The following is a 72,089-nucleotide window of genomic DNA, read 5'->3' as shown; positions in this document are numbered from 1 at the left end:
ATGATTGATCTTTAAAATTTATACATTTTAGAACATATTGATTACCTTAATTGTTTTAAGTACTGAAAATTTTATGATGCAGTTTTACTATAGGACCAGCAGAATAATAAAAAAAAATTCAGTGTATTCATTTTTTTTGCTAAAGAGCGTCTGATTTGAATGAAACTGAAACCAAAATATTAAGTATCTGAATCTGTAAGATGTTCCCAAGCTGAGAGATAAATTTATATAACTTCAACTTTAGGGCAAGACCACATGACTGAATTATCTTCATTGTAAATTGAAAACAATACAGAGGTCCTTTTTGCACCTCTTTTATTATTTGTTCCTCAAGATGCAGCCCTTCAGATATGCTTCTTTTCATTGAAAAGTAGATTCCCCCTTTTTCTTTTTAAAAACCTGTTTAGTAAACAAAAGGATTTGATTCTTAGAGAGAGCTTGGCAATAAATTCCTAGTTAGGTTGCTTACAGTTTAGTTTTCTGATTAAACCTTGAATAAACTGCAAGCATACTCTTAGCATGGGCTTTTAATTGAGAATGCAAATAATTTCCGTACTTGTTATCTTTGCCTCATACTTCTAGCCCCTTCAGAAAAATTTTCACTCATTTCTGTATGGGAGATTTTTTTTTTTTTTTTAACAATTATTAAGCCAAATGATGGTTTCTGTCACAACTAGTTGTCACACCTTGCCTATCTGAACACTATTTTTTTTTTTTTTTAATACGATGAAGAGGGGCAAATTAGGCAAGATTTGGTGCCTCAGAGCTTTGCTGAATCTAATCCCATGTGAATGTTAATAATTTATAAAATAATGTACTGTCTTGCACACAGAAGGCCTGCAGAAGGCTTAAGATGTCCAAAGATTTAGACAAGTTTAAGTGGTTTATGTGCTTCTTTTTGTACAGGAGTCCTTTGCCTCACTTGGATGTATAGTCGTGTAACTTAGGTCGTGATGTTTAAGATGTGAGTCACAGATTTACTCTCACCTCTGAAGTACAGTTATTAGACCGTGAGCCTCTCAAAAAGAGGAAAAGAATAAAATTTATAGAACACTTGGACCTGAAATTAGATCTGTTCATCTAATGCATCCTTGGAAAAATTATTTTGCAAAAAATGGTGAAATTCATCAGATAATCTGATCTGCAATGAATAACTCAATTACCTTGACATGGCATTACATGCAGCTTCAATTCCTGCAGTAAGGCTACAGGAGAAAAAAATGCATAACTACCCACCTGCCTGATCTTCAGGAAGGAATGAATTTTGAATTTTGCCTTCAGGAAAGGTGGTTACATCTCTGGAACAATTGCTCTGTACATCAAAATAATAAAGTTTTCAGATGATTTCATCCCATTTGATTTCTGCATACTACTACAGTAAAGACAACTTCTCTGATGGGAAATCTGACACCTCTTATCACTAGTGGGCGTCTAACTCAGCAGCAGAAACAGATGGAGTCAGGGAAATCACAGCATCTGTCACATAGACAGCTATGAAATGCATAAACACTTACTGTGGAGGTGAAAACTGGCAGATTATTTTTCTGGTTGTAGTATAAACCCATGAGGTCTGGGCTCCAAAACTAGCTCCTGGATGCATCATCCTCACAGGTAAAAGTCATCAGTTTTCACACCTATGTGGGCATTCATCCTGCTTTAGGCTGGGCTAAGCACAAGACAGCCAAATAGCTGTGGTGAGAGCAGAGAGCTGTTGGGGAGGTGGGCAGATAATGCTGACAAGTCGTAAGAACAGCAGGGGAGATGATCTGGTGTGCTGGAAAATGGAGACGGTTTAGAAAGCACTTTTTGGAAATTAACAACACTTATGGCCTTTGGTCATGCTGCTGTTAATGTAATTTCTAGGCTTTTCCAGAAGCAGGAGATGTTGGGAAGGGAACAGACACAGTAGGATTCATATCACAGTGGACCACATGGCATGAAAAAATGATGCCTACATCTGGCTTGAAGTGCATAAACATTCTGCCAAGATCTGTGAATGAGATATCTGTCAAACAAGATATGAGTTTGTTTGTAAAATGCTCCTGATGCACACTATTTCATAAGGTGAACAAAACCTCATGACTTTCAGTGTTTTGATGCACTGGGGTATAGTGTTTTCTACTGAACATGGGCAGGTAATTGTGGGGGGGGGAAAAAAAAAAAAAAAAAAAGACAGAATCATTATAACTGCCCAAATCCAGTAAGATAAATTATTAGATGAGAAAGAAAGAAAACAAACAAACAAACAAAAGTAAAAAAAAAAAAAAAAAACCACACCCAAACCTATAAACCAACACTAGCAACAAAACAAACAAAAATCCCCAAACCAAACCAAAACAAAAACCCCAACAACTCAACTGCCCTTTTCTCCCAGAAAAGAAATATGTCAGAAGGGTTTTTGAAATCACAACCACTTCAGGGCCTTGTCTGCAAATAAGCCAAGCTCTGTAGGAAAAAGTCACTCAGTTTACCTGAGGTGAGAGAATTAACTTCCAGGTGTCCGCAATAGTAAGCCAGATTTAAAAACTGGAGTATGGCTAGGGATTCAGCTGAATCATTTCACTTAGGTAATGGGTAGCCTATTTTCTTGAGAAGTCAAAGGAAACTAGGAACTTGATAAACAAAATGTTAACTTTCAAGTGCTGTACGTAATTAAATTTACTTTATAATTTTAGATATTTACACATCATTCACCCTCATTGAAGAATAGTGTCTTTCTCATAAAGAGCTAGGGTACTGAAACCAGTGTGGTTTTTGTCATGGCAGAACCTACAGTGTCCATTTCTACAGCCAACTGTCCTGTTGTGAGGTAATGAGTGTGGTATGATAAAAACCCTAAGTATTTAATAGTCCTTTGTCACTCCATCCCACAATTCAAAAATGGCTTTCAGCTGTGTGTACAGTAGCATAAACCTTGGACTCTGCAGTTTTCTGCTATTCGGCACATTGCAAAAAAAAAAAAAACCAAACCAAACCCACAACCCCCCCCCCGGAAACCAAAACAACAACAACAACACAACAAACCAAAAAAAACCTTCAAAAGGAAAAATCAGAAAGATCTTGGTGAGTTTTATTTTCTCTGCTTAAAACCCTTGGAATAATTGGAATTGTAATATTTATAGAAAACTCAGGGTAATGAAGTGAGGAATCAAATATCTGACAGTTGCTACCATGCTCTCCAGTTGTTTTTCATGGAATTATCTGAAATGTAAATGTAAAATGGGAAATGGGAATCACTGGCCTACTCCTAGGATTCCATAACATCAGATCTGTGAAATAATGGAGTTTACAACTGGCATGCAACCTTGCACTCTATCAATTGCTATTTAATCTCTTCTTTAAGTAATATTTCTCATATTTTTATTTCTCTAAGCTGGGAATAAGAGTAGGGTATACACAAGTGAAATAACCCAAAATAGGGAATCTCAAGGCAGAATATTGGAGATGAAGCCTCAGGGCAAGAATGTACAAATGAAGGACTCTTCTGCAAAGATATTACCTTGCCTCAGAACTGAATTCCCGTGCACAGAAATGAAGTAAAGTTTATTGTTTTATGGCAGATTTATCTCAGCTCTGTAGACTTCATTATGTAACTGGAACTGCTTCTTTAAATTAGCTGGGATTTCTCCATACCTTCCTACTTATATGCTTATGCCCTTATTTTACCTATTATATTTCTCTTTCGAAAGATATTCTGTAAATTAGTAATTTTGTATCAACTTCTAAAATGTCAGTCTGAAGTTACATAAAAGGTAATTCTCTGTATTTGTATTTAACTATGCTTAAACAAAATGTTATCAATATTCATTGTGAAAGTTTTTTCTGCATTAATGTCAGTGTGAAAATCATCACTTTTTGCTTCTAGCAAAATAGAATTTTATTCAAAATACATATATTCTGGTCATTCATTCTTCAGTCACAAATATAACGGGTTACAGAGATAAAGCCTACATTACATGAAATCAGAATTATGTTTTGTTTATATGATCTTTCTAGACTGAAAGATCATTAAATTTAAGTAATGCTCATTTAAGTAATGTCCTTTACAACATTTTGATAATTAACTGTTGATGAAAAATTGTGTGAAACCTGAACCATCTGAAATATTGACTGCTGAAAGAGCTGATACAGTTTTCTTGGAACAAGTATCCTTTGCTTGAAAGTCTGCCAGAATCTGAAATAATTAAGTAGAAATATAGTGTCTTCACTTAAAGATGCACTATAATTGAGTAAAGATCTGTTAGGAGATGCTAAAAATATTGATATAGCTTTACATTTAAACTTGACAATTTCTTTCCTGATATCTAAAAATTATGAAAGCTGTGTAAGACTACTATGAGCACTTGTCACATATAAGAACTGTTACTGAGCATCGTACATCGTTGCTGTAAGGCAACACCTACCCAATGAATTTTGCTTTTTACTTGGTAGAATCACTTAATATACCTTGCAATACTCAGTGGGAATACAGCAGGTTAAATCCTGAAGAAGGGTAGTTAAGAGAGGATATTTTTCTGTTAATGAACTGTATGATCTTCCTTCTGTTCCAGCACGTCTTCTGATTTGGCACTTCAGTGCTAAAAGCACTTTGTCCAGATTTTGGCTGACATAGAAATGCTCTGCTTCCTAACAGCTGTGCCATGTTTCGAATTTAATATGAAGATAAGGTTGATAATACTCTGATATTTTAGTTGTTGCTTAGTAGTGCTTACTCTAAATCAAGGACTTTCCAATGTCTCATGCTTTGCCAGTGAGGAGCTGCACAAGAAGCTGGAGGGAATGTGGCCAGGACAGCTGACCTGAACAAACCAAAGGGATATTCCATACCACAGAAGTTCATGCCTAGTGTATAAACTGGGTAGAGTTGTCTGGGAGGTGTGATTGCTGATTGCTGATCAGGTGTGGCGGTGCAAGAATTGTTTTATCAAGTTATTAAGTAATTTTGTAAGTTTTATAAGAAGTTTTATGTTACGGTTCATTCCACTGTGCCCCCATTTTCTGTAACGGTTCCTCCCCTATGAGTTTGCTGTATAGCAAGTTGTTTTATGTCAATCATCCCACCCCCCCACCTATCCTTGTCAATCCCCTCTCCCCCTGCTCTGGGGCGTCCTGTCTGTCACTTCAGGACCCCTCCCTGGTCTCGGGAAAGTCCCAGGAGAGGCGTTAAGTGATAGGCTGGTGCCTGGGAAATCCCCTTGTCCCCTCTTGTGAGTGGTCCGATGATTACAAGTGGACACCCCTTGTTATCCCCCTGAATTCCCTGATTTTCTGACCTGTTGTTGCCACCCCTGAATCCTCCCCCGTTTATAAGTTCGGGGAGGGAAATTCAAAGGGGCTCCCTCTGGGCAGTTTGAAGAGTGGCGGAGCTCCCGCCACTCTGACTTTAATAAACCATCATTAAACCTGCCTAGTAGAGAGTTGACCTTTTGTCCGCCGCCGCAGTCACGACGCAATCAGGGCCAGTCGCTGGTGGGGAGCCGAGACCCACAGGAAGAGGTTGCTTGCCTGCTTGCAACCCCGACCGAAACGCTTTGGCTGCTGTGCAGATCTGAGCCAGCCAGGGGCCAGCGCCTGCCAGGCGTGGAAGGACACAGCCACAAAGCGACTGGCGCCCACGTGGGGCTCACCCATGCTGACAATCAGGGAAGGGCTGGGCATTGATGAGTAGGTGATGCATTGTGTCATCATAATTTTCCTGACTTGGATTTATGCATCATCAGCAGCATTCTCATCATCATTATCATAGTCATCATCATTGTCATCGTAATCATCATGATGTTATGATTAGTGGCTTATATTTGACTTTATTTTAGTATTTCAACTGTTTTTATCTTAACCTACAAGTTTAACTTTTCTTCTGATTCTCCTCCCCACTAGGTGAGGAAGAGGAGAAGTGTGAGTAAGTGGTTGCATGGGGCATAGTTGCTGGCTGGTGCTAAACCACAAAACACTGTCATTATCTAAAGACTCTGATGTTTTATGCCTCTTTAGAACTTCTGCATTAGTTATTAAGTCCAGTTCTCTTTTTGTAACACCACAGCCTACTCAAGTGTGGTAGAATGTGGAAAAGTTCCCCAAGCTAAAAAAGCAAAGTATGTGTAGCCAGGTATCTGCAACAAAATTTGATTCTATGAGCCATTTGGGACACGGTAAACAACTTAAACTTCTAAAATACCCCCAAGTCCCTAATTGTCGCCCACAGTCCCCTCCTCAGAAACATAGAATTGTTGAGGCATTAAGGGGCACTTGGAGGATACTGGAGATCATCTTTCCTGGGCAAAGGAATCTTTCCCTAACCATTTGATTATCTCTCTAAACTCATGGTGCCTCTTATGTGATCTGAGATTTCTGACATTTGTTCTTCTGATTATAGCAGATGCTTCATTCCTGCAAATGTGTACTTATTGTTGCCTATATCTCATTGAGACCAGAGACTAAAATAGTGGTGGAGATGTGCTATCAGAGCCCGTTTGAGAAGACCAGGTCTTTTGGAACAATGTTTGTTTTTTATGGGAGTGATTGGTGTCTTCTGTGTAACATGCTGGAAAAGGAAGTAGAATATTTAAGATGTAGGCCATCTTCTTTTTTTTTTTTTTTTCATGGACAAATTTGTTACAATACTTAAAAAACTTAAATTATCAGAAATAAAATTAAAATTATTAGTAATTTTCTCATGTTTTGATCTAATTGGTAAGATTTTATACTTACATTAGAAATATCACCTTTTCCTCTTTCCCTGTTCTAGCCAAATTTGAGATTTTTCTCTGAGTTGGAGAACTCAGTTGGATTGCATACGTTTTCCCAGTTAAATGACAGTAAGTGGAGCACAGTGAATAACACTCTTCTATTTCATTGACAATATTTCTCTTCATGCCATATAATTTGAAAATGAAACAGAATTTCAAAAGATGAAAATTTCCACTGAGAGAGAAAAAATGAAAAACTTTTATAATTAGTTAATTTTATATTCTAATAATATGCTTTATTAAAAAAAAAAAAAAAAAAAACTAACCCTAAAAAGGAAAATATTTCCCTATTATTGTTTTTAATTAGGACTTCTGGTTTTGTAGTTGAACAAACAAAATAAACTATAATTGTGACTATGTTGAAGCTAAAATTCCATGTCAGGAAATGACCACTCTCAGTCTACCTAATTCTCTTTCCCAGAACACCGATTACTGGACATTACTTGAAACAGCTTTCTGAGTTATATATCTTTTTCATTTGACCAGCTTAGCAATTATTGATTCCTATTTATTTTCTGTTAATATGAGATTTTTGCACATACCTAGAATGCAATGCAGCCTTCAGACTATGTGCTGAAGGAAGTTATACTATTGCAAATGTATTTAGGATGACAATAAAGGTATTTTAAGCTGGTGATACTTTGCACATATAGCTCTTTCTAACAGAGCAGAAATTAGCAGAAAGAAAATAAGCCAATTTGTAAACCTCACCCTCATGCATGTGAGCCATTACTCACATGAATGATCACAGAGTTTTTTCTCTCACTGCATCAGAGAATTGCTTGTGAAAACTCATTATTTTGTAATCAGAAGACAGGGGCACAGGGTAAACTTATGCTATAAGCATACCCTTGGTGTGAGATTCATCATATGCCAATATATGGAAATCCACATACAATCTTACAGCCGTACAGACTAATTTCAGATGGCATTTAGCCACAACGAACAGAGTCTGTTTGACTTACTTGAGACATTAAGAATCATATTGTAATTCCTGCTGAGTATTTCTGTGAATCTCTAAGCATATGGCTTTGTGGTTGTGTTGGAAATTTTTGAGAAATGTGGAGGTGTGTATTTGAAGTTGGAAGCTGACCCACAACACTCTGTAGTACAATAATGGGGTTCTATGTGTTTTTCTGTAATATGCATGAAGATGAATAGTTTTATCTTTTTGTACTGGCTAACTGATTAGAAAATGTGTCTCAGAAAAATTTTCTCAGCCAGATATCTGTTAACCCTCTCTCCCTTCAAATCCTCTTTTAATGACATTTACAAGGATATTAGTGGAACAAAATGTAACACATGTATTTTCATGTTGGGGGTTGGGGGTGGGAAATACAGTTCATTACAACAAATATATTTTTTCTCCTCTAAATCTCAGTGTGATCTTAAATGGCTCCAAAACAGACATTTTGTGCTGGGGTGAAGGTCAAGAGAAGAATGCAAGTGAGCAGGGGAAATAAGGAGGGACAGGATATTTCTGGATAAGCTGAGGGAGCAGTGCCTGCTAAATGTAAAAGATCTATGGGAAATCAAGTCCTGATTGTGGGATATCTGTGAAAGGATTAGTTCCCATCCTTCCTTTACTCCTGGCAGGAGAAACTCAAGAGCTTTCCTGCTAATGGCTTCTCCGGCATTTAACTTAAGTGACTGTCCCTGGGCTCACTCCTTCTTCAAGCTGACAGCCTCTCAACCTGCTTAGCACCAGCCATGCTGCATTCATGAGGAGACACTCCTGGGGCCTTGTAACCTGCTATGTAAGCTCTGTTCCAATTCCTGCTGTTCTCAGGGCCCCACTGCTTCCTCCTCTGTTCCTACATTTCCCTCCAAGCAATGCAGCAGAAAGAGCTTTTGACTAATTTCATTAAAGCTATTGAAGTAACATAGAGAAATTCAAATAAAAGTAGACAAATCACAGTGAAAATGGTTCTCCTCCCTTAAAGACAGTATGCTATTTTTATTAATGGACTTAGCATATTTTTGTCTAGAAACAGTGATGATATTCAAATAGAAAAAGAATAGGCTTACCTAGATACAAAGAAAATGACATACCTTTATTAATAAACAACCACAGGGTGCTTTAAACTAGTGCTGTCTCAGAGAAGGCCAGCTTACAGTCACACAACAGCTGCTTTAGTCTGTCCTGGAAACAGCTTGCTACCCCTCATATTGCATTGTAACGCCAGAACTTTTCTTCCAGTATGCTAAAAAGGGACTTTTTAACTTCATGAATCATTCACATCGCAGAGCAATTATTAATGTAAGTCAGTTCTTAATCTTCTGTGCTTACACTAAGTCAGAAAGGTATATTTAAGTTTTCCTGTGGCCTCTTCAGTTCTGTCCTTGCAGAGTTCAGCCTTGCAGCACATCCTGCTCATTTGGACCTTCTTTCTGTATCTTGGCCTTTAGTGTTCAAATAGCTTTCCCGTGATCTTTCCCCTTTCAGGGTGCCCTAGGAATGCCCTGCATTTTAGTTGTAAGTTCACTTAACATTCTGATTATAGCCGTTGTCTTAATTTTTTTTTTTTTTAATTTTTTTTGCCAAAATGATCTGGACTACTTCCAAACCAGTTCCTGTCATTTTCATGCACTGATGCTGCTGTCTGAAATGCCTTTAAAAACATCTTGTAACTCCTTCTTTCTCCTTGTCCTCCCTGCTGGTTTTCAACATTCTTGCTCAGTCTTTTCTTAAACTGGATGTCCTTTCCAAATTTTTAACTCATTTGTCTTTTGGCTGAACGTCTCTAAGCATTTCTTTATTATTTGTTTCTGTAGACTACTTTCTTCATGATGCATTACATTCTCCAAACATCCTACACATTGCCAGGTTGGGGGTTTTTTTGGTTACTTGGGGGTGGGGGGCAGGCAGATTTCAAGTAATGATAATGTTAAGAGAAGACTTACCATTTTTATCCCAAATATTCGTAGTTTGTATTCTTGGCTTCTTGTGTCTCATTTGCTCTTCAAGATTGAATGAATTTAACCGTATGGATTTAATTTATAAATCTATGCTCTGCTTTAGCAGTTTCCTGTTCTTATTGACATCAACACTATCACTCTGCTGCTGGTACCTACAACAGCAGGACTCTTTGGTTGCCTGTCTCTTTCTTAATCATGATCCATGCTTGTAAGTTTTGCCAGCCAACCTTTCACAATTAAAATATGTGGGAAAAAATTGCATACTTCACAAAATTGTATGGTTCCTACATTCAGAAGATGAGTAAAATAGCCAAAGTGACTATGAAGTGAAGCGAATTTCTGGTCTGTGTTAGCTGGTTGTGCTTGTCAGAATAGCTCTGCTGTTATATATTTACTAGCCAATTTGGTACTGACATGCATTTTATGTTAATATTCTAAGTCTGATGTTTTGTTTCATGTTCCCCCTGTCCAAATGTTCTTGTTCAGGCTATCATCTCCCATGTAGAGCTCTCTTTTTGGTTCCTGCAAAATTATAATTTTCTATGGTGGTTCTGTTTTCAGTGTTATTCTTCAGATTTTGCTTCTGTTGAACAAAATTCAGTAATGTTGCAGAAAGTGTTTATTTAATGGACCAGAGTGCTGAAAACTCTGACTGATAAAAAGTAGATTCAACACAAAGCGGTAACCCAACACACCATTGCTGTTGCTCCATCTCTCCATGCTTGACGTGGTCTCTATCTTGTCTCCCTTGCCAATCACCATGTATAAAATTAGTCGAAGAAAAAAAGTACAAACTCAACAACATGCACAAGAAAAGGACATGCCAAGACAGAAGAATCACAAAGATAAGATTAATGGGGAAAATGCTGTGGAGGAGATCAAACTCTTTTTTACAGGCTCATCACCCAACCTCGAGTTCACAGGTCACTGCTTCTGTAACTATCCTCACAGGGATATTGGTCATCAAACAGACACTCCTGTTAGATCACCTTAATGTAAATAGCAGTGGGCAACCTGAGGATGAACAGTCCCTCTGCTCAGTAACTGGCACATCCTGAGAAATTTGCTCACAGAATTAAGTTGTCTTAAAACAACTGTTGCTTCACAATCTAATTTTGGGGATTTTTTTCACCATTTCTCCAATTTAACTAACACTGAAATAAAAAACAAACTTGATAGTAGTTATTATGAACAAGATTTACTGCATATTCAAAAAAATCTATCACAAAGCTGCACTGTTGTGTTTTTATTTGTTAATTTCTTTGATCAAAAGTAATACAAAACATTCCTTCTATGAAACAACTGCAACAACAACAAACAGCAGCCCTGCCACTGTTGCTACTTCTTTTGATTTGTGGGAATAGAATGCATATGTCACATAAGAAACATCCAGTGAAAAACTTTCAGTGAAAAGATTTCCAACTATTTTATTATGTCCAAAATAAAAGGTTTAGAGAAACTTTCTCGAGATGGAGAAATATCTAAATTCAGGTAATACTTCTGTAACTGTAAATTCTAGTTACAGAGTAGAACTCTTATGTATGAACTAGGTATTTATATTACTTCATAAGTTTACTTTTGAGGTAAGGTAACCTAACGTCAAATGCTTCGCCACAGGATGCAAAGTCTATGACTATGTCAATAAATTAACAGAGCCAGACACTTCAGTGCTATCCTGGGAACATAATTTCTGCTCAAAAACATGCCATGCTCCTTGGATCACTTTCTGCTACACACCGACCAGCAGTGGCAATGCTTGACCACTGTCCAGAAAATAGCATGGTCCATGGGTGCTTCCAAACAGGTCATAGAGACTGGCTGATAAGACAGCTGTGGGGATGTGCTCTGTTCCATGGCACAGCTGCTTAGAGACAGGAAATAGACCTTGGACATTTCATTAACTAACATATTTGCAACTGGATTTCTAACTTTGCTATTTTAGTTTTGGCTCTTAGGTGACTTTGCATGGAAAAATTCACTTGTTTAACCCTCCTTTTGGTTCCCTAAGGCTCGTAAGTAATACTGGCACATCAAGATCTGCTGATTACAATCACAGGGGGAAAAAAAACAAAAAAGTGGAATCATCTTTACATGACTTACGAAATTAGAAAACTTTTTCTTTAATAGTACCAAATGAATTTTTTGTAGTCTAATTTCTTTCACTTTAAAATTGTATTTCAAAATGCTGTTTAAAATTGCCTCTTCTTCAGTGTTATTTTATTTATTTTAATGCATGGAGATGACAGCTCTGTCATTTGGTTTGAAATGGGAAGGAGTATTTGATAAATAGCAGTGAAGGCAGGAGATCAGCTTCTGGTTTCCATTATCCACTTCTGTATTTTTGAAGTTTTTGTTGTCAGTATTTCCACGACTAAAGAAAAGCATTTCATAATAATGAAAAAAGCTAGTGACAGTGCTTCCACCGTAATTTACATGTTGTAAATTTTACAGCTTCACCTGCTGGTGGTATTTGGAAGAAGAACCTCTCTCATAAATGGCAAAATGCTTTGCTTCTGGACTGAGATCATCTCCTTAAGATCTGCGCAGCCACTGGGAATTCAAAAGAGTCACAGATGTAGCATTTAGGTGACGTAAAAGGTCCCTAATTAGAGAAACAAAAGATGCATGCACCCAACAGCCTTCCCTTTGCTCTCCTCTGGAGAAGACATATAAAAGAAAATGCCTAATCTCTACTAACTCACATGAATCCATCCATGAAAAAAATGTAAACCCGTGCTAAGTCTCATCGGATGACTGAGACACCAAGCTACAGAGGAAAGAATATCTTCTTAATCAGTGCAAAGAATTGCATGAAAAACAATGTGGTATGCACAAACATCTTTTGCTGAAAAGGTTCATTAAACTTCATGTATACAAAAGCTGGTGTATTTAATCCTCATCCTTTAAATAAATACAAGTCTTTGCATTCTAATTTTGTGACTGTCTGATTTTCATGATATTACCTATTTTATGTCACAAGATAATATATGTGGAACATAAAAATTTCTTCAACTGAAATCTTGGGTAGCCAGGTATGTTTTTAGCTGGCCTTTGCAATGGAAGTACTCTTCAGGAACATGCTCCCTTGCGCATACCTTTGCGACTCTTTCCAACAACTTTTTAATGAAAAGTCTAGCTGACAGTTGACTGGACAATCATAATATCAGTTGAAATGTCAACTGAATTTGAGACAAGGACTAAAGTCTCAGAAACATTAAATTTACAGCTAAAAGTAAGAAGCAGAAATGAGAAAAAATATGCTGTGGATGGAGCAAAATGCGGAAAAATTCAGGTTTTGAGGAAAAAGAAAAAAACCTGCATGATTTTATGGACTGTTAAAGCATCAGATAATAATCAGAAGTCTGCAATTTTCCAGCTTGAAGTATCTAAGCTTTAAACCTGCATAATCATACTTGTAGAAATGTAATAACCTTGCACTTTGCCTCACTCTGTCTTTTCTAGTGCACATAGCGTATTAAAATTTTGTTAACTTACTTACCTTTATAATTTGTATTGAGGCATATTTTAAGGCTCAAAACTTAACCTTGGATTTGATAAACCTAACTCTAATTTTTACACAGAAATTCTTTTATTTCTGAACTTACTAATTTTTACATTCCTAATAAGTTTTTAGTTTTTTTTTTAATGGAAGTATGTACAGGACAATATATATTTTGTTTGGCTTGTTTGTTAATTTTCAGATAACAGCAAGCCATTAATTTTTAATTTCTGAGATGAAAAATTAATCCTAATAACTGATTAATATTGCTACAGAAATAAAATTGCATAGGAGTAGCCACCCATCTGCTAGCAATAGAAAAATAGAGGGCACATCTAACTCCAGGTGTAAGGAGGTTTCTATACTCAATAAACATGGGAGCTTTAAGAAATTCTATTTAATTTCACCCCCAAGACTTAAATGATTAAGCCTATGTCAATCTGGCATACATTTGCCCTACTTTTTTCTTTTAAATGGCCAGTAACGGAGACCAAATAATATCATTGGATAGTTTATTTTGTTATTAACAGCATGAGAATTTCTTACTTTACTTTTTACTTGATTTTTTTTTCCTGCTGCATGACGTTTGGTCCTTTGGACTATGAAGGCAGAAGACAGATTTTTTTCCTTTCACTTTGCAGTGTCCTGTATCTGCACATATATATACACCAGCGTTCTTATATATAAGTAAATATAAGTGTATATAAATATGCATATATGCTTCCCTCCTCCCTCCTTCATTCACTTCATAAGCCTTCTTCTTGGCTTAAGATAAGACAGGTCATTCAATATTTCCTTTCAGAGGAGTGCTGATTTTTAGATTTATGATTTTTTTTGTTTGTCTCCTCTGTCCAATATTTTGCTTGACATAAATACAGAATTCTCTGCTCAGCATTCCTTATGGAGCCTTCCCAACTCCAAACAGGATTGTCTTGTACTTTTACTTGCTCATCACATTCTCAAATGATGTCTGCATTTTTTGCCACGGACTAATATTTTTAACACAAGTTCCAGTCAGGATCGCCTATAGCCTTCAATTCTTTTATCTATTAAATTTCTATTATTAGCTATTATTAACTGTTCTGTTACTAATAATTTTAATTTTTATTTCTACAGATGGTTACTTAAGCCCTATTTGCTGTCTTTTGCACCTGTACATAGAGTTCCTCCCTAATGCTTCTTATTTTTTCCTCTACTTGCCATGAACATTTTGAAATATAATCTTTCCCTCTAAAGCACTATCATGTTAATATCACCTGAAAATATAATCAAATATTAAGAAAACCATTGATAAGCATTAGGCTGAAGACAAAACCTGCACAGTCTCACTCAATGTATTTTTCTATTTAAAAGAGAATTTATAGCTGTTCTTCAAACAAGATAACCTGGAAATTTTGGTACAAATTTTAATTTAATTCCATACAGTGTGTGTGCCTCTATTTTGCTAATGAGAAGGCAAAATGGAGAGCATAAAATCAAAATGTTTCTCTCTTGTTATGAAAGAGCTGTTTCAATTTCTTCTAGTGCCTTGTGCCAGTGGTCTCACTCACATGCAGCTATCTCACTTTTCTCAGTAGACTCTAATCTCTTTTTTTTTGTACCCTAGGATATGATCCTTCCTCCCAGATACTCATATTAACTGTCCCAACTTCCAACTCATTATTGAACTTTTCTCATTAAGCACCTCAGTCCATTGAAAGTTGTGTCTTGACCATTACCAGGATATGGGTGGGCCAGTGGCAGGAATCACATGAAGTCATGGAACAACAGGGAATTTTATGTGTCAAGGCTGAAAATATTTCTTTTCTCGTCTTTCAGATTAGGAAAAGATAAAAGATCTTGAAAATGTGTGTTTTCACAGACTAGGTAACAAGTTAATGTAGCTGGAGTGGCATTTTTAAATACTAGTGGATGCAGAAAAATTTGCCTGACTGTTCATGCATCCTGAAGTAATTAATGAGATGTGAACTTCCCTGCTTCTATTTAGCTGACTGGAATATCAGCTTTTAGGCTCAGTGATGGCATGTTGCTATTGGCATTTACTATATATTTTGACAATGCTCGTGGAATGAGGGCCAAAAAAATGGATTTAAACCTCTTTGGGTTGGAAAGGATTTGAAGTGTGAAAAAGAGCAAAAGAAATTGTAAAAAGAGCTTAGAGACAAAAAAAGAAGCAAAGATTTAAAACAGCAGTGGGCCGAGGAGGTTAATTTTTAAAATTATTTTATTTTATTTTATTTTTTTTCAGACAGTAGCAAATGAGCAATTGTGACAAGAAAACATTTGGACAATTAAATAAAAGTCTGTCTGGGATTGCTATGCCATCTCTCTGCCAACGTCAGTGGGTGTTGTGGCCCCTGCATTGCAGACAGTATATAGCTCTGAATTTATACCTCCTGCTACAAATAATCATATTTTGATACTGCCAAAGCCAGTAAGTGTGTTAAACTTGTACACCATTCATGTAACAGAACCAGGGAAACTGACTTTTAAGTTACGATGGTCAAAAACAAATGACCATTCTCCCCACCTGCGGCTTTTAAGCCTGTAAGGTCAACCTGGGTCGTGCTCTAAGGCAGCGCTCTGAGTGTTTTTTGATTGAAGCTGAAATTCCCGCATGGACACTTGACTCCAGAAGGGGGAGCTTCAGCAGGCACAATTACAGTAAAGTCAATTTGCAGTGAAATATTTAAATAGCTGTTCTCTTACAAACAGGTTTGAGGGTTTTGTTCAGGGTGGCAGCAGAATTTATTCTGATCAGAACATGGGTAAATGCTTTAAATGTTTTCTTTCACCAAGCTCTATTAATAACAATTATTATAATTTCTCTTTAAGTAAAAACAATGGCAAATACATGAAATATTAAATCTTATTGAAAACAAATACCTTTAAAAGAAGTGGTATTTTAATGTAAATTATATCTAAAACTGTAATTTCTTACATTCTAACAGTTTTCAGTGTGAATGCCTGAAAATAAACAAACTGGCTGCTTTCCATTCACACCAGGTAAGGAAAAAATACACACTTTTTCATTTATTGCTAGCTTAAATAATGAATAGGGACTAGAAGCTGAGAAAGCTGTTAGGTCATTTTATTAAATTGAGTTTCCTAGAAGGCCAGTGTAAATGCACAGTTGTTAGGAATAAACTAACAATATATCTGCAGGGGTGTTTATGTGTTTTTATGTGCAGAAATGCACTAAATCTGAAAGAAAATATTCTAAAGACAGAAGAGAGAAAAGTTACACTTATAATTAAGCCCTTGGTGAAATCTAGTAACAGGTTTCTGAGGGCAGACTGCTGATTGAGAATACAAGAGTCAAGAAAACAAATAGCAAATTACTTGTGCCAAGACCAAAACATTTTGAGTTACTGCAAGTTTGCCTCAGGGCATGGATTGTCCAATAGCTTTCAGAGTAACAAGACACCTCAAATAGAGAGGACCCTGTTCTTAGATATTTTGCATAGACCCTCTAACTTCCATGGAGAACTTGAAAAGCTGGCAATGGCTACTTGCAGACCTATCTTCCTCTGAAGCCATGGCAACGAGCAGCGTGTTGTGGGTGTGTCCTCTGTTTGGATGGTTTAAGTATTTACTACTTCAGTTTAAAGGGTTTTGAAAATTTTGTCCTAGAAAGCCTTAAAAAACAGAAAGTCCAGAGATTTATCTTAAGTTTCATCTGTTCTAGCCACTAGTTAATAACAGTTTAATAGGTAGTACTTCAGTACTTCAGTTATCAATTGTAGTTGAGTATTTTGTAGGGCTGACCAGATAGGCTGCAGCTTTTTCTTTCATGCCAAGTAAATAAAGCGAGAAAGAATATAAAAATTATTGATAGAGAATATTTAGAAGAAGGTTTTAGTATCACACACACAGTGATCTGTTTCAAAGTTTTCAGTCTTTTAAACTTGTGATGGACTGTAATACCCAGAAGGTATCTGTTTACAAACTCAGACACTTATACAATTTCCCCTATATGCAATGGTTCAATTTACAATTATTTCAATTCCATTTTTATAGGTATTGAAAATAGCTAATAAGTAAAAAGGTGTCACTTTCCAAGGTATTACTTCAAATCATATCAGTTCATTTTGGGCTATATTATGAAAAAATAGAAAATTATAACTACATAAAGTAGAATTTAATAAAGAAATCACAGCTTGAGGGACCAAAAACCTCCTTTATAAACTAGATAAGGTACAGTTGCAACTCTGGAAAAGACTATTCTTGTCAAAGTGAAACATGAAATTGTTTTGGTTTTAAATCTCTTTCTATCCTCATTGTACCTATGCAGTATGTATCCAACATAAAGGCCATCAAAGTTGGAGTTATTTTTTTCTGTTGGTTTAAATTGACTTTAGAACACATTTTTCTTTCCATTTCCAAAGTATAAGTACATCTGCATTTTATTTGCTGTTATGCTATAAAACATATCCTTGACTTTCTGCTTCAGTTTCTAGATTTTTCATACTTTTTTCATAATGAATTTAAGCCTGTGGGTAATAAACTTTTTTTTCCCCCTTGGTTATTTTTTCATGGACTGCTTCGATATATTCATTGTCCCTTAGGGTTCCCAGTTTGCACATTTTATATTCATCTGCATATTAAGAGGTCATTAATATTATCTATTTGCTCCAAGTGAAATGAGTAGCTCATGTTTGGCTTTCAGTATGTGATCCATTCAAACAGCATCAGAGAACAGTGAAGTTGTGACTTTCTCTTCTAGTTTGTCCTGTTAGTGCAACATGGACACTGTAAAAATGTGCCTAACTTCCATGTCTCTTACTGTAATTTCATAAAGTATCTAAACAGGTACTCTTCAGCTTTCAGGGGGAAAAAAAAAAAAAAAAAACAACAACAACAAAAAAACCCCACATTCTGGGAACAGAAGATTGGGAATTGGGTGAGTAACCAAAAGATCAGCCTGAGAATGATGGCTCAAACATGCATCAATTTCAGAGTTCTTCAGATTCTCTGTACTATATCCCCAGGTTTCACACACTAACAATGCCAATGCTTAAAATAATGTAACAATATAAGAATTTTCTCAATCATCCCCTATTAAAGGTACAATTTTGGCAGAGTTGTGCCCCTTTTTAAATGTGTGATAATTTTTAAAAATCCAAGTTAAGCATTTTACTTATTTGAGGAAGTTCATGGAAATATAGATTCTAAGTGGAAAAAAGGATCACACTGGTTTAAGTACGGGTTTAAACCCCATCACTTCAGTGTGATTCAGAACCCAAACTTCCACACAGCTGTGTGATCTTTTCTTAGTATTTGTATCATTGCAAAATATCACATTTATTGTCAATGGGAAAAAATCTGCCTATTTTTTAGGATATTTTAATTGATTAATTTGGAAAATCATCTATGAAAATGATCAAAAATAAGCCACCAAGTTTTGATGATACTGTTTTCCCATCATATGCATTCCACCATGCAGTTGTCAATTTGAAAATAAAGTCAAAAAGAATGGACGGTATTTGGAAGAGAAAGGGCAGAAGTGTTTATGAGGCATAGAATATAAATCTGATTGCCTGTTATGTCAAAGACTGCAAAATTATTCTGCGATACATGCATCAGAAGCATGTGACAAATATACTTTCATCGATCTTAAAATCATACCAAAAATCAGTAATCATCAAGTATTCTTCCAAACTCATTTTCCAAAATCAAAAAGCTGATATTTTAAGCACATTTCACGCAGGCGCAATGTGCAGGCTCACACACACTGCCTCTCTCTCCTTTTGACTTGAAGAGTTATTTGATTTTCAAATTACATTTTGTCTACTTTATTTTTTGCACAGTGGTGAAGTTAAATTAGGTGCTTCAGAAGCATGTATGAAATATACCTTTTCCCAGAATATATATTTCTGGAAACCTAACAAAAACCACCAACTTTGTTCCCCTTTCTTACTTTGTCCACACTCTGGCCTATCAAACATTCACAGTTTGTGGTGACAAGACCCTGCTCAGCAAATAAGAAACTTAAAATGCAGGATCATTGTAAGTCTATCAGCCCATGTGAGATCAGAAATTTGGGAATAATCCTGTGCTGGGTTTTATTTGCCTGATTTGGTCATATGACATTGCCACAGGGAAACAAGATATTAAACACAGTCAATTATTCCCACCTATACTACTAGGAATAATAATCTTTGACCTCTGTTAAGGGATGGCCTTTTCTCAAAGGGTGTATAGACTGAGCATACATCTAAAATCTTGAATATGCTGGCAGTTTTGTCCCAGGAAAAGGGCTGATTCCTCTCCCTAATACAACGGGGTCTCAATGAAGCAGTGAAAAAATGAGGCCTGGGTGGTTTAAGGTTTTTGATGACCAGCTGGCAAGTAATGAATGTCTGCACGTGAAATCTTACTCCCTAAAATTAATCTGAAACAGCTATCCTAAAATCACCTTAATATACTGGAAAGCATAGTATCCTATATCATGAGTGTTTAGACAAGGAATCTATTAAAAAATCTTAGAAAAATCTGCTGAAATCATTCAGAGCTATGCATTATCACAAGTTTGCTAATGAACAGCTCCCAGTACCGCTCTAGTCCTTTGTGCCAAATCTACTCAGAATAATTCAGGTAACCCTCGCTGAAAACTTTTTGGACAACCTGTTTTACAGAAAATAGGTTGAAATAAAAGCAACAGAAATTTTTCGGTGTATGACATAATTTTCCCTTTCAACATATCCTGCATCTCAAAATCTTGCACCAATTGCCTTAAATTGAACAATATTTCTGCTGCTTGAAAAATGTACATAAAGCCTTTGAAATGGAAATTAAGTTTTCTGGAAAGACAGTTTAGGTTAAAAGGCACAAAACTGGCTGATAAATAACAGAAAGCAGAAAGTCAAATAAAGGTGGAACACCAAAGATCTTAGATTTACTTGAAGACAGTAGAAAGTGAGCATAAAAGGCATGAAAATGTCAGCCTTTTACAGCCACTTTACATTTTCTGAAAATGTCGGCCTTTTACAGCTACTTTACATTTTCTTTGTACTGTTGCAAAATAACTGGTTTATTACAGGACAACAGTAAGTTGAACTTATAAAACAATATGGGAACCAACCCTAAAAATTGGTTGGATCTAATTCACTTTTCCTAATTCTGGTGGGTTTGTTTTTGGTTTTTTTTTTTGTTTGTTTGTTTGGTTGGTTGGTTGGTTTTTTTAATATTTACTGAAACAGTTAAAAATCCTTTCAAAAAGGAGTAAATTTTCAGGGATTTAGAAACATCTAGACAACATACACTTCAATATTTCTGGAGCAGAACATTTTTGATTTTTTTATTGAGAAATAAAATGTTAAGCTTACTTGTTACAAAAAAGACTTACATTGCAACTAAAGACTGATTTTATGAAAATGAAAATTTCTGACACTAATTCAAATTATATGATAAAAACATTATGCAGGTTCATACTTGAACAAGTGACAGAATTTTTCTTATAATTTTATTTTAACTACAACTTTCAGACAGATCAGACATTTTATATGTTAACAAACATGCAGACGTGCACAGAGTTGGATTTCCTATTTCTTTGATTTGTACTTCCTAATTTTGTGAGGAGAGGAGAGGAGAGGAGAGGAGAGGAGAGGAGAGGAGAGGAGAGGAGAGGAGAGGAGAGGAGAGGAGAGGAGAGGAGAGGAGAGGAGAGGAGAGGAGAGGAGAGGAGAGGAGAGGAGAGGAGAGGAGAGGAGAGGAGAGGAGAGGAGAGGAGAGGAGAGGAGAGGAGAGGAGAGGAGAGGAGAGGAGAGGAGAGGAGAGGAGAGGAGAGGAGAGGAGAGGAGAGGAGAGGAGAGGAGAGGAGAGGAGAGGAGAGGAGAGGAGATCTTCGTTCTGCTGGATGACAGGAAATGCTCTTGAACACCCTTGCTTTGTTATTGCTGAGCTCCCCTGGAAGTACAACAGTTACAGCAATGTTACTGAATCCCACAAGAGCCAAGTGTATCCACTTACTGTTTCCACAGCTGCAGGGTATTAAGTGCTGACTGCACCCAGGTCTGTGGTCATTACACTGTTTAGCCATACACCAAGTCAGGTGTCAGATCTACCACTGACAAAGGGCTTTTATTTTCCTCTGGGTTGTTAGATGCTGATGAGTACACATCCTCTTGCTCTGCTATCTGCCCATCAACCACAAGTTCCTCTTATTGACTATCACTAGCCTCTCTTAGGCTTCTTTCTCTCATTCACACCTAAACACAGTCATGCACACATGAAAAGTAATTTCCTATTGGGAGACCTTGCTAAGCTTTCCTTTTATTTTATTTTATTGTTTTTTTCCCTAAAGGCTCTTTCCTCTGAAACCTTCCAAATTTTGAACAGCAGCGTGGACAAAGGAAAATGTTGAGGTAGGAACATGCTGAGCTCTAACAGGCATTAATGAATAATGGAGGAAGGGATTGATATACATTCTTAACCATTCTGTCTGACTGAGAAATTCCTGAAAAGTTATTCTGAGTTTTAGGTTTCTTCTTCCTTCATTACAAATTGCTGGAAGGGCCAAAAGCTATCCTTTCAGTTATTAGCAACAATTAAAGCTGTTCATTTGATACCCAATTACTTTGGTACTCAGGAAACCTTATTCATTGTGGGCAGTTCAGTGTGAAAACCTGACAAAAATAAAAAGAAAAGTTGAGATTGTCAATATCCAGCAGTTTTTCAGACTTTGTAACACCGTGTGAATATATCTTCAGCACTAGGATTAGGGCTCAATATCCACAGTTTGACGACTTCTGTGTTCCTTAATGTATTAATAAGGAAGCATGCAGTCAGCATACAATATGTAACTCACTTTTTCCAGCCAATGGTTTGTCTTACATGATTGCTTCAATTCCCATGATCCTTCCCTTTAAGAATTTCTGGGAAATAGCACAGAGGATATTGGGCCACTTTTGTGGCTTGCTGTTAGCATGCCACCAAACTGGTGGAACTACGAGTAAATTGACCATACTGAAATTATCACACGAGGTGGACTTGTTGCACAATTTAAGTTACTCTTTAAGAACCCGAGTCTATGGATGAGTAACATTTGTTTTCCACTTAATTTTCTATTTCATTATCAACCACGTACTTTAATCTATAAAACCACAAAGGCAGTCTTTAGTACAGAAACATAACAAGAGTTACTCACAAAGGGAATTCCTGTGTCTTTTTATTTAGGAGTTCTCATTCGCATTTTATGGTCCTGACAGAATGTATTTGTCCAAACGAAGAAACATAGTCTAGCATGGGAAAAGAACTGAAATGAGGGGCATCTGTATTGCAAGTTTGATGCATGTACATAAAGTTCCCAAGTTTTTTGGGGAGTACTCATATCACAAAATACTAGTGCATATTGAAGCTGCTGCAACTGTCAGTATTGTGACACCTCATCACAGATGAAGGATGGTAAAGGAGTGGTTAATCATAGCCATCATCCAACTCTGGGAGCAATATTTGCACTAGGAAAAGTGACCATTTTGAACAAATCTGTTAGCAGAAAATAAATTTCTGTGGGGTAAGATGGGCATAGAAGAATGTATATAAGTGAAATAATGGCAAATTTTGACAGAAGTGAAGATGATAGGATCATACTGTGCTTTCAGAAGAGCAGTCTGACTTGACTGCAAGACTAGCCAAATAAAATATATTTGTCTTGTAAAGCCGCATAGCAGTGTCAATGACATGTTAAGATGAGTCAACATATGTAAAAATGGAAATAATTAGTAATGACTACCTGACTCTCTGCACTAAACAAAGCAACCTAGAATTTAAGGAAAGAGTTGGTGTAAAATTTATATGTAAATTAGTATTTTACCTGTGTTGTGGTGGTGGTGGTTTTTGTTTGTTTTTTGTTTGTTTTTTTTGTTGTTGTTGTTGTTTTTGTTTTGATTTGTTTAGATAAAATCACATTGGTTGTGGCTTTTGTGTGGTGTGTGTTTATGAGGAATTTTGGCTGCCATATGCCCTTGGGTATTTAGATGGAATACTCACAAGGGTGCAGTTCTGGGAAAGTTTTCTTTAGTTTATTTGGAGGCCTGGGTAAAGAAGAAAATACTGTGTTGGGCAGGGGTGTCTCAGATGGTAAGGTTACAACTCCTTTTTTACACAACTCTCATAGACAAGTTGTAGCAAATGAGATCACCTGAGACACAGTGAAGGGACAACCATACATACAGTCTTGATAGACACAGGTTTTATCCTGGCTGTGTCCTGAAAAGTGTGTCTTATAGCTCACTTGGAAAAAGAAAGGTGTAGAAATTGCATGGAAAGGAATAAAAATTGGGGAAAGATATAAGTAAAATTCTGATGGCTCTTGAGGGGGCTGGGGTGATAAGATATGGTATCAGACACAGATATTAAAAGGTATGGAAGGTCTAGAAAAATTCCCTGTTCTACTCACAGAATGGCTGCCAGGGTCTTTTTGGGATTACTTTTCTTTGGCTCTCTAGATACTGCATAACAGGCTCACTAGGCTGATATCCTATGTATCAAAAGTTCCAGTATTCCCAGTTTCATCAGAGTTTTGTAATCTGGATGACTAGTCAGGCAAAGCAATGAGCTTTTCCTCAAGCAGAATTTAAGAATAAATCCTTACTATGCCCTTTGAATAACTGGAAATGATGTCTGCTCTTCCTGGATGAGGAAGAGCCCATGGGGAGACCCTTTGCGACTTTGTAGGAGTCTCTGTTAAGTGAGTTTGATTCATCTGCTTGTGGGATTGGATTTCCACTCATTTGAAACCCATTGAAGGGCCGGGGTCAATTCTCAAGAGTGTTGGCTCATATTTCCCTAGGAAAAGGGAAGAAAAGACCATTTGAATCAATAGCTATGTCTGCATACTCATTAATGGAAGAGCCAGTTATTACTTTGTGCCAGGAAGCCATCTCTGCCACTCAATTTTGATCACTTACAGAGGCAGTTAACCAGAATTGTCCCCAGCACCCCTTTGGACCATGTCATGTATCACTTCTCCGGGCAGTGTTTGGGCACAGTACAGGAGTTAGGATAGCCCACTAGCTTCTCCTGCTAGGGGGTTTGGAAGCAGCTGCAGTGTGCTAGAAGACAGGAAAATTTAAAATTATGGACACGGGGCATTTCATGGCAGCTAACATCAGTGTTAAAGACTGTTCCTGGCCTTGTTAGACTTCTTAGCCTGTTACGTACTTTCCCTAAATTCACTCCCTCTTTTTTTTCTTTTTCTTTTTAGAGCTGATAAGACCCCCCAACAAAATTCCATCAACCAATGAAACAAAGCCTGATTGACTGATGCAGGATTTTTCAAATTAGCATTGTTTAGCACTTCTGCTTCAGCTGTCTTTTCATAGCTCTCCCAAGAGGAAAAAGAAAATAAGACTGGCCTTTGCCACACTTGTGAAATTGTTATTCTGTATAGAGGGATAATCAGAACAGTACTGATCAAAGTAGCACTTCAGGTTTCTCTCAGAATGTAACTGCAGCGATGCTTATTTTAAAATGGGCTTCTCATCCATTTCCTCTTACAAAATTTAGAGTATCTGAGCCCTGCAATGAAATGCATTTTACATCAGATACACCATCTAAACAGTATCTGGAGCAGAGAGAGATCTCAGCACTTCCAGTCCTAATTAACCTGTGGGTTTTCTCTTGTGGCATGACTCCAGTCTGTTAAATCTTGCATTTCTTGCTGCAAAGTAGTGCAAGTTCAATGGGAAACATAGAAAGTGTCTTTCTCTTCCAGAATACTGTACCTCAGCATCTATGGAAAGCTTCTATGAGGTAGATGCAGTAGATTTAAATTCCCTACATCTGAAGTAAGGACTGAATCCAGTTAATTTCCCAAACCCTTAAAGATGAAGGGGTTATAACACAGCTACATCCTTTGGTGATCTATTGGAAAAATGTAGATTTTTAGAAATGTCTGTCTTGCTAATATCTGTGCAGATGGCTTTCATAAAGAAATCCTGAATTCCAGGTTTCCAGTGGATGGAGGCAGGAGAGATGGACTGTATTTTATATGCATAGAGTGTTGAATTCCAGAGATTTAACTTAAATGTCAGACATGAACATATGGCAACTTTAGATGCTAACAGTTACAGGGAAGTTTGAGAAGAAGGGGATGGGGGAACAGGAGAACATTTGTGAGATAAGACTGAAGACAGATAACCCTAATCCACTTTTGCCCAGTTATTAAATGCCTGTGAGTCTTTTATTTATGCTGGTAGATTCATGTCAGAATACAGGCAGATACGCTGAAAAAATGATCATTCATATTCTTAAAATGAAACTACAGTCTCTACAATATCACTTTGTTCCAACTAGAGTGCTTGAAAATAATTCTCAGGCATGCATTGGAAATTAGCACAGAGTGGGAATCATTCCCAACAGGCAGTTTGAATGTTGTTAGCTTGTTTTTGATGGCAAGAGAACTTAATTGTAAGGATGTGCCAGTTGGCTTCAGTGTGAAAGAAAGCCCTAGGCTCTGTTTAGTTTGCTAGTGTAGATATAGTCCTATTGGTTCTAACATCTAAATCTAACATGATTTTTTTTTTTTTTTTTAATTTATTTTTCAGAGAAGGTGGAGGCTGTTTTGGGATGCTGTCCCTTGTGATTTTGGAGTTGAACTTGCAAACACCTATTCATTTAAATTATTGTAACTCAAACAGTTCCACTGATCTTAAAAAGCTGCTTATAAAATCAGAACAAACATTTGTGGGTGAGGTTTTGCAGAATCAGCATGTGGTGGGACAGGTGCAAAATAGAAACTTAGAATCTGATTCCTATGCGGTAATGTATTCTGCTTCCAGAGAAACTGAAATCATAAACAACACAGCACTATGTCTCACCTTTGAGTTGTCTATGCATAAGTTGATTCTGTGGTCTTCTCCAAATCAGTAGTGATAAAATCTTCATTTTATTTGTATACTCTTGTACCAGGCATGTGGTGAAAAACTAGTCTTCTAAAAATTCTACCTTTGTAAGAATAAATTAATTATTTTTCACTGTGCAGTAAGTATATGCTCAGTGTGCTTTCTTTTTTTCATCCTTTCATCCTCAGTGAGGAAATTGAATGAAATCTCACATTGTTGTCTATTTCCCCAGCAAGGAGTTTCTTCCTTGTAGAAAAAGAAACATTATGTATTATCTACACTTGTCTTTAATATTAAAAACTAAGAAACAAAGTGTTATTAATTATTTAGAAATTACTGGCTGTGATCATTACGCTAAATGACAATTATGGTTATTGTTTACATCAAGAAGATCCAGTGAGGATATAGAAGATCAATTTCCCCAAGTAGTTTGAGCTGCACAAACATAAAGGAAAAAGATAGGCTCTGTACCTCATTTTGGAAAGAAATAAGTAATAATGGCCAGTTTTATGAACCAAAGGGCTAAGAAATAAAATCAATTGGATAGTTTTCTTCCTTTTGCATCCATACCCAGGGACATCTATCACAACTCTCCATGTATCCCATGCTTTCCTCACATTCCACAGCCTCTATCCCTTACATAACTGTATGACCGATTTTACACCTCTCTTCACCTTCTTTTGTCATTTCTGGTACAATTCTAAGAGAGAGTGCAGCCATTGTCACAAATAATTTTCTGCAGCTAGCTCTCACAGAGTCCTGAGGATGTAACTGCCATCCATCTCAGCAGACTAAAGTATAGTGGACTTAATTCCTTTCATTTGAGGAAATATTGTTTTGCAGAAGTCTTGGCTGGAAGGAGTCTCTGGAGCTTGTCAGGCCCAGAGTTTCTACTTTAGGTGGGACTATATCACCACTGGGTCATGTGTTTTGGCTATTTTTAATATATTTGGTTTGTTTTGGTTAAGTCCATGGAAAAATACCAAGGACAGAAAGTTACCCTTTATGCCTTGATGAACAACATTCCTGGAGAAGTCTTTCTCCTCTCTAATGGGAATGTCCCTAGCCATAGATTATGGCCTTGTTGTTTCTTCTGCCTGTACCACAAGGACATTGGCTTGGCCATCTTAAAAACTGACTTTCAGTTTACTGCTGTAGGCTGCTGTTCAATCGGTCCTGATCTCTTTCTCCACCAGAAAAACTAATCATAAAACTACAGACTCATAGAATCATTAAGGTTGGAAAAGACCTCTAAGATCGAGTCCAGCCATTAACCCAGGACCACCATGTTCACCACTAGTTGTATTACGAAGGGATACAACCACATGCCTTTTAAATGCTTTCATGGACAGGGATTCCACCACTTCACTGGGCAGCCTATTCCAATGCTTGACAATCTTTTCAGTGGAGAATATTTTCTTATATCTAATCTAAATCACCCCTGGTGCAATTTGAGGCCATTTCATCTCATCCTGCTACTTGATACCTGGGAGAAGAGACTAACCTTCAACTTCAAAGGCTACATCTTTTCAAGTAATTGTAGAGAGTGATAAAGTCTCCACTGAGGCTCCGTTTCTCCAGGCTAAACCAACCCATCTCCTTCAGCTGCTCTGCATAAGACTTGTGTTCCAAATCCATCACCAGCTTTGCTGCCCTTCTCTGGACATGGTCCAGTACCTCAGTGTCTTCTTGCAAGGAGGGATCCAGAACTGAACGCAGGATTTTAGGTGTCCCCTCACCAGTGTCAAGCACAGAGGGACAATCACTCCCCTGGCCCTGCTGGCCACGTTATTTTTTATAAAAACCAGGGTGCTTCTCAGCTATCTGGGCACACTTTTGGCTCATGTCCAGATGGCTGTTGACCAACACCCTCAGAACTCTTTTGCCAAGCAGTCTTACAGACACTCTTCCCCAAGCCTGTATTACCACATGGGGTGGTTGTGAACCAGGTGCAGAGTCCAGTCCTTCACCTAGTTGAACCTCACACAATTGGCTTCAACCCATTGATCCAGCCTGTCCAGATCCCTCTGTAGAGCTTTCATACTGTCCAGCATATCAACACTCTTGCCCAGATTGGTGTCATCTGAAAATTGACTGAGGGTACACTCAGTCAATCACTTGGTCCAGAATATCAATAAAGATATTAAACAGGACTGGCACCACTACTGAGTCCTGAGGAGCCCCACTAGTGACTGGCCACCAGTTGGATGGAACTCCATACACCATCACTTTCTGGACTCAGCCATCCTGACAGTTTTCTATCCAGTGACCAGTGCAGCCTTCCAAACCATGAATAGCCATCTGATGTCCCTCAGTCCACCCTTAGAGCTGATGTGTGAACAGTTTAGGGGTCTCTGCTTGGCAGCCCCCATATGTGGTCTGTGAGACTCTAAACTGATGTTTTCAACCCTTCTATCCTCTCACTTTGTTATTTTTCCTCTTTACATTTGTTTTGTTTGTTTGTTTGTTGGGGTTTGTTCTTCTTTTTAATTGCTCATGTTTATGGTGAACCACTGTCTCACTTTGCCTCCTTTACAAGTAATTCTTAATGTTGTTCCCTTCATTACTAGTAATAACAACAGTTCAAATTTCTTTCAATGATATCTGATAAGGTGATATCTCCTCTAATATCTATGCTGCTTGCAAGTTAAGTTTCTCACTTCATATGCAAGAAAGGACATCAGCTTTGGAACATCTGTTATTCTTGTGTTGCTGATACACTCTCATATGACCAAGCCAGGTGGCTTCACTGCCAGGATTTCTTGCAGTACTCTGTAGCTGGACTCTTTAGTGATTTCCAGTTGATGAGTGATGTCTTCTTGTTTGGGGCTTGATCAATTCTTCTCCTCCCAGGCTCTCTTGCCTCAAAAAATTTGTTCCCTGTGTCAATTCCATCTGTACCAACTCTTTGCCTTTCTTTCCCACTCTTCGATGTAATGCATGGCATAACTATCTGATTTGTTTGCTGAAAGAATCTCTGTAGCATATTGAGTTTTGTTAAAAGCTTCTGACTATGCAGAAAGGTCTGCTGTTTCACTTGCCCTGTGTGCTGGTTTTGCCTGAGATAGAGTAAATTTTTTTCTGAGTAGCTGCTTCAGTGCTCTGTTTTGGGATTTAGTATGAAAATAATGTTGATAACACATTGATGTTTTGTTTGGTGGTACTTAACCTAAGTCAAGGACTTTCCAGTTTCCCATGCTCTGCCAACAAAAAAGTGTGCAAGAAGTTGGGAGGAGCATGGCCAGGACAGCTGACCTGGACTGGCCAAAAAGATATTCTGTACCATATGACATCACACTTAACAAATAAAGATAGGCAAAGAAGAAGGAAGTAGGTGGACACTGAGAGTGGTAACATTTGTCTTCCCAAGTAATCATTAGACACTCTATTTTCCCAGAAATAGCTGAAGACCTTGCCTTCACATTCACCCATGGGAAGTGGTGAATGAATTCCTTTTTCTACTTTGCTTGTACATGCAGCTTTGCTTTACCTGTTAAACTGTCTTTATTTTAACCCATGAGTTTTCCTGGTTTTGCTTTTCTGATCCTCTTCCCCATCCCAATAGGGAAGGGGGAAGTCAGTGAACTGCAACTAACCAGTGGATATCTGGGTTTAAACAATGGCACCTTGGTTACTGCACTCTAAATGAGGTGAATTGGATCCAGCAGGGAGGGAGGTGATTCCCTCCTGGAGAAGATGCCTATGCTCAGCTCAAAGGGGTTGTAGAATGTAAAGTGAGAAGGAAAGAAAAGGGTTTTAAAACCCTGACAAATAGAGGAAATTCTACATGAAAAAGGACCAACTGACTTCTAATATAACTGAAGATTAAAAAAAAAAAAAAAAAAAAAAAAAAATCCAGCTAATAAATTAACAAAACCCAGAATCATAAAATGGCACTAGAGGACCCAAAAAGAATTATACTCACACAGTTAAGTCATCAGGGCAAAAAGAAGGGAAGTGTATTTTCTTGACCTTGCTTATATAGATTCTGGACAATGACCAGGGATTGGAGAATAAGGTTGACACCTCTCCACCCCACTGGTCAAACTAGAAGTCCATCAATTGTCCCTCCTCCAAGGAGGAATGCGAAAACAATCACTTTGTTTATGTTACAGTCGTGAGAAACTTCACTACCTTACCTCACATTGTGACACTTTAGAGCATTTTGACCTCTATTTCTTGTCTTACATTACAAAAAAAGTTCTATATTTTTTCCATTCTTGTAAAGAGAAAAAATATGTTCAAACATACACTTAAATTTGCACTACTCTTCTTATCCATTTCCTTTGAGGATTTTTTTTAGTGCAAAGCTAATTTAATTCTCATTTCAATCAAAAACCTGTTCATGTGTGGCTGCTGTGAGCTGCAGTGTATAAAAGCCCTATTAACTTTTTCATTTCCTATGGCAAATACCAGATCCAATCTCCTTGCCTGCTCTGACTGCCACCAAGTCATCCATCTTCAGCATTGCCATGCTTGTTTCCTTAAAACGGTCTTTTTCTATGGTGACTCTGCCCTCTTCTAAGCCTCAGTTGCCATGTCCTTCAGAGAATGCCCCTTCGTGCCTTATTCTCCTCTCTGTGTATGTTTCATGTATCTGCCAGTGGTCCTTTCTTCGTCATCCAAATGCAGTTAATCTTATCCATACTGATTCAACCAGAATACACCAGTCTGCCACTTCATAGCAGAGCAATTTCTTTTTGTCTCAAGCAAAATTTTCCAGCATTACCTGCTGATTATCTAGTCACCTCATCTAGCTAAAATCTAGTTCATCTAAACAAATATTTTAAGGGAATTTGAAAATACTTTTTTCCTTAATTTCTTAATGTCTGTATCAGGGAAAGTGTCCATCTGTGTCATTCAACATACCTTACTCAGATATTCTCTCTAGGTCCTCAGGTATAGGTGATACTTAAATAATGTGTCTTCATTTACTACATTTAATACACAGCTTTTCCATTAATCTCTGCTACCTGTAATACAATCCTTTTGGATCATATTTGACTGATTTCAATCACCTATAGACAGTTGTGACATTTGCATCTGCACTGTTTTTTTATTATTATTTATTTTTATTTCTCCTTATACAGTGTAGAAAAATAGCTGTTATAGAGTGGAAATTTTGTAAAAATTGTCAGCCAATCAGGGTTTTTTATATTTTTTCCCAAAAGTTCCTGCATCTTGGAAGACTAGCTCTTATGTAAATATTCATGCTGCAGAAGTCTAAAATTAGCTGGAATCAATCTTGTCTCCTTTTTCCTTTTTCTCTTCAGCTTTATAATTTCTTTCCTTTAGATCCTACCAAAGACAAACCATCCCCACTTAGAGTCCATATGAAAATAGCATTTCAGATTCATTTCCCTAGGCTGTAACTGACTATATAATTCATAATTATTCATCAATTCAATAACTACACCTTCATCTGAAATCAAGTTTATGCTACTTATCTTTCTCACTGTTTTCCATCTCTCATTTACTGTTCAGACTGACAGCCACATATGGCCATTGCTGTAACTTCATATCGTTTACTTAAAGACATTTTGGAACAAACATATGTATAGTTCCTCCCAGGCTGTCCTGCATGTTTAAGGAAATATTCCCATATATATCTGCCATACTGTAGAAATTAGATTTTTACAACCCCCCACCAAATATCTTCTTTGCTGTGACACTTACAAGAAGCTTGTCAAGTGCTTGGCTTCTGAATCACTGAGGCCCCTGATCTGGGTGTTCAATCACAATTCTGTTCTTTTTCTCCTTAATCTCACTGCCATGAGAATAATATTTTTTAGCAAGGACTGTTTACGACTTGTATTTACTCAGTACTTAGCATAAATATATGTCAGACTATGAATAAATATTTTAAATGCTAAAAAAATTTAAACAAATAATAATAACAAGAGTGATATCTTTGTAACAAAACATTTGGTATTTGAATTATCGCCAAGCCTCAAATGAACAGGATGAACTCTTTCTTTGTTACTTCAAAAATTCGCTATGAATATAATCTTTATGGTGCTTCAGAGGCATAAAATACTATTATTGTTCAGTAAATATAGCCATATATGATACTCAACTCTTGTAGGATAAGAAGGACAAGCCTGCATTTTAGACTGAATTTTGCACCTATCTCTATTGGGAATGGCAGGCTATTTACAGTAATTCAGGAGCATTCCTACCAGATAGCTCGGCAGTGACAGAGCTGGATTATGTGTTATATTGTAGGTCACAAAGACACAAGAAATTCATCCCAATAATGTTTTTTCCAGTCAGCTCTAGTGTTCCCAGGTTGTGTACCCTGGCTTTCATATATTTGCTCTGTTCATATAACTTTTAATATTTTAAATGTAGATAGCAGTATTTATTTGTATTTGCTTCACATTTACATAGGTTGTGAATTGAGTTAATTAACTTAAAGATGAATTTTAAGGAAAAAAAAAACCAGATTAATGGTATTTTGCAATTTCAGGTAAACTAAGGAAGATATACTGCTGTTTATATTTTTAATGCAATTTATATTTATAAGGATATAATTTTTTATTTAATTTGTATCATGAATAAGTTCATGTATGATAGATACTAATGAACAAAAAGAAATGTATATAGTGTTATTACTTATATAATCAATGGTCAGGAGGACCTTTATCTTAACCTAGTATTTGCCTTTTCATTTTATTTTTATAATCTCCAGACATATACAGAAATAAAATTTCCCATCAAGTTTGTGCAACCTAGAATGCAAAAACCTGTCACTTTATTTCATTAAGTTCAGATCCACCTCATAGAGTTGAGACATGAATTTTCAGAGACTGAATGCAGCAGAAAGAACATCCCAAATTAGCCTAGCGAGCCAGTGCACATTTTTAATATGTATTTATTTCCATAAATGTAAAGTGCTGAGCAGCTGATTTCATTAAAATTATGGCATATTACATTTAGGATCTCTATTTGCATATTTTCTGCAAGCTGAAGTATTAGTTTTTGAAGTACCATTTTAGACAATTTTTGCAGAGTGACAGATACAGATTTTCATTAGGATCACAGCAAGCTGTTGGCTAAGATTTGAACTCTAGAGAACAAGCCCCACTAGAACTACATAAAAATATGTTAAATTACTATCAGGGTTGTGGAAGCATGAATTCCACAAGAAAAAGAAAATTAATACAGATATTCAAGGTTATGACCCCCTGAGATGTAGTTCCTGGAGAAAATCAATAAACCCCAAAGCCCCTCAAACCTCCAAAGTTGAAAACTATTTAGTTTTAAAGGCAAACAAGATCAGGAAATATTTTATCTTGATTTTATTGGATGTATATAGAAAAAAAATCTGAGTAGGATGAAAAAAAAATAGAAAACAATCACCTGAAATACTTGTGAGATTATGTTATGCTCTACTTTCTAAACTCATGAACCCCCGCTTTTCACTCAATGATACAACTTTTTATGCTTTGCTACATTCATATATTCTCATTAAGTCTCATAATCCAGGTGCACAGTTTTGTCTCAAGGGAGACCTCCACTCATGTTTTCTCTGCCCTCTGTTTTCAAATGGGGAAACGCGCTTAATTGATAACTGTGCTCAGTTTCCTTTGAAGCTCTTGAGTACAGAACCAAGTGGAAAAAAAGAACAACAACAAAAAAGTATTTTGTACATTTATGGGGGAAAGGATACTACAGAAGGACAAAGGAAGACAGAAAGCTGGAAGATGAAGGAAAATGGAAGAAAATCATGAGGGAACTGCAGCTGAAGATAAAATGCAATATAGCATCAGATTGCAAGAACAGAGGGACAGAAGTATGAGTGAGTTCCAAAAGTCACTTCCTCTAGAGATCTTGTGTCACAGATGCTGCTGCTGCTGCTGAAGAATAGGATTTAGACATCCATCAAAGGCCTGCTGTTGTCCTGGTGGGAAAATAAATAGTTCAACATATTGCTCATCTAAACCAAAGTTACCCTGTAAAGACTTAGAAGGTTGGGACACTTGGGACCCATGAAGGATTCTCTCCATTCTCTCACTCACTCAGTTTTCTGCTTCTCTCTCTCTCTCTCTCTCTTTATATCTATAAATGTTGAATATATACAAAATTAAAAATAATATATATACACACCACATATAGCATATGGCCAGGTTTAGGTAGGTTTAAGGTAGGGCTATGTGTGTGTGTATTCACATACATATGTATCTATTATATTTATGTGTAAAATGTATGTGCAAAATTCTTCTTAAACATGAATGAAGTAAATACAGAATTGTATTTAAGAGCTGGCTGAATTCCAAAGTGACATTTCATATAATAATTTCATGCACATGTGCACATATAAACACATTGTACATTCACAGGTTTAATGTTCAAATGCAAAGTATAGGTCAATGTTATAATTATTGATGTCTATAATTTCCAGAAGGTTAAAAAAAAAAAAAAAAAAAAAAAAAAAAAAAAAAAAAAAAAAAAAAAAAAAAAAAAAAAAAAAAAAAAAATCAAGTAACCCAGAAAGGTTTGGAATTCCAGTTGGATCCATAACCAATGTAATTTAATAGTATAGCTATTCAACAGCTATTTTTTAAATGGGCTTGGATGTGAATTTTCTCCTCTTTTTTTTTTTTTAGGGCGAAACTGAAGGATTAGACCGGCTTTGGACAGAATTGCTAGAAAACACAACAGATATGAGGTATGTTCTTCCATCTTTCTCTCAGAAAATCTGTAGCCTAGACACCACTGAGAATTATAAGGAAAATAGTCCTTGTATATGAATCTGTTGAGCATGGCATCAAAAAACAGGAAACAAAGCCCACTTTAACATTACAGTTGTTGGATTCTCTTGGAACAAATTAAGATCACTAGATTTAAGGCCAAAGTTTTATCTGTGCCCTGACTGACACTGTTAAGAAAATCTGATTCAAAACTGGATGCAACTCATAAGGGAAATTCTTTCTTATAGTGTTTAGTTGTGCAATTAAAGCAATGAATTTTCTTAGTTTCTGGATTTGTACAGCTGCTAAAACAGTAGATATTCACCTCATCCTTCTTCTCTTCTCTTTTATGATGCCATAAAAAATTTATGAGTTATTAATGAGGATCTAGACTTTTGACCTTTGATACTTGGCTGAGGACAAATTTATCAAAGCAGAGCTATGATAGAGCCAACTGGAGTCTGTTGAGGTGTAAGAATCTATATTATGTGTCATTACAGAAGAGCAATAAAAAGGATGCTGTTAGTGACTTTGTTCTTAAAAGTGTATTAGAAAATTGTGTTGGCCTGACAAAACCTAGTCACTGGTAGAGCTGATAGCATTGCTCCTGTCTAGTTCAATGAACTAGTTAGTTAGTTCAACCTAACTAATTAGTTCAGCCTAACACAGAAGGAGGCAGAGGAGAGACTGCTTCACTCTAAATAATATTTTTTCATTTTTTCCCACAAAACTTGTGGGGGGGGTATTTAGCCTAGACCCACAATTTTCCACGGACCCGTGAACTAGGTTCTGCTTTATGACAAGACTGCTCACAAGAACCTCATGAAGTTTAACAAGGGGTAGTGTAAAGTCCTGCCACTGGGGAGGACCAACCCCATGCAGCAACTGTATGCTGGAGGTTGACTGCCTACAAAACAACTTTGCAGAATATGCCCTGGCTTCTGGTGGCCAGAAAGCTCAATGTGAGATGTAAAAACAGGATTACACTTGAGCAGGCCAACAGCATCCCAGGATGCATGAGAAGGAGCAGGTCAATGGACATGATCCTTTCCCCGTAACTTTTTGCTGGTGAGGCACAGCTGGAGTGTTCAGTTTATTGTTGGGTTCCACAGAACAAGAGGCACAGGCATACTGGAGCAAGTACAGTTATGGTTATTAGGAGGTATACAAGGAAGGACTGATAGATCTAGGACTGTTTAACCTGTAGGCAAGGAGGATCATCAGTGGTCTTAGCAATGCTTATAAATGACTTTGCAGAGGGATGTACACAGTCTTGGGTAACCTGGTGTCTTTGTTTGGAAAAGACAGTTATCTGCCAGGGAAAGCTGGAACTTCCCTTGGAATGGAGAATGTAAACTCCCTCCCTCCAAATTATTATAATTTTGCAATTAAGGGCCTTCAGACAAAGATTTGGGAATAGGAATAACATTTCTTTACCAGGAAAATTTAAAAAAAAATTACAAATGTAGTAAAGCAAACAAACAAACAATCAAAAAAAATCTTAGAAACACTGTCAGAATACGACCTGACACCCTGGTCAGGGTGTTGGGAGTAGTCCAAAATAAATTCTCCTGAAGTGATAGATGTGGTTCTGTTGGAGTAGAGATGATCCTGTAGAAGGGCCCAGTGGTGGCAAGATGGGTCCAGTCTTTCCTCTGGGAATACAGTGGAAAACAGGCTGCCCTGATGTTCTGAATTCAGCTTTTATCTAGGTAGGAATGCTTGACTCCTCCCACTGGGTGGAACATATCACAATGGAATGATGTAATTTTATCAGTCCTGTGGTGAGCCTTAATGGCCAATTAGCAGAAGATATCCCCCCTGGAGGTAGGATGGGTTGTGCAAGAGATAAGGAACATTGCTCCACCTGGTTTTAACAACTCACCCATTAACAGAAAGCGCCCGCCCCCTCCGCCCCAGTGTTATGAGATAAAGAAAATAACACCTCATCAACTGGTTCAACAGATTGGGAATAGAAGATATGCTTTTGGTTAGATATTGCAACCCAAGACACCCAGTCTGGCTCATCCTGCTTTAAGAGGAGAGTTTGGACTAGGCAATTGCCAAAGGTCCTTTCCCATAAGAACTGTTCTGTGATCCTGTGATACTGTGAAGTAGATGATCATCTGTGCAGGAAGACCTGATGGAAGCCCTCCTTGCATCCCTCTTGTGGGGTGAGTGTGGCACGCTGGCCATGTGGAAAATACCACAGCATGTTCTGATTTGGAAGGGGCTCACAAGGAACACTGATTCCACCTCTTGAAATGGACGGTAGAAGGATTGAACCCACAATCTTGGCACCATTAGCACTGTGCTCCAGCCAACTGAGCTACTCTCAGGGTTAACCTTCCCTTGTTTCTCTTTCTCTCCCAGCTGCAGACACTCCAGGGATTTGTGTCTTTACCAGGGGTTTCCAGAGGCTAACAAAAAGCTTATCATCGCAGCGAGAGGGTCACAGCCTCTTATTTATTCCTCAGCAGTGTCAAAGGCCAGCTGGCTGGAGGGGTAAACAGGCCATGCTCATAATAAGAGTACTCCCACAAAGTTAGGAGTAACCCCTCCCACCATGCAGAGAGTCCCATCAGTCCCAAAACAGCGCAACCTTCATAATTTTCTATATTACTAGGGAGATAGAAGCATAGACACTGTGGTATAAAGGTACAGATGTATGCCTTTACATATATGCTAAAGTGAATAATATGCTGTACAGTAATTCATATGGCAAGAAATTTAAGCCCTTTTCCACCTTTGAATAACGCAGAGTAATTTTAACAGACTGTCACAGCACTCAGAGGTGAGGTGCCTTCTAACATTCCACTGGTACAGTTTGGTGAGGAAATTGCCCAAGGGTTTGGAACTGGGATACTAAAGTGACTTTTCTCTTGTCCTTATTAGGTAGCTGGAAGGAGATTACAGTATATGGTGTAAATTTAATGTCACCCTGGCAGGAGGTGATGGGTTAGGAATCCTGTCAGTCACTGATTTACTGCTTAACAGTAGGGAAAGGCTTTAGAGCAAACCCTGTAGGAGCATTATAAGCACTTTTTTTATTGTCAAGATGTCAGAACACAACACAGGGTAGCCACTAAGCTTAAAAGTGATTTATCAAAAAAAGACCACCTGGAGATTATCTTATTTTTGTCATTTTAAAAGGACATGAAAAGATCATTTTTGTCATATCTCTTTCCTGGTCAGTAAACAAACCCACAGAGGGCCAATTAACTCATAAAATGGCTGTTGATGTTATGAAACAATTCTAATTTCCAGTGTTCCATGTTATTTGTTGCTGTTACTTAAAATGATCTGTGATACATTCTGCTAAATTACTCTTTCTCTCCTCTCAACAAATTTTTAATTTCCATGTTCAAAAAACCAAATTTTCTCCAAGCTGCAGGAGATATTTAGAATCTGCTAAATATTTTAATGCTGAGAGATAGAGACTTGTAAAGGAAAATGTTGTTAAAACTGACATTTTATTCTGATTTTCCATCAGTGCTTATGGTTCCAGGAAACTGCAATTTAAGACATTTTAAAATTCTAATACTAATCAAATTAAATAATATAACTTTCTATATAGAACCAACAATAAAAATAACCTTTGTCAAGAATAAAAAGCTAGTAGTAGAAGTTTTAAATTGACAGTTTCAGTGTGACCGGATTAAGAGAAAAAATTCCTCAAGACCCCAAAAAACCCTGTGTTTGATGTCAAGGTCAGGACTCAAACATAAAAGCAGCACACAACAAAGCAGGGTATTATCTTTAGCAATAATAGTACCTTGTCCAGAGTTGCAATTAAAGCTGGTGTAAGTACAATATGGACTGCTTGCCTGTTTCCCTTCTTATGGTTGGTTTGGGGTATTTTATGTTTTGGGTTCTTTTATTATTATTAGCTGAAAAGTCCATCTCATTTTGAAACTACATTGTGTAGCACTTCTTTCAGATGGAAGTGGCTCAGATTAACTGAGAAAACATTTTGCAAATCTCTACCATGGACAATTATTTCCAGAATCTAAAATATATGTGCTGAAACAAACATCATATAAATGTATCATTTCCATGGAAAAACGCCCTTGGGTTGCACATGGTATAAAACAAGGCCTGGCTCAAGCTCTCCAGCAGTACGTACCGAACAGGGTTTTCCAAAGCCAGGGAGATGAAGGAAGGGGAGAGAGGCTGATCAGAGACTGTTCACATTTGGCCAAAAAAAGCGAAAGGATGGGAGTCAGCTCACAGAGTCCTGGTTTGGAGGGACCCTGTGGAACGTGGCTTGATTTCATTCCGCACATTAGAGGCTGGAAGAGATTGGGATCCAATGCTGCTTCTTAAGTGGGGCAGCATTTGTACTGCCTCCCAAATGGTACTGATGGCAATCACCCGGGCAGTCACCAAGGCTGAGATTTCCAGGGCTAAAGCACAAAGAAAGTAGCAGGCATGACAGTCAGCTGTAGCCTTCAGGATAGTGTAAGAAGATAATTTTCTTTTATTTGAGGAAATACACCAACCTTTTCTTTAGGACTAGGACAGAATGATTGTTATCTTGGTTTTTGTACTTCCAGAAGAAATGCTTTTTTTCTTCTGATACTAGATGGAGGGACTGGACCATTCATCATTAATGCATGTGAGAAAAACCTTACCAAAATACCAGAAATAAATGGATAGTTTGTTCCCAGGGTAATTTCTTCTCAGAAATGCAGATGCAGAAAACTTGGATATTGCAGGAGTGTGAACAGATTTTTATATGTATGTCTGATTTGAAGTCTAGATACAGAATTTTTCAGTTTTGTCTGTTGAAAGGCCATGTTTTGTTTTAGGAAATCAGCGCTACTCTGTGAGGAAGTCTTTGGGAGCATGAGGTGCAGGGAAGGACTGTGGCAGCTGCTGCCTGCCCTGCTCGACTCAGGGAGGTGCTGGTATAGGAAACAAGCTAGGCAAGAAGGGGTGAGTGGGACTGCTCTTGTGGTCTCTGCCAAAGAACCCTGTAAAGGTCTGTTATATTTCTGTCTTAGGTATTACTTTTAATCTTAAACTGACATTAAAATTAACAGGAGTTAAAAACTTTTCATTGACTACTATTACTTTTTGTCACTTTGACAAAGTGACAAAAAGACAAAGACTTTAATAAATTTTTCTTCTTTATTATAACAAATATGCTGATTTTTAATATTTATGGAAATAGGGAACTATTTTTTCTAGTACAAGAAACAAGCACAAAGCAGTCTCCCTGATCTGCAAATCTGTTGCTGTAGCAGGCTGAGGACACCCCGGGCAGAGCATTTTCTCCTTTGTACTAAGGGCATCATATTTTGGTGGTTTTTTGGGACTCGTTCTCAGGAACAGAGTTTGAAACAAAGTGGGGAAATGTTCTGTCCACCTAATTTGATTTCAAATTGAAACTCTAAATTTTCTGAGTACCTTTTCTCAGTTTCTCAGTTTAGTATAAGCTCTTTCTTGCTTTCTCTTTCTTTTCGGAGACAGCATCTCTTTCTGCCCTCCTTCCCACTCTCCCCTGTGTTTTGAGTGAAGTGCAATCATACAGCCATTACAGGAGCAGAGAAATGTTTTAAGGTGAAAAGCTCCTAACAAGCAAGTTTTTTTGGTGCTATAACTGTCCTCATTTAATTCACATTCTATTAAAGTTAGTTTGTCTAAATTATTCAAACTCCTAAGGAACACTTTTGACATCCAGTTACATATTAAAGCAAAGCCTAGAAGAGAAGTAATCACGTAGCTTTAGAAGTGTTGCAAAAAAGAGGTTGCCTACTGGTTATGGCTATTATGTCTGAAGTGGTATACAGCACATCTTTCTCTGTCATTTGTACCCCCAGTGACAGCCATAATTCATTTCCATTGCTACGCAGGACCATGGCTGGTGAGTGTAAGAGTATTTGTCCCTGAATAGCAATGCACCACCGTCATCACGCAAATTTATCACAATGCAAGCACACATCAAAGTGTTCAGAATTGTCTTTTAAACGTTGAGCACCTCTCCTAAGAGGACAGTGTGAGGGAGTTGGGTTTGTTCAGGCTGGAGAAGAGAAGGCTCTGGAGAGACCTTAGGGCAGCTACCTAAATGTAGAAGAAAGCTGGAGATGGACTGCGTAAAACAGCAGGTAGTGATATAATGGGGAATGGCTTTAAACTGAATATTTTATTTGATGTTAGGAAGATATTCTTCACTGAGAGGAGTAAGACATTGGAACGGGTTGCCTAGAGAGGTTTTGGATGGCCTAGAGAGGTTTTGGATGCTCCATCCCTGAGGTTGTTCAATGCCAGATTGGATGAGACTTTTGAGCAACCTGGCCTAGTGGAAGGTGTCGCTGCCTTGGCAGGGGGATAGGAACTCAATGATATTTAAGGTCTCTTCCAACTCAAACCCTCCTGGGATTCTATGAATTCTTAAATCTCCTGAAAAAGAAGGCGTATTTCTATACTTTACACATTATGGAAACAAACTTGTATAGTTAGAATTTTGTGGCATATTTGATTATTTAGCATTCACTTGTTGTATGACCCTACACACAAAATTTCATCTAGCTATCTGATGTTCCCTAGTGAATTTGTATAAAGAGATTTTTTTTTTTTCATTACAGTATGAAGATTTGATCTCTACAACTTTTGATATCTAGTCTTTTCTTGCCATTCAGCTACTGATTTATGATCATCAAATTATCCCCTTATTACTTTTCAACTTAGGTTTTTTATAAGCAAAAGCAGTGGAACTCTCTGAGTATACCAGGGTAGACCATTTTACCGTCCTCAAATAGTATTTGTTGATTTTATACATATCATGTGTGGGTATTTTAGTAAGAATTCTTTGCAGAACTCATGCAAATGTCTTGCAGAAGAATATACACAATTAATCCAGAAACCATGACTATTTTTTTTTCCTAGTATACCAGTTATTATATAGTATGACTAAACTGAACACTTGAAAACATACATTTGACTCCTACACCACACTGATATTTTTAACCTTCTAATGAAGACTGAACTTTTTCATTACTCTTATTTTCACTCTCACTTCAGCCCAAGAATTAAGAAGGTATTTTTTAGAAACTGTAATTAAGAAAGTATAAGGAGATTATGTGCAAAGTATTTGTTGCACATCAGTTCCCTAAATATACAGACTAAATACACTGCAAGCTATTTGTAAAACATTGATGACACATTACTTATTTTTCTGCACATAAATATATCCTCTTCTTCGTGATATAACTCTCTTTGTTATATTTTTTTTTGTAAGAGCAATTTACTGGCTGTTATATAAAACATAATAACAAGTATTAAAATAAAAACATTAAAAACTTCAGCTGTCTTATATTTCTCTGAAAAAACAGTCAGTAAGTCAACAGCATAACTGAAAACTAATCTGTCCAACAACTTGCACTAATCATTAAGTTTATTATTTAAACTGATAGACATTTATGAACACTACTTTCAAATTTTTAATAAGGGAAATGATTTTGAAGGAGGGGAAAACCAGAGAAAAAAGATGGGGCATAAAGTATGTGAAGCAGTAAAAAGAAGAAATAGGTCTCTGCCACAATTGTTACAGAGGTTCCAAAATTGTAGTGGAGAATTTACTGAGAGGCCCTGTCCAGGCTCAATGTATCCTTAGGACTTATTTTGTCAGACAGTTACATGGAAGCTACAACAGTTCTCTTATGTATGTATTTCCTATATCAGAATATGCTTTATTCCACAGGATCAGATAACATTTCCTTAGAGTTATTTCAGGTTTGAATTAGATCTAATACATATAATAGAAGAATCAATAAATATGGTTCGAACCCTATGTAGAAAGAGGATGAAGTAAGACACATAGAGACTTCAGGGATTAAAAAACTCAGATACAAAACTATTCACCTCACCATGCCTCTTCCAATCAGTTCTCTCAAATCAAGTTGTCCTGTGATTGTCCTTTCTCCTCTGTCTACTGGCATCTGTCCAGCATAGCTTCAATGATTTTATCATTAAAACTTTTTTTGGCACTAAGTTTTTTCTCACCATATTCTGTTCTTTAAAATGCAATGAGTTGTTATGTTAAATTATGCAACAAGCACATGCATTGAACAGGCATAATGCACATTTTCTTATGGAATTTGTCAAACCTATGTCAATCAATTGGGAAAAAATTGTGTGATTTCTGCACTGTAGCTCTACAGCCAACTGGTAGTCCAGATTTTTTTTTTTTTTTTTTCCTGAGCCAAAAGCATTTATACGGGCGAGGCAAGAATAAAGTGTCAGCAATAGTTCAAATGCTATTCCTGATCCTTGCAGTGTGCTTAATTCTTCTCATGTGCTGTAGATTTCAGCTGAGAATTTTCAAGTTTAAGTAAAAGAGCAAGGAGAACAGACACAAGGCCACTCTGGGCAAGGCAGAAAATGCTTTGGTTCAGGAAAGAGGAGTAGGACTGACAGTGAGAACAAGACTGAATATTTCATTTGACTTAATGCAACAAAAAGCTTGTGATTGTTAGCTGTGATGTGAGGTAATTCCTTCCTCTTCCTTCTCTCAGCTGCAGAAATTCAGCCTAGCCTGGTCAGGCCACTATGTGTATGAGCTTAAAGTGAAATATTTCTTATTCCAAATAGGTTTATCATTATTCCTCATTAATACTATGGGATCCACTAAGCTTCAGGATCATCTTGTAGCTATTTAGAAAATGAAAAGATGAAAAACTGTCTTGCAGAGACTGTTAAGTATTTAGCTGATTTCAGCTGTTCACAGCCTCCAGCTGTCTTTGTCAAAGTTATCTATTTATTTAAATAAAGGTGTCATTGTAGAACACTGTCCTAGGAAGTCCAGACACAGGGGTTTTTTTGATAGTTTAATAATTCCAGGTGGGTTGCATTTTTAGATGACAGTGGTTTGAAATCACAGGTTAGCAAATATGAGGAAGTCCTTATTAATCTATGGCAAAGCGTGTCACTGAGGAAAATGGTTGTTCCTAAATTACACAGTTAATCTTTTCCACAGTTAACTTTGAAGATATTTCTAGAGAAGTGCTTTATTTATGTAGGGGTAATTCTCTATTTTACCTGATCTGAAAGTCTGACTTATAAGTTTCTTGCTGTATTGCAGTTACTTTCCCAAATTTAAATACCTAGGAAGGGTCAAGACTATTGCAGCATATTCTGGAGAAAAGAAAAGAAAGAAGGAAAGAGAAAGGGAAAGAAGATCCTGTGTTCTAGATTTGTGACAATAGACAAATGCCAGGAGAGAGGGACAACTCTGTCCTTTGGGGGCATGAGGAGCATGAGGAAATTGTAAATTAAAAAAGTGTTTTGTGGTGACGGGTAATCTCAGTTAACATCTTTTGTAGCCCTTCTTGCTCTTGCAATCCTTGAGGCAACTACTGTATTACATATTTCAATGCAATTAAAGAAAACAGCTCACAATATTTCGCATTTCCAACACATTTTCTTGTAGATGTTTAGCTGGGAGAGGTAGATCATTTCAAAACATGTTGTTCTAGGCTCATTAAGTCTTTTAAAGCCAGACAGGAAGGAAACAAAACCTCAGAGACTACTAATGCTTTGGGGCCTACTTCACAGCACATTTCATAATGATATGCGAAACCAGTATAATTTTTTTTTTAATCTGCCTTGATTTATAGGCCTTTTTTCCACTCTCTTGAATTATCTTTATCATGCCTATAAATTAGTTGTTTTTAATGAAAACTAACAAAAAGGAATGGACAGGTTGACATGAAGCTCAACTAAGAATGAATGACTTGGGAGGCAAATCTTATTTATAGACGTGCTTTATCCTAGAGGTTCATATTCAGAATAAAGTAACACTTTAGATATTTGAGATGGGCTTTGAGAGGTATGTAGGAAATATGAACACCCACTTGTATAAAAAGGGATTGCTGGTGATTATATGCAAATCTCTTATACAGATCTGAAAATACCATTTTGACACTTTGCAATATTGTAATCATCTTTTGATATTTTTAAAGCTGTAACCCAACATACTATTTTTGGGAAAAAAAAGTTAAAGCAATATGATGGCAATTACATGCACTAGTCAAATGGTTCTTTGAGCCCCTAGAGGTCCTTGTTTGGTGTTATCTTCCTGTTTTCACCTTATTTCTAATGAAGATTATCTCATTATGAAAAGATAGAGTTGATTAAATGTCGGTGAGGGACAATGACTGTCATGAAAGGGGAATCAAATGAAATGTTTCAGAAAGTATTAGTAATCTCTGATCTCCTACATCACATCAGCAATGCTCTTCTGGAGCAATGCTGTTGAAAAACTGCCTAGAAAGATTTTCTGTTATAATAAGCTGGCATGATCCAGGTATTTTCCAAATTTTTTCTTCCTCTTTTATCATAGTAATTCTTAAAAATATTTTCTCCCACTTAATCTTTCTTTCACCTCCTTTCTGATTTTGGTGGTGCCTGTGATCATGCCTCTCTTTCTGCTGATGACAATGGTCTTCAGGCTGATGCAGGCTCTGTCACCACACCTGCACAGCCCTGCCCCTGCTCCCCCACCCCACAGATTCGTGTTGAGCTAGTGTGGCTCCCTCTCAGCAGACTCCCAGCTTTAGTGCAAACCAGAAGTTGTCAGACCTTGCTGAGTTCAGGATTCAGAGAAACAGCTCATTATTGCAAGAGGCAGTTCCTGCCTGTTGCTGCTGAGCTCAGAGGAGGGGGAGCTGCACCATTCACTCTCTCAGGGAGAACTGTTGCTTCCTTCCATATCAATTTCTGGCAGCATTGACTGATTTCAGATCTCAGTGGGAGCTTTAATGCAAGAGCCACTACATTTCAGTGTGCTGAGGAATTTCTCTAGTCTTCCTCTGATAAAGTCTCATGGGTGAATTTTTCCTCCCTTGCCTCTACTTACAGTACCCAAAAAAAGATATGGTTGACATTAAGGGGCGGGGGGGGAATTGGGCATAGGTAGCATGCTTGTACCTACTGCTCAGAACTGAGCGGTGGTCCAAGATATGGCACGTAGGCAGCAACCTGCAAGATAAATAAGAATTATATATGAAAACTGATAATTTCAGGGAAAAAACCCTGTAATTACCCTACTACCACCCCTCCTGTTGCATAAAATGTGATCGGGGTAATAAGAATCAGTTAAACACAGTGACTAAACAATGATTGCCAAGATTAAACCAAGGCGTATGTTGGATTTCATCAGTCATGTCTCAAATGAATTTTGTTTTGTAAATAAGGTATATTTAGAATTAAAAAATAGTGTCCTATGATGGACTGAAGATTAAATTCCCCTAATTAAAAAAGAAGTCCCTACTTACAAAAAAATAGCAGTGGCTGATAAGCAAACATCAGTATGTGTTGAATAAGCCTCAGCTCTCATAAGAGAGGCATCCTCCAGAAGGCAGAAACTGTTGCTTGTCCAAATCCATCCTCTGCACATCCTCTTTGACTCTGACTCTGCTGTGAGCAATCATCCACAGACATTTGTATCAACCTTAAGTCTGGTAAAAATAGCTATAAAAATAAATTAGTAAGAAATATGAAATACCATAGTTATCAAGGTAAATTCAAAATAGCCAGGATGTTTTCAGTGCAGTAAATAGAATTTTCAGTGGATTTATAAAAGCACAAGTTGGCTCAAATGCCAGGACATTAAGACCAGCTTTTTAGCAAATACAAATGGAAATAAGCTGCACAACACCCTGTAGGTAAGAATATACCTGTAAGACTCCTTACTTAACTATCAGATTTACAAAATTCTCTAGGTAGTTAAAGCTCAAGAGAGGAAGCTTGAATGTGAAGAATCTGTTAACAGCATTCAGTTGGTAGAAGCTTCTGGATAAACATTCTTGTTTATTCTCAAATGAGAAATTTTTACCTGTTTTTTTTCAGAATAAAGTGTGGCAGAGAACATTTGTGACTAAAGAGCACCGGAAAAAGCACATGTCCCAAAACACCCTGCTATTCTTCTACACAGTGAATCTTCATAGTATGAGGAATACTATTTCTTCTCAGGATTTGAAATATCAAATATATTATGTCTCAATTATGCTATTAAGGGCTTTGCATAAAATAGAATATGCCACTGTGGCTTTTAAATGTCTAAATTTCTTTTCCTCATTCCTTTTAATTTTTACAAGTAGTTTTCATCACCAATCATTTTCTCATGCAGTAACTTGCAATTTTATTCTCTCATCTCTAAATCTCAAGAGGATAACAGCAAGGCTGATACCAGCATTCCTCTAAGTTTTGCAGTACTCAGACTCTGACTTCTGATATTGAGAATTCCATGAACACCTGCTTCTCACCAATGATTGGACTTTCCCTTGGGGCAGATTAGATTGAAAAAACACTGAATTATTGTATTATTGTTGTGCCTTAAAATTATGTAAACTGATAACTGTCTAACTGCTTAAAAAGGCCTTGTATTTGGCAATAAAGAGCACCTTTGCACCTCTGCCTGGGGTCTCTACATTGCTCATTATCACAACAAAAGTGATATATGTTTAAATAAATAAACAACAACAACAAAACCAACAACAATAATAATAATGAATACATAGGGTTTATTTTGCAACAATTTAGTTGTATTGGAAAGGAGAAGTAGCCATTTTTGTTATTATCTGTAGAAATATAGCAATATAAAAGCAGAAAAAATAACATTTCATAAAATTTACAAGGAAAAGAAAGAGAAAGAAATTATAAGACTAGAAGGATAGAAGAGAGGAAAGGTGTCACCACTAATGGAATAAGCAGTGAGACTTGATTGTTGCAATTTTGATGCCCATTTGTTAAAGTGATGGTCACAGTCTTGATCTGTTGGGTATAGGGGCCCAAACCACAAAGTTCAGTGGGTTAATATAGCTTAGGTTTGCATATTGTTTGAGTCATTAACCATTAACTTTTGTCTCTCCCAAGAGGGGACACAGCCAGGATAGCTGACACCAACTGACCAAAGGGATATTCTACAGCTTGTGGCATCATGCTCGACATGCAAATCGGAGGGAAGAGGAAGGAACGGGTGGGAAGTTTGAGGTGATGACATTTGTCTTCATGAGTAGCTATTACATGTAAAGGAGCCCTGCTTTCCTGAGGATGGCTGAACACCTGCCTGCCCTTGAGAAGCAGTGAATTATTCCCTTGTTTTATTTGCTTGTGTATGCAGTTTTTGCTTTATCTGTTAAACTATCTTTGTCTCAGCACACAAGTTTTATCACTTTTGCTCTTCCAATTTCCTCCCTCATCCCATTGTTGGTCAGTAAGTGGCTGTGGAGTGCTTAGTTGCTGGTTGAATTTAAACCTTGACAACCACCTTCAGGTGTTCTTGATGCTTCCCAGATGCTACTGCACCATCTCCATTTGTGTATCTGGGCTATGAACAAAGTCAGGGAAATAATTCATGTTCAGGCAATTTGTTGGTGTATATTATAACAATTTTCAAACTAGAGGTTGATGCTCTGATCTAGATCATATGTTCACCACACAAACAATTATTATTGCATTTATTACAGTGAACACATGCTACAGCAAAATACATGGAGAAGATGAGTGCAAGGAAAACTCTCAGTGTCATATTGATGGTGAAGACTTGGTCTCATGCAGTCATAGAATCAGGTCAGGTTGCTCAGAGCTGGGTCCAACCTCACCTTCAAAGTTTTCAGGGGTGGGGTATCCATCACCTATCTGTGTAACTTGTTCCTGTGTTTCACCATCCTCATTGTAAAAATTCTTCCCTCTGTTTAATCTAAATCTACTTTCAGGTTAAACACATTTCTTCTGGTCCTATTGCAACAGACCCTGCTTAAGAGTCTGCCCTCAACTTCCCTTCTTACAGGGTTTCTTTAATTATTAGAAGTCCAGGGAGGCCGCCTGGCCTTCCAATAATTAATTAATTAATCATATAAGGTCTCCCAAGAACCTTCTCTTTCTCAGCTTGAGCAACTCCGACTCTCCCAGCCTTTTCCCTTAGGAGACATGTTCAGCCTTTTGACAATATTCGGGGCCATTATCTGCCCCCAATCCAACAGGTCACTGTTGTTTCTGACCAGCTAAGCAGAGACAAAAAAGAAACACTCTGACCAGTATAAATACTTTTTGTTATGGAAACTCAAGTGCAATGCTCAGTTCTTGTTCTCCTGAGGCCATTGAGTGCCTTCATGGTAACTAAAATAGAAATCAGAAATGGCAGTGCTTTAGATTACCCTTAATCATTTAGCTATGGGAAGAAAGAAGTTTTCTTGTACATGCTAATTTCCTTTCCCAATAGTGTATGGGCAGTTGTAATATTTATGTTGCTACTGATCCCTAATGATTATTTTCAAAGATAGAAATTTATATTTTTATGTCTAATCCTTGCCAGTCAAGCCTCTGTTGAATCTGAAACTTTTTCATTTCTGTCAGTGTGTTTGTTATTTACACTCCTTTATTGAAAGCAGAGCACTGAAAGCTTGGGAGAACGCACCTGACACACATAATTCCATAAGATTTTATGCCTAAAGATAGTTTAACTGAGAAGGATATTTCATTTGAAACAAGGGAAATTTAGAGTAGTAATACAAACAATAATTTTAAAGTCTTTGAAAATATTGCTTTTGCAATTGGAAAATAGTTCTGTTGATTCAAGAAAGAAAAAGAAATTTCTCTGAGAAAAGAAAAAAGAAAGTATCATTAGATTCTTCAAATTATCTTTTAAAATCTCTGCTTGGTTTGGGTGTTAATTAATAAGCCTAATTCTAAAGCAAAGCTTTGCTTTGTAAACCTATGTTTACAGATAGAAGGATTTTATGATTAGCATTAAAAGCATACATGTGTTATATTTGTGTCTACCATTGATTATGTATGTTGGAGTTCTCAAGTATACATTGTGTAATGTAAATGTAAGTATACAAAAAATATGTATTATATCTATTTAATCTTCAACACATACATCATCGTTTACACTGACATAGAAAGGGATTGTATGTGGACATTTTTCAGAAAATGAAATGCATGCATTGTTTCTAGAGCTTTTCTGTAGAGAGGAAATATCTTTACATGGGATTTCTAAACTGAATCCAACTACTGAAAATATAGAGTGACTGTCAAAATAAAGCCACTGTAACTGTTTTATGTATTCAGACTTTCACATTCATGTTTGTGAGTGAATAAATATACCTGTCTATATGCACCTATATATTAACATATCTCTATATCTAAAACATTCTAGATTAGTGTAAATGTGATGTCACCTACTTTTAAAGGAATTTTTGATATAAATACATACGTGTATATATATATGTGTTTTTTTTCATGTATACACATATATAAACATACATGCATATTAAATCTTGTTTAGCTGTCTAAGTATGACTCTTTGGATATATATTCCTCAAAAAATAAATCAAAATTATTTTTTATTTTATTTTTTCTGTTGTTTTATTTTCTCTCTCCTTTCCACCTCCTTGGTTTTTTGGTTTTTTTTTTTTTCAAAAAGAGGAAAGATTGTTGCATACTTTTTTATTTTCCTTTAGAAAATGTAATAAACCAAGATGATTTTGATTTCATTTGTTTGTGGGGTTTTTTTGTTCGCATATTTTTATTTTTTCCTTGTATATCTGAAAAATATGCTTTAGTGTGCTTTAGTAAATCTCAGTTTTCTCACTTATGTTTCTTTTAATCTTTCTTCTTTTGTCAACATATCTCATGCTTAAACCTCAGATCATATTTACTGAAGTGAACTTAAAATAATTGCATTCAAAATTAGATCAGAACGAACAGATTATTCTGAAAATTACTTTTCACTTTCAGCTAATATGATTTCCACCACATTTCAAAAACTGTAAAAGTTTCTTGCAGGTCAGATGATGCAAATGAGAGTTCACACTTTCAATCCAGCTTTATTCTATGTAAGACAAATACCTTATAGTCAAATATATTATTCTGCATTTTTTTCATAAAAATCATTGTATGAGACCAAATAATTCCAAATATCAATAGTTTGCCAAAGTAGACTGGACTTCACTTTTCACAGTTTTGGGGTTTTTTTCTGACGCTCTTCATATTTTATTCTCTGTATTCATTCATATTTTTCAGTGATCCTTGATATAATATAAATCTGTTGTTGTTTGTTATCTTTGGTGGGAAGTAACTTAAGCCTGAAATATTTTTAGTTAATTTTTGTTACCCACTGAGTTTAGCAAAAAAAGGTGAATTTGTGAGTTTTTAAAAAAAATCTCCTTATCTAGCACACTGTGTGCAACATGAAACTTTCTTACAAAGATTTTGGTTAAGACATTTTGAGGTTCATAGACATCAGACAAAAATTGCGTTCTTCATTTAGGTCTTCTCTCTTAAGTAGTTCCTACAGTTGCATTTAATTGCTTGCTTATAAAGATATTTTTTGTTTATTCATCTTAATTGTGCTTTGTTTTCAGCAACAGTGCTGGAGATTCCACCACAAACAATAGCTTTTAACTTGTATTCCTGTGTTTTAGCAATTTCTGGAGAAAGATTCAAAATTGTGCCACTGGGACTACATTCCTGATTCTCAGGTGTCTTGTTAGGAGATAAGTTTTACAGTAACTTTTGTACAATAATATTGCGTTGTTCCCAGATCTTCTACAAGAAGTTCAAACTCATTGAAACATTTTGCCTCTTACGAAGAAAACACCAGCTGAGCTCAGTATCTGTGGGGGCCAAAGGGAATTGGTACACAGGTAACTGTGCAGGCAGGGTTTTGCCCATTTCTCAAATGTTTCCACCACACTTCAAAATCCTACCACTAAGCAGAGTAAATCTAAGGTGGTGCAAATTTGAGAAGTGACAGTAAAATGATTTGGTTTGTTGTTAGTATTTTTTATTACATATAAAATTTCCAAAGGATGTTATTTCATGCTGCTGATGTAATCAACATGACTTAGATTTGGGGCAAAAGTTTGTCTGTTTATGTCACAAAGTGTCTTTTTAGGACCCAGTATGCAAAATTTTCTTTTTTTTTTTTTTTTTTTTTTTTTTTTTTAATTGAGACAGGAAGGTACAGATCTGCAAGTGATTTAGGACATAACTTTTTTACATAAATTTTCTTACTCTACATTCTCAAAGAATTAACGAAGGAATAATTTGCTATGTGTCAAAGTTTCAGAAAATCTTTGGCATTTTTTGGATCACTGACCATGCAAAGAACTTTGTGACAGTTCATTTTTCATGTTTCTTGTATTGTCAGCTTGATGACAATGGATTGCTACTGATGGTGGTCCAAAATATGTATCTTCCACCTGAAATAAATATTCAGCAAAACCTGGCTTCAGAATAAAAACAAAAACCAACAGAGAAGTAGTAGCCTGTGGTATAATGTGTCAGTTTGAAGAGTTAGTAATCACAATTAATGGATTACAGTGGGAGAATAATTTACCTGGCAGGCTGTCATCTGATGGGCTTTCTATACATTCAAATTTTCTGTGATATTTGAGAGGTCCTTGTGGCCTTAATGCTTCTGTGATACCCGTCTTGTGGCTTCAGGATATCTGCAAGACAGAGGAAGAACGATGGAAGAATCCTTATTCAGATGTATCATGAACGGCTGTTATACTAAACTTCATTAGGAAGCTGAGCTCCCCTGCTGAAAATTCAGTGATAACTCAAAGTATACTTGGTGGAAACCCCATGTTTTTCTCCCTCTCTGTTTAAGTTATATTCAGCATCTGCTCTTCTTCCTCGAGTCTCACATTGCTTACCAGAGCCCTTTTAACACAGACTGTGCTTGGGGAAGGTTAGTGAGGGTTTCCTGTGCAAAAGTAAACTGTGCTCTTGGTGCATACTCTGGAGTGACACAGTTCTGAAGGATTCAATCACAAACTGTTTTTCCAGACTACTTCTTCTGATTCAGTGGGAAGAATAGGCAACAGTTCCTTACAGATGAGTTTATCATGGTTTTGAGCCTATTTGGTTTTCTTTCCAGATTTAAGTATATACTGTCTCTATATTATTTGACCACTGCAAGGAAACAGAATTGCTAGCAATTATATTGGGTTTTTCTTTGCCACTGATCATAGGTACTTGATGTGGGTTTTGTTAAACAGTAAATAACTTTTATCTACAGTCTCATTTAAACAACACTTAGATTATCTTCAAGATTTTTAAAAAATACATTAAATATATTTTTTTAACAAACAGAAAACTATTCGTAATTAGAGGTAATTGAGACATGATTTTTCAATGCACTTAGCTATATCGGATATTTGCATGTTAAAACAAATTACTCTAGATGCCCTAAACATTAGTAGCTTTTATAATTTCTGAAAATCAGGACTTGCATCGTTGAACAATCTAGAAAATGAGGAAAGCAGGAAATATAAGCAACTGGGAAGGCTACCAGTTACCTGTCTTCTCTGGAAACAGGTCACCATGGAAAAATCAAAGATAGAGTCACAATCAGGCATAGAAATCAAATTAATTTTGTTTTCTTCTCATGATAGTACCTGTTCTTTGCCCCAAATTCCCTATATTATTCTATAAATTACTTTTTGAAATAAGTAAAGAAAAAACTCTCACAAAAAATAAAGTTCCATTAAAAAACGGATTCATTAAATTTTCTAATTCACATGTCACAGGTCCCTGAAGTTCATCCATCTGTAATTAAATTAAATCCTAGAAGTACTGTCCAGCTACAGCATAACCAATCATATTGAATGAAGGGCATTTTACACTGGGCTATTTTGCTTGTTCTGTATAAACACTGGCATCAGTATCTTTAATATTAAAACATTTATTAAAATGTCATTTATCATTCAGCTGCACATTTTTTTAAGGCACTTGGATATTTTCTCTAGTGCATTTGATTTAAAGATGTTTATTCCTATGAGCCATTGGCATAAGTCTTGGTTACTAATGGGCTGGAAACACTACTTCATCATTTTATATTTTACAAGAATATCAGACAGAATCTCTCTAAGTATATACTAGGGACATTTATTAGAATCTACTCATCTCTGCATAATCTTAAAGTTTTAAAAAATTATTATTTAATTTTGTAAGTCTATTCTCAAATAGATAAGTTGTGGCAGTTTTTATTCTTAATAGTCTTAAAAAACTTGTGGATTTTTTTATTTTCTTTGAACAACCACAAATAGTTTGGTTGAGGATTTACCCTAGATCTATATTTCACAAAATAACAATTTTGAATGCATTCATTCAATTAATCTTCACTAATAACGTGAAATCCAGAGTACAAATACTAATTTTGGGGTACAAATTGTACAACAACAGCTTTTATTTCAAAAAACAGTTGTCTAAAATTTTTAGCTACTCCAATGTTTTATTACTGCCTTGTGTAGTACTTTCTGAATATCTGTTACACAATTCCACCATAACACCTTATTTTGTCTCCTGCTTCAAAGACTGCTGCTCCAGATACAAACAAGGAATTCTCACTCTGTTTCCTTGATTTATAGCAAGCATTGACTAAGTAACTTGCTCAGTCTTCTGGCCCTTTTGCCCTTTTAATCATCATGTCATCCTTAAAAATTCTATCAAAGATTCCAATCTTTTAATAATATACAATATTCCACCAATTTTCAGTTAAGGCAGTGATAGCAATTTTCTCATAATTAATTGAGATTTCTGCTGCTTGCACCTTTTCTTGGCTTTAAGCAAAATTGAAAATTTCAGCTCGGGTTAATTTTGTATCTTCTTCTTTGTCTCATTTATCATTGCAGCTAAACTCCAGCTATGGATATTTTCTCTTGCAACTCAAGCCATTTCTTTCACATAGTCCTCTCAGGAACCCAGACCCACTCTCAACTAAATCAAAATCTTCGGCTTCACAGCAATAACACAATAAGGTGAAAAGACAGGCAGGCCCTTTAGAGTGCAATTCATCCCATCATAGATGTGATGCATAAGATAAGGAGATATGTCACACTTAAGAAATAACTACATTTCTATTAGATGTAGAGATATTGCAAGCCATGAAGCATACATTTGCTATCTTCTTTCTAAGTTATTAAATCTGGGCATCTTGAATCTCTTATTTAAAGATGAACTCTGCTCTTTCTTTCATTTTACTCTTGTGAATTTTTCCCAGACAGCAGAGTTATCAAAAATTGCAAACTTTTGAGACATTGCAAGCTGGAATTTATGCTTTTAGAATGTAATCATATTTCAATTATATTTTTAAGGATGATTTTTGTTTGTTTCAAATGAACAAAAATTTCCAGAAGAGACTATATTTCCTTAGAGCCTAATTTTAAAGGAGAAAAATAATTAGATGATCTAATCTTTATAATTTTTAATAATTGTATTCTTAATAGCCAACAGTAATCATAATAAAACAACAGATATGATGAAAATCTATTTATTTCTTCTGTAATTCTTAGAACAAATATTTGCATTTTTTTTTTATGTTGCAAATGTAGTTCAAATTTAAATAAGGAAAAAAAAAAAAACACAGAAAACATAGAAATCCTCCTATTAAAGCATTTAACAGACTTCTGAAGAATAGGACTGAAAAGTTAAGTTCAGAGCTCAAATAAATACCTCCTGGAAACTGCACCCCAGCAAGGGCTTATTTTTAACAGCTTTCCCCTACAATTTTCAGTTTTTAACATGAGATATGTGTATGCTCCTGAACTCAGAGCATCATACTCTCATAAGAATCAGTATGCTCAGTTTTAGACTGTTGGTTGCATAATTAAATATATGTGTGGTCTTTAACTTATATGAATTTGTAATTACACTTTAACCCATTGATTACTGGAAGCTTTGCCCAATTTATTTTGTCTAATATGAGCTTGTAGAAATGAAAACTCTCTCTAGCCTAAAACACGTATTGAGACTAAAAGGTTAAAAGTGGAGTATCAAATCTAAGAAAGTTATCAAGAAATCCTGCTGGGAATTTGACACAAACTGTTAATGAATCTTGCAGCAATTGTCACAGTATCTTGCACTAGAGCACTGGGTGTATTGTATTTCTATACCAGCCATTTATTCTTTCAAGTATCAACTAACCTGGCTTCACAAAGGCACTTTTATATATTCAACACCATTTGATTTGCATATTTTTAGTCAGCAGTGCTAGGTTCAGCAACAGCCAAAATTCCAGTCTCTGTTCCTGTTTATGCCTTTATCTAGTCTTTATATTCACCAGAACAACTTGCGTGGGTGTGTACTAGAATGGGGACCCAATCCTACTGGAAAAATAACTAAATAATAATAAAAAAATTGCTGGTTTACTTTTTAAATGCATGAGTTACACATTTTGATCACTATAAGTCTTCACAAATAAAAGCCTAGTATTAAGACAGAAAGGAGTGTTAGTGTGGGAGAGGAAATGCATTATGAATTGCTGAAATTATTTTCAACAGTGTTACTACAGAATATGTAATATGGCCAGAGCAGCTTATCAGGCTTATTGAAAAGCAAACATGATTTTGTGATAGAATATAGAGCAAAAGGGAATGCAAGAGAGATGCTGGAAGAATGACTGGGGAAAGAAAAGGAAGAGGAAAAAAATGCACCCAAATTGTTGAATTGAAAAACAGAACATAATCTAGCAATGCATGCTTGCAGCCCAAATTGCCAGCCATATCCCATGATGCAGCATAAGGGGGTTGCCAGTAGGTCAAGAGAGGTGAATCTGCTCTGGTGAGGACCCATCGGGAACACCATGTCCAGTTCCAGAGTCCTCAGCACAGGAAAATTATGGACCTGTTAGAACAGGTCCACAGGATGGCTGGAGTACCTATTTCATGAAGAAAGGCTGAGAGAGTTGAGGTTGTTCATCCTGGAGAAAAGGAGGTTTGAGCAGACCTTATAGAGACCTTCTAGCTCATAAAGGGAGACTACAAGAAAGATGGAAAATAATTTTTAGTAGGGCCTGTTGTGATAGGACAATTAATAAATATTTTAAACAAAAGGAGAGAAGATTCAGACTAGATAGACAGAAGAAATTTTTTATAATGAAGGTGGTGAAACACTGGAACAGGTTAGTCAGAGAAATGGCAGATACCTCATCCAGGGAAGTCTTCAAGGTCAGGTTAGATGCAGCTCTGAGCAACCTGTCTAGTGGAATATATCTCAGCTTTTTGCAGGGGGTTAGACTAGATAACATTTAAATGTTTCCACTAATCCAAAGCAAGAGTCTAGGATCCTAAGATTCTCATTTAGTGATGTTTAAAAAACACTTTGCACAGCTGAAATATTTCTGCATAATTGCCTCCCTTCCTTCCTCTTCACAGAAGGTCTAGATGGAGAAACCATGAAGGCATGTGAATGAAACCCCCTGGATGAAAGGTATCCGGTCCCTGCATTCCTGTATTCAAACTCAAAATATTAGGTTGCATCAGCCTTGTTAGAGGGTAGAAAACAGCTGATATGCAGACTTCTTGTTCATCACAGCATGAAAAGGGTCCTGGTTTATTCCTCTTTACAGCTCAGGGATCCTGACTCCAACTATTCACTGGCTCTGGCTGCAGCAAGCTTCTACTGTAGGTTTCCCTTGCAGCCTCTGACTACTGGTTATTTCCTGCTAAACTATGGTGGCAGGTATCAGTTTGCAGAGTCTGACTGCAGGCTTTTACCCAGCTAGACTGTGGCTGCAGGTTCCAACAATGGGCTCTAAATGCAGACCCAGACTGACCTCACAGTATTGATTCTCTCCCCAAGCTCCTTCCTCTTCATGATTCCCTCTCCCCACCTAACCCACTCCCTTTTATCACACTTATCTTAATTGGATATAGCTGTGACTCATCAGGGTCGAGGCAATATTGGGTAGTTAACACAGCTTATCAGGAGTGAGGTCACCTGTATTCCCTTCTCCTACAACTAGGCGTTATACATGTGAGGGGTGATAGGCTTGTTCCTTGTTTCCCAACCAGATTTTAAAATAAATTAAAACTGAAAAAAACAAATCCTTTTTCTCATGAGTCACTACAAGATATATGTTCTGTGATTTCAGGAAGAATTTATGCCAAAAATCTATAAATGAAAAAGGAAAACTGATTTCGAAGGTAGAAATGTTTGAAACTTGCTCCATTGCTGGAGTGCTTGTTTTGAACAACATTGTATGCCTTTGTATGTATGCATCTGTGTGTAGGAGGCAAACTTTTCTCTGTGTACTAGCAAGTGAAATATTGCTAAAGCTTTGTGTGCTTCATAGCGTTCAGAGTACACAATTTATACACAAGACACTCATTTCATCCTCACTCCTTGCATTTAATTTCCTGAGGCTTCAATGAATGTAAAAACAAGAAAGCTGCTGAACAGCCAGGGGCTGTAATCATGTCAGTTTTCATAAGCAAAGTAGGGCTGGGGCTCTTCAGTGGTGGCTGGAGGATCTTGAGGGAGAAAAAACGGCAGTAGAGCATATTCATTATTGTACCTAAAGCTGCCAGCACTCTATTATTTTCTAGATATTTCTGACATATCTCACATTTTCTCACATTTATAGCCTTAGAATTATAATTTTTATAAAATTAAAGGCCAGCAGTATCCAGGCAAGAATAACTTTTGGGATTTATTAATGTAAAGTCCATTGCCAGATAAACATTGCTTTCTTTCTTTCATATGACTCACGTAATGTTTTACTTAATGGTTAAATTATATATGAAGCAGTATTAAATCTACGTGTGTTTGAGATTCAACTTAAAGTCTTAGCACAAGTTTCAATTTTTTGATCATTTATGTACAGCTATTATTTCTAACCAGATTATTGACTATTTTTAGTTGGATATATTAGGATATATTATCCATTTCACATAAAGGAAAATCAAATTTGGGAGATATAATTTTAAATGGTCCTCTTTCTAGTGCTAGCCAGAGGTAGTCGGTAGGCACTAAATGCCCTAGAATCTCTCTTTCAGGATCAAAAGGAGTGTAAACCTGCAGCCCTGTGACCTTTCAGAGGCATGCATGGCAGAGGCTTGTGAAGGCGAGTGTGAAATGGTATGTCCATTTGTATGCTCAGTGACAGACTCATAAGTATGTCCTGAACACTACTCCAGGTATATACAAGGCAGCACAAAAACCTGCAGAAGGCTCCCTTTTTTTTTTTTTTTTTTTTTTTTTTTTTTTTTTTTTTTTTTTTTCTTTTCCTCCCATAGTATTTTCCAGGGACTGCAGTATTTTAAAAATAACATCAGAGCACTAATTATGGCTGGGAAGCCATGGGTGATGTTAATGCCTGTATGTGTGGCTACCAGCTGTCTTTGGTACACATCATGGACAGATGTTTTAGTAGGGCCTGTTGCAGCAGGACAAGGTATAATGATCTTAATCTAGAAAAAGGGTAGATTCACACTAGATAGAGGGAAGAACCTTTTTACAATGAGGGTGTCAAAACACTGGAACAGGTTGCAGTATACTCATCTGCCAGAAAAAACCCAAATCCCTTGAAACATTTGCGGTCATGTCGGATGTGGTTATGAGCCACTTGATGTAGCTTAAGATGTCATTGCTCATTGCAGAGTTGTCGGACTAGATGATTTAAATGTCCCCTCCAACCCAAACTATTCCATGAATCCATCAGGAAGCTAAATGAGCTCTCACCAGGGTATAGCAGGACTGTTTCTCTAGTCAGACACCTGGACCCACTGGACAGCACATGCCCCAGCCCTTCTGAGGTAAGCAAGATGGAATTCATGAGAAAAGGTATGCAGTATACAAAACAGTGTGCAGAATGCATAATGATGCTGTATTCACAAAGTAACACTATTCTGTGGAATTGTGTGCCCTTGTTTTACTTGCTAAATAGAGCTGCATGTTAGACAGATTTGCATGATGTTGTAATGATAGGCCCTTTGATTCTGAACCTATGCAAAATAGGAAGCTGCCGCTTAGCTCCACATGATTTGAATTTCACAATTCAAATGCATGTTACTTTCGTACACATACTTTCATACTCATGCATTCAATTCGTAAAAGAGTGCAGTTAGACAATATGGTACCTTTACCATATTGGCAGCTGGCATTTAATCAGGTCAATTATTGATTTCTCTCTAAGATTAATTGAGTCCATTTGTTTTAAGGTGTCTCATTTGAAAGTGTCTTCTCTTGGTGTCTGCTGGAGTTGTGTAATTTGTTGATTAGAATAGAAATTTTGAGGAAAACAGGATAATTTGACCATAAAATAAAAATTTTAGATGAAGTAATTAATTTTGCTAAGCAACTGCCCAGATGGACTAATCTGAAACTGCCAAAACACTAAAGAGGAAATAGTAAATATAATTTCAACTACAGTTCACTGAAGTGATGCTAATGCTAATATTTATTGTTGATGAAAATCACAGTCACAGGGTGCATTCAAACTCACTGGCAAAGGAGGTCATAGGTACCTCAGTCCTTCTGTGGAGGCCTTCTTTGCTCAGTGTTTGGGAGAACGTTGTATCTGTCTGTGTGTGTATCCGGCACACTTGAAGCACTTGCAAGAAAACAATTGCAGTCAGCACTGGAGCAGACTTGCAAGTCATCACCGAGGCAGAACCTCAGCCTTACAAGCTTGGTGACCTTTCTGTGCTTAAACACATCAAAATATATACTCAAATGCCTCCAGAAGGTCATACCTGGAAGGGGGGGGTGAGTCAAACCCCCTATCAAAGCTGACCCACTATACCTGGGTGCTAGGAGAACCAGCAGGGCCTGAATCTGTAGCCTAGGGAATAGATGACTCAATTGAAAATAGCCTTGTTCCTTTATAGATCTTGCTCCAGAGTCCTACTTCTGTTTTGGCATCTGATGTGAAAGCACTTGCATCATGCTTTGTATATGCTCTTTTTAGCTAGCAAACTGGTAGAATATATTTAAAAATAAAAGGCAAAATTGAATTCTTCAAGATTACAAAAGAACTCTAAAGACACTGTTTCACAGCATGCATAGGAAAACCTCTTGGTTTGTATGGGGAATTTTTGGGCTTGTGGTTGAGTTTTTTGCTTTTGGGGAGTTTGTTGGTTTCAGTTTTGATGGAGTTTTTTTCCTCCTTCTGAACTGTAAGAGCATTTTTACATTTTCTCTTTGATTTTGTTTGCCAAGTCTTGTGCTACTCATACACACAAAATAGGTAGTACAAGGCTTTATTGAAAAATAAAACCTGAAGAATGTGAGAGCACCACATTCCATTGCTCTAGTCCCTTAATATGCTATCCAGTTAAACTTTCTCTGTGGAGATCAACCATAGTAGCCAGAATCAACAACTGGCATAGTTACAGTGTGTCTCAGATTGCATGGGATTTATTTTTTTGGCTATGTGGAGAGAATGTGTGAAAGGGAATCCAGTTAGTATCAGAAATATCTCTGCCTGTAACAAATTGCCAATTTACAAAGGAGCTCCTTTATGTGTCAGTTTGAGACTGAAATCTTTGTTTTATCTTTTAGCAGTTACTGATCTTTGTTTGGATGCATTAAAAATAATAATAAAAATTCACAGGCTGAAAAAAACCCCAATGAAAAAGCAAAAAGAAGACCTTTAGTACAAAGCGTCTTCACTGATCATTAAATACAGTGTGCTAAATTTTAGTTTTGATATAATTCTATTGACTTCTGTGACTATAACAGGGCCTAAGTTTAGAATTATCATGGCTACTGCTTAATTATTCCTTCACTTAGTTCTTACATAGAGTTCTGGGTTTTTTTAATTGAAAGAAAATCAAAAATTTTAAACTTGTATCAAGAAAATGTTTCAACTGGAAACACAGTATAAAAATAAGTAATTTAATTTATCTTTGCCAGGTAGGCAGACATGCACCGCTACTCCCATTTAGCAGAAAAAAAAAAAATTGGTCTGAGATGCTAACATCAACTCACACAACATTTTGGGGCAATCTGCGTATAAACTCTGAATCTCAAACGCAAACTTTTTCTCATAAATCACAGATCACACTTGCGGTTTGGTTTTTTGGTACTTTAGTATTTTTCTTATTTATAAATGCTCCTGTATTTCAAGGGTCTATGACTGCATGATTTAAACACATGTAAAATATAGTTTGGAATGTGTAATACAAACTTATATTTCTTAGCACATGCTGGTGACTGAAAACTGAGTGATTTATATTCCTACTTCTTCAAGAATTCTGTGATAACACGTTGGCATATAATGTAGTATTTAGATGAAATTAAAACTTACATCTATACTCATAAATCAAATAGTTCCCAGGAATTTTCAGAAGCATCAGGAGAAGATTGTCTGTTAGAAGTCCTTTGTACATGCCACTGAGCAAACTCTTGGAGAAATCCCAATCACAGTTCTAGATGTAAAACATGTTAGAAACTGTTACTTCTATGTAGTTTTCAAGCTTTTATAATGTTCATGACCACCTTTTAATCTCTTCTATCAAACAGATTCTTTTCTTGGCCCAAAATTGTGATCCAGAATATGCATGCTGCTTATACTCCAGAGGTGGGTTTTCTGAAATATCTATCACTGAGAACATTTCAGGTTTCAGGTTACTTCTACTTCAAAATCACTTTGTTCATGGTGTGAAGATGACTCATAAATTTCGGAAGAGAGAAATACTCTAAAATGGCTTTTATTTTTTTTCTTTTCTCTCAAGTAATTTTAAAAGTTGAGATAATGGGTAATAAGTTTGTTTTCTCTTTTTTTTCTTCCACAAATACAATTTTTTGATGTTGTCTTAGTTGGAAGTGAAAAGAGTGTCTTTAATGCTTCTCAAAAGCCACATTTGGAAAGCAAATTACTGAGTACTTGTGTAAGCACTCCCATGACAGGTCAAAGAAATCAGCCTAAGTTGGTTAGTCAAGTGCTGCACGTTAAGTGACTACAAGGAGATTTCAGTATATGATCAAATGTTTCTTTAGGAAGCCTAATTTTGTTAAGGGAATGAGAGTAATATCTTAATGTATTAAGGAATGAGATCTAGTAGTTAATCTACCACATAAATTAAGAAATTAGTTAGCATTTACCTCTCCTCTGTAAAGAAAATATATCAGAAATTTTCTTTTCTGTAATAGTTGTTAAAGTCACATATTGGGAAAGGCTGTGGGGGCTGGCTTTAAGTACAATTCTAATCAAATTTTCACCATGTGTAATATTTTTAGGTACTTTTAGTAACTAATGAAGTTTTGTTTCTGCTAACCTTCCTGGTAAACACCACGTGTTAAGTACCACATAAAATTCTTTTGTACTTCTTCAATCCTATTTCCTTCAGAGAAAGCACAAGAAAAGGCAAAATTTTTGCCTGTTGAAGAAAACTGACCATTTATGTGCAAGCAAAATTAAACTGACTTTAATTTCTGGCACCAGGTTGTTATCTGGTAATTCCCAGGAATCAAATTGAAAAGAGTGAAAAATCAAAGTGAAAAGAGACAGGTTTTCCATAATAAGTTGTCAGGTTATGCAGGTCTACGCTGAAAACAAAATGTCTGATGCAACATTTAAAAGCGTACTAGTGACTTGCAGCAATGTGAGGTTAACAGAGTATTTGTTGATAGACTTTGCTTTTAAAATCTCAGTACGTACATTGGCACACAGGTTATGGAGATTATGGACCGTCCATTGCTAAACATTTTTTTCTCTGATCCTAATTCCACTTAGAGAGAAGCACTACATGACTTCTTCAAGTCCCTCAAAATATCAAAATTCCTTTAACTCTTTGTTTCAGTCCTTTAAACATTTTAAGTTTACCTTGGTATTGACATGGTTTCTGTTTAGTAGGTTAACTGTTCTAAAAAGTATCACATAAATGTGCATTGATATCTATAAACTAGCTAAAAGAAATCAATGTTTTTGAAGGGTAGTAAAGGTCTTAACACTGCTTCAGCATTACAGAAACCAGGTTTGAAAGTGACAGTTCGCCTTTTCCTCCTATTATGCATCAAGGTGTCAGTTTTGCTCAGCAGAATCATGACATAGCGCTGTGTGAAAATACATATTTCTTAATTTTTGTGACACCAGCATTGAAGTAAGTTTAGCTTTTATTTCTTTTTACATGTAAAACTGTTCACACAGATCCATGGGAAACAATTCAGTGTCATAACAAGAAATGATCCATGATACTTTAGGGAAGTAAGAAATATAAGCAGAGTTAATAATAATAATAATAATAATAAAAAAAAACCTGTTCCACATCCTAGTCTTTTATAGTGGCTACCCTGTGAGGTTTTGGTTAGAGACAAGGGGGTTAGTTAAGAAAACAACAGCATATCATTTTGGTACTTGCAGCCACTGATGTTTAAGTGTTTCCAGTATGAATTTTTCTGAAGTAAAGGAATGTTTGTAAATTCTTCAATTTTTGTCTTATCTGCAGAAAGAGAGCTTTTTTTTTTTTTTTTTAGTTTAAATGAAAAGAAAAGCCAACTGCTACCTTTTTTTGTTGTTGTTGTTAGTCTATTCGTTTCAAAATTACATTTCATATCTTGGCCAGAAAAAAGAACTAAAAGCAATGCCTTTAACAGACCAAGGCCAGCAATTTCCCAGCTCTTGGAAGGGCAGTTATGCCTTGTGCTGGACCTGTTTTTCTCTGGCAGTGATATTTCAACTCAGATCATCACAAGTAACCAGATTTATTTTCCAACATTACTGTTCTCCCTTTTGTTTGGCTTCATTGGGTTTGTCCTGAGGACCCAGGCTCAAACTTCAGTAAGATCTACAGGACCCACACCTGTTCATCTCAGCTTCTTTCTTCTAAAAGAAGGATGAAATCCTCAATGTTGAATACAATTTAAAAACTACTAACAGAAACTGTCCTTAGAAAGAGAAAAGACACAAGGCCTTGGGACAAAGGATGACATAATGGGTCTAGACCTGAAACGTCACTCCTCTTCCACTGTTTGATGTAGCACAATAGAGAAATCCTGCCAACTGCATTGACTGATCAAAATTGCCACTCTTCATATGGGTGTCATTCTTAGGTTTAAGCCTTTTAGAGCTGTTCTTTAAAAAGTTTCCTTTCTAAACATTGAAAAAGCCATAGATATCATGAACTAAACCTAAAAGGTTTATGTTGTGCCTTTGAGGTCACTCCTTGTCTCTGCCCACACAAAAAAATTTCTATGTCTATGTATGCATCTGTGTAATATCTAATGTGTGTAATATTTCCTGCTAGAATGTGAGATCTAGGCAGGAATGGGACCTGTGCCTTCTCTGGAAATTAACCTACAGCAGGAGATACAGAATCCATAATACTGTGTAATAATAGCTAATAATTCCCTTAGCTCAAGCTGCTGAGGTGATTCTTCTTGGATAACACGGTCACGCCATCTGTTCTCAATGGTATCAGTAGCAGTGTAGAGAAATAAGCTTGTGTATTTTAGAATTGGCCTCAAAGTATTATAAACTGTTGGTGGTCTATTTTGACTCCTACACAATCCCTAGTGGCATGATGTTGGTAATGTATAGCATTGTATTTTCAAGAATGGAATTGTAACTGCAGAAATGGAAGAGAATAATTCAGTCAGAAGAGCCCTAATGAAAATGGATTGTAGAGAGTGGAGGATAGAGACACAGTATATCTGTTCAGCAGGAAACCTAGCTGTAGTCATCTTTTTTCCCCTTTTTCATATAACTTATAGGCCAGAAACAAAGATAAACCCAGATCTCTGGATCCAGAAGAAAACTAACGCTCTATTTAGTGTGCCAAATTTTCTGCTGGTATATCTTGATATATCTCAATTGACTTTAATAGAGCTCAGCCATTTTTCATCAGCCAGGAATTTGTTCTATCGTATTGCAAAATGTTCTCACTGAACTTGCTGCACACTTTCATTTTTATTGTTTTCTATTATTGTAATTGATTTATGAAAATCTAGGGAAAATTTTGAGCTAAAAGGATGTCAGTTTTCTGATTAGTCTCATGAAGGAGAGAAATGTCTTTTAAATTAAAATTGTTTGGATATTTTAAATACATGTTAAAAGAAAATTGCATATTGGGCAGTGTTTTTAAATTGTTTTAAATTCTGCTCTTTGAAATCAATGACAAAGTTTATTTACCCATCTCAAGTGGAAGCATGGCAATGTCTTTACGTCTACATTTCATTGCTTGTGATTATATAGGTGATGCTGCACTTTTTTCTTCTGTAATAAAGCCACACAATAGTAAATCCCTGACCAGATAAAAAAGTTCAAGTACACTTGTACCACTGTTTAGATAACAGAGCCATCTTTTACAAATAGACTCCTTAGTACGTATAAATTTTGTGTAATGTGTAAAAGCCAGCAAAGAGGTTGAATTGATTTGCATTGTTAATAAAGTTATGCTCTTTTTACACCTACATGAAATTGATTACATTTTTGTCTTTTATAAATTTTAAAGAGAATAAATACTTGAATTTGCTGGTAGGTAGAAGAACATATTCCTGAGTAGGTGGGCAGTACATGTATAAGACTTCTATCAGTGGAGTGCTGATAAGAAGCCAAATATACTCCCGTAGGTGAGGTGGGCTGAATCAAAAGAACAAGAGAAGACAACTGGAGTCAGGGTATCCAGAGTTCTGAAAACACAAAAAAAGCAATTTTTCATTAGGAGAAAAAATGGGATGATTATGAACCTATCACTGAATTTTGTGTATTTATTTGTGGAAAATAGATTATCTCTGGCTCTTGATTTAGCTGACAAAATACTCAATAGATGAACTTTTCTTTCTGTGTTCAGCACTGAGTTTTCACTTAAGGTAGGTGTATTTACAGAGCTTCTGGCTCTTGCCAAATCTGGATTGCATTTTGTGCTTAAGAATAGTGTGAAACATCTAAATACTTTTAAAGTAAACAGTCAAATGAAAAAACCCCAGCTCATTAGTGTATCTCCACTGTTTAGGCAATTCTCAGTCAGCAGTTGAAAGTGAGGTTTCAGGATCATTGTTTTTGACACAAATGCTCTTCAATTATAATTTGGTTTTTTTCACTGAATAAAGACCTTTTCCAGGTTTTTGGCTGGAAACAGTGGGAAATTGTTGCATAACTAGAAAGGAAGGCCTTCTTGGATGACTATCTTTCCTCAGATGTTAAAAGACCTCCCTCAGATGCCAAAGGAAAAAAAAAGAAAATGTACTTTTATCTCATTTGTAATTGGACATCCAAAAACTTTAAAATATGAATGTCTTTCAAATTTAAAACTTAGAAAGTCAAAGCACATGAATGACTCTCGAAGCCTGCCACTTGAAAAAAAAAGGAGGTAAAAGTTATTGAAATTGGAAGGAACAGGAGTACAGATATTTTGTTATTCAGAAACTAGAAAAGTGTACCTTCTACTCAATCCAAGTTTGTTGTGGAGGATGATAAAGGAGGAAGAAAAGGCTTTGAGAAATCTAAGGCAGAAGTTCAGTAGGAGAATTCATGCTGACATGATCAAAGCTAAAATAATGACACTTCTGTAGCAGAAAATTGTGTGGTGGAAAAGTAAAAGAATTATTAGTGATTGAGCAGTAGATTTTGTCTTACCAGGAAATAATTACTAACAGGATGGAAGAGATTAGAGGTTGTTTACTGTCAGATTGTCTAACATTTTTTTCATGTATACAGAGTAACTTTAGCATCTGAATCAAATTTAAAAAAGAACCTTGTTTTACAGAGTTAAATTTATTGAAGATATTGATTAAGTTCAGGGTTGTTTTGGAAATGTATACAAGCTAAGCATGGTTTTCTGTAGACATGTTGTAATACTTAATGACGGCTAAGCATCATGGTGAGTGGCATGTTAGAAAAGTTGGAGATAAATGGATTGCTGCAGGGCTGCACAAACTATTAGTTGAGCACAAGAATATTGACAGAGTGCATCTAGATTAACGTTCAAGTAGACATCTTTCTTCTATCCCTTTTTCTTCAAGGTCTGGGATCTAGTATCCCCTCCTCACAGAATCACAGAATCAATTTAGGCTGCAAAAGGCTTCTGAGATCATGGAGTCCAAATTATGACTGAACACCACTGTGTCAACTGGAAAATAGCATTGAGTTGCCTATCCTTAAACACTTCCAGGGACAGTGACTCCACCACCTTTCTCAGCAGCTCATTCCAATATCTGATCGCCCTTCCTGTGAAGAATTTCTCTCTAATGCCCAACCTAAACCTCCCCCGGTGCATGTTGCTTGTCTCTTTCGGAGCTGCTGGCTCTGTTTTGCCCAGGCTAGCTTGAGACTGCGACAAGACAGGAAAACTCCCCTGGGTCCTAAAAACCAGGGGAGTGGCAAAGGGGCTTCTTCCCCTTACCACGAGAGAGACCCCGTTGGTGGCAGAAGAAAGGAGTCAGACTTGGTGAGAGGGCAAGTCCAAGGCTTTTATTCTGGTCTTTAGCCCATCCTGGGCAGAATTCCGCCTAGGCTCAGCCGCTCTTGCCAAGTCCTGGCCCAGCCTTGTGGTCTGGGCTTATCTACATGGGAGGGGCTAAAGGAGGGGACAAACCAATGCCCAATGAGGGATAAGGTAGGAGTGGAACAGTGTTGGAGGGATATTCAAGGAAACCAGTGGGAACATAAAGGGAGGAACCTCCTCAGCTCTTGCCCTATCATTCAATGTCCTTACCCGAACTCTCCAGAAGCCAGGAGGAGCAGCCGAATGACAGACAGGGCTGGTAGGAGGGGTCTGGGAAGAGTGACAGGGAAGAGGGGTAGGGACAACCCTTGGAATAAAACGCTTTCCAGGAGAACAGGGGAGTACAGAACAAACCATTATAACACAAAACCCAATATAAAAATGAGTAAGATAAAATACGATATTTGCCTCCTTACATGATGTACTCCAGACCCTTCACCAGCTTCTTTGCCCTTCTCTGGGTATGCTCTAGCACCACAGTGTCCTTCCTGAGCTGAGGGGCCCAGAACTGGACGCAGACCTCAAAGTGCAGCCTCACCAGTGCTGAGTAAAGGGGAAGAATTAGGAAAGTGATGGCCGCACTATTTCTGGTACAAGCTAGAGTGTCATTGGCCTCCTTGACCACCTGGGCACATGGCTAGCTCATGTTCAGCTGGCTGCTAACTAGTAGTCCCAGGACCCTTTCCACTGGGACACTTTTCAGCCTCTCCTTCCCCAGCCTGAAGCTCTGCATGAGGTTATTGTGGCCAAAGTGCAGGACCTGGCACTTGGTCTTGTTGAACCTTGTGCTGTTGGTCTCAGTCCATGAATCTGGCCTGCTCAGGTCCCACTGCAGGGCCTTCCTACTGTCCAGCAGACAGACACTCCAACCCAACTTGGTGCTGTGCGCAAATTGACTAATGTCAACTGTATCTCCACATCCAGATCATCAATAAAGATACTGGGCAATTCCTTCTCCCTTGATTCATACTGTGGAAGGGTCTCAGAGCTCATGAACAGGATTTCTCTTGTAGGTACTTAAATCAGATGATTTACTCCAGGACCACATGTAATATCATCCAACTGTTAATTGAGAGAGCCTACACCCCAGATCTAAAGTAATGCCAACGTAACTCCCCCTCATTTTCAGCTGTTTCACTCTGTAGACTCACTCCTGTTTGGCTGTACTACTTGTTAACGTAGACAGCACTCAACCATCAGCTTAGTAATGTGCCATATGCTTCTCTTTCACCACCCAGAAATGGATGAAACATGATTTATACAGATCAGATGGAGAAGATAGTAAATCAGGATGAAGCCATTCAGTTGTTTCATGCTAACAAAAATATTTATGCCAAGTCAATCCTTGTATTAATATTAATATCAAAACAATTTTAAAGATGGTCTTGTAACTGAGGATCTTTTCTTCATGCCGCAGAAGTAGATATTTTATACATCCTAACAAGCATCTATAGATCTAAAAATACATGTTTACATAAAACCAAGAAAATATTCAAGATTCTGTAGTATGGTACAAACACCAAATTATAACAAAATTTAAAGTTAATTAGTTAGTATAGTACTCTAAAGAATTTTTTTGTTTGTTTTCAGCACAGTAGAAATACCGGCTGTGCAATGCTGTGTATGATTTATTTATAGTGCGCTAATGAAGACATATCTAATCATCATAATTAATTGGTATTTTAGTGCTTTGGGGCCTAATCACAGAAAATTTCATATGTTGGCTCAAACAGATCTTAGCTGTGAGGCAAAAATTCAGAAGAAAACTTGATTTTTCTTTGTTCAAATTTGCTTTTCCATTGAGCTTTAACTACTGTGTGGTGATTATAATTTTTTCGCAGGGATAGTGTTACATGACAACCATTTCTTATTTTCTTTGGGAATTTGCTTAAGTCAGGTCTGATATTAACCTCTTTTTATCAGCATTGCATCAGTAAAACAGTCCACTATTTTTTGTAACTATCAACACAATTTCCTGTTATTTCTTATTATTTTGTATTCTAAGCTCACACATGTAAAAAAACTCCATAAAACTCCATATAGTTCTGTAAATTTGCTGTTCACTTTTGTATTTATGCCTACATTCCCCATCACTCTACTAATGGTCAACAGATATATGTTATGGGTTAATAGTCTGGTTTAATTTTAACTGCAGAAAATAATATATTTTTTATTTCATTATGAGAACAATTCTTCACAGGTATTATAGAATTAATTTTTGTTCTTGGTTTAAATTAAATGTGTACATATACATATATATAGTGTAATATGGATATGTATATATATATTTACATACATACTCTTTGGTTCCATGAATATAACTCCTTGCTGAATTTTTCGGATATGACTGATGAATATACCATTTCATACCCATGAAATGAATACTCCCACCTTCCTGTGTTGTCAATGATGTGGGTATGATAAGCTTTCATTATAGCAGCAATAACACTTTCATTTTTGGATAAAATAGCTGTTCCAAAAGGTAACAGCAATAATCATCTTCCATCTTGCCAGATGTTGACTACTGGGCTAGATAAACTGTATGCTCTTTGTGAATGTACATTATAATATAGAAAGGAATAGATTGGATTGCTTTTTTTTTTTTTTTTTAATAATTTTAATTCTTATGTCTTCTGCTTAATATACTAACCTCTACTGGTACTACAAATGGTATGTAACAAAATAATTCTAATAGTGTGGAGGTTATTTGGTGGGTTTTTTTGGTGTGGTTTTTTTTGTTTTGTTTTGTTTTGTTTTTTTCTTAATCTCTCAACCTTTGTCAGTTTTTATTTTCTCCACATTCCAGAAAGAGCAATTTTATTTAACAGTTTCTCAGCATATATTTCATGCCTCTATTACATTTCATGAATCTGAATTTTCAAGGATGACATTTTCCCAAGTATTTGTGATTGGCATAAGTTGTCTGTTTTCAAATGTTAGGAAGCAGTCTTGATAGTTGTAAAACACTTAGTCCTGTTTTGAATGTTCATGAATATATTATCAGAAGTGGCACAGAGTGTATGGAGTCGGGCAGAAACCCTTGTGTAAGGAATCCTGGAACGTGAAATCAAGACCCTCTCCTCCTGAAACTATGACATTACGAATTGTATGAAAGAAGAATATCTATTAGTTGTTAATTCTGTTAGCAGCAATTCTTATGAACCGTTTCTAGGCTTCCAGATGCGGCGAAGGTCATTAAATACTCGCCTTACTTCCAGTAAAGTGCTTGAACTCAAACAAACCAATACAAACGTGTTCCAGTGCAGTGCTTAAATGGCATGCATACCATTCCAGCTAGTGCACTTTAAGGGTATCATATGAAGTTAATTACCTGCCCCCATGAGTAATCTATGTCTCTTTGGACTTAAACAATTGGTTTCCTATTACAAAAGAAGTAACTTTATTTCACCTGCTCAAGGAGAAACACTTCCAGCTATTTTTAAGTGCTCCATCTAAATTCAAAGATAAAATTATTTAAATTATAATTACCAGTGCTACTCCATTCTTCAAGAGGAAGAATGGGAAAAGATTGCATGATTTAGTTGAGCCTACTAGGAGAACCAAAAAAACCCACACCAAAACAAAATAATAAAACAAATAAAAAAAATGAAGCAAAGCCATGAAAAGAAAAAAGAAAACAAACACACCACAACCACAGGGACACAGTTAAAAGTAGCAACACTTATATCATCCTTTCAGGTTCCAGACATGAGCTAGTAAGGCCATTAATACTACAGTTTATAACAGATGGCCATTCTTGCTTCGACATACACATACATCATCAAATTTCCCTTTGAGTTTCACCCTCTTTAATTCCCACTCAAGTCAATAGGAGTTTCATCTGTGTAAAGAAGAAAAGAAATGGACCTGCAGGGATATTTTTCCTTTGTCTTAAGTGACATATTGTTAAATGTTTGGATTAACACAGAAAGGAAAAATGTCATTGGGACCAACTGACAAAGAATTTTGTTTAAATCCTTGTGAGTTAAGTCAATTGATATTTGACTTTTTGAAGTTTAAAACCTTCACCAAGTTCTCTAATGAAAGCAGGAGTAGGAAAATCATCAATAGATATTCTATATCTACATTCTTCTATCTGATGTTATATTCTTTGAGGATCCTGAACCCACCAGGGTCCATTATCTATTTTCCTGCCCTTCAGCATGCAAGAACATTCAAATTAAGTGTATCTGTCCATGAAT

The 72,089-nt window shown here is 36.6% G+C and overlaps 2 long non-coding RNA genes across 4 annotated transcripts; one reads left to right on the top strand and one right to left on the bottom strand.

Annotated features, from left to right (window-relative positions):
* The first annotated feature begins 21,366 nt into the window (after positions 1 to 21,366).
* LOC120751329 (uncharacterized) lies at positions 21,367 to 46,644 on the top strand. Its single transcript, XR_005700393.2, has 3 exons — positions 21,367 to 21,530; positions 34,619 to 34,680; positions 46,556 to 46,644. It is a non-coding gene; the product is annotated as an uncharacterized LOC120751329 (long non-coding RNA).
* Positions 46,645 to 51,649: 5,005 nt separating this feature from the next.
* Positions 51,650 to 57,315, bottom strand: LOC120750788 (uncharacterized). 3 transcript variants are annotated; one of them, XR_005700147.2, is made up of 4 exons: positions 57,276 to 57,310; positions 56,646 to 56,694; positions 52,053 to 52,164; positions 51,650 to 51,915 (listed from the first exon to the last, which is right to left on the bottom strand). It is a non-coding gene; the product is annotated as an uncharacterized LOC120750788 (long non-coding RNA). The 3 variants fall into 3 exon arrangements; XR_005700146.2 differs by lacking the exon at positions 56,646 to 56,694 and having other exon boundaries at positions 57,276 to 57,315; XR_009207681.1 differs by lacking the exon at positions 57,276 to 57,310 and having other exon boundaries at positions 51,651 to 51,915; positions 56,646 to 57,055.
* Positions 57,316 to 72,089: the final 14,774 nt, after the last annotated feature.

The sequence above is a fragment of the Hirundo rustica genome, chromosome 3 (genome assembly GCF_015227805.2).
Source record: "Hirundo rustica isolate bHirRus1 chromosome 3, bHirRus1.pri.v3, whole genome shotgun sequence".
In the NCBI taxonomy this organism is placed as follows: domain Eukaryota; kingdom Metazoa; phylum Chordata; class Aves; order Passeriformes; family Hirundinidae; genus Hirundo; species Hirundo rustica.
This window is presented reverse-complemented; position numbering and strand designations above follow the sequence as displayed.